The sequence below is a fragment of the Prinia subflava genome, chromosome 14 (assembly GCF_021018805.1).
Source record: "Prinia subflava isolate CZ2003 ecotype Zambia chromosome 14, Cam_Psub_1.2, whole genome shotgun sequence".
NCBI classification, from domain to species: Eukaryota; Metazoa; Chordata; class Aves; order Passeriformes; family Cisticolidae; genus Prinia; species Prinia subflava.
The window spans coordinates 4,357,971-4,411,044 of record NC_086260.1 but is presented as its reverse complement, the minus strand read 5'-3'; the positions used below and the strand labels follow the sequence as shown (position 1 = coordinate 4,411,044).

The 53,074-nt window shown below is 42.7% G+C and overlaps 1 protein-coding gene across 1 annotated transcript; it reads left to right on the top strand.

Annotated features, from left to right (window-relative positions):
- Positions 1–3,072: 3,072 nt before the first annotated feature.
- On the top strand, positions 3,073–30,012 carry LOC134558079 (D-threitol dehydrogenase-like). The gene is made up of 8 exons (XM_063411578.1): positions 3,073–3,285; positions 10,224–10,460; positions 11,072–11,149; positions 12,338–12,554; positions 17,198–17,406; positions 17,923–17,995; positions 23,078–23,195; positions 29,418–30,012. The coding sequence occupies exons 1-8, from the start codon at positions 3,079–3,081 to the stop codon at positions 29,611–29,613; spliced, it is 1,335 nt and encodes a 444-aa protein (XP_063267648.1). The 5' UTR covers positions 3,073–3,078; the 3' UTR covers positions 29,614–30,012.
- The last annotated feature ends 23,062 nt before the right edge of the window (positions 30,013–53,074 follow it).

The following is a 53,074-nucleotide window of genomic DNA, read 5'->3' as shown; positions in this document are numbered from 1 at the left end:
TTCATGATTGTTTTCATAGCCCTTCAAAACCCCGAATTTTGTATATAAAATAAAAGCACACCTGTGTTTATGTACTTCAAACTCTCCTTCCACTGACTGAGCAGTTACAAAATCATTATTGATCCTTTTAATTTCCATTTCAGAAACTCTGGCTGGGCACATTGCTGAGAACCTTCTCAAAGCCAAAGAAATAGCCCTCAATGACCCTCATGTACCTGAACAGCTCAGGAATTACCTACAAAAAGCTCTTGATGTTGCTCTTGGGCTAGACCCTTACCTGGATGCAATGGCAGCTTCCAAGAGGTACAGATTCTCCTTTGTAACCTTGTGCTTTTGTCTGTGATTGGGTGAATATGTTGTTAGATTTTCTGCCCAGAATATGCCAGAAACATGGGGGACAGCAGCAAGACTCAAAAGAGGCTAAAGTGCATCCAAACCTGCAGCAAAGTGTGCAGGGATGTGTATGTGAACCCACAGCCTGGAGGAAAGGAGGTGAGAACAAAAAACTTTAATTTTTTTGAAGATATTCTCCCAACTGGTTGTTGAGAATGGCAGTGTCTGAGTTGGAGCAGACCCTGGGGAACACCAGCCTCACACAGTGCTTGCTGGAAAGCTCAAAGAGTGAGCCCCTGGATCCAGCTGCTGCCTGGATAAATAAAGAGTGAGGAAAACCTGCACCTCTGGATCCACCCTCTAATAACAGCCTCTACATGTGGCTTTTATCACCAGGCACTCAACAAACATTAATTAATCTGCTAACTAAATTACTCTGGTAACTAAACTAATTAATTAAACTAATTTAAGGTATCATTAATTCAGAAGTCCAACTGATACCCTCATTATTCTTTTTTGAGCTACAGTATATTACCCAGCCATGTGGGGTCTGCTAAACAATTCCTATTTATCAATGCACATTTTGATATGTGGAAAAAGCCAGTTCTGTCTAAAATTGACAATATGTAAACTGTTCCAGGCTGTGGATTATGGGAACGCTGAGCGTTCTCTCTGTTGCTGAAATAATAGCTGATAGTTGTTTGACTTACACTTACTGTAGGATAATAGCTATACATTATCTTATTAAAGTTGTTAAAGCATTTGTGAGGGGCAGAAAAGAGGTTACATGAAATGTTCTACTCTTTAAGTCTTGGATTATCTGACTGTGGCTGACACGGGTTATGAATTCTTTCTCATTTTACTGAGGAGTGGAGGGGGGGAGCTGGAGGAAAAAAAACCCACTGAAATGGCTCTAAATTCTGGCCTGAAGAATGATCACCATCCTTTCCTCGTGGTTACTTTCTTCAGATAGGGTAATCTAACCTGTCTGGAGGCTATGGACTTCTCCCAGCCCTCTGTTGCCTTCCCTCTGTAATAGGTAACATCTCACTTCATCCAGAGACTTTTCACGGGCCTGGCTTCTGTGAAATAGCATCTGGAGGCACCCTGCTTTTCTGAGCACTTTGTGAGGAAAAACATCTTTTTTTCCTGTCTTGTAAAAAAATCTAGATTTTATATCTTTTCCCTGTTTTGCAAAGAAACCTTAATTTTGGATGGAATGAAAATAATAATTGTAGAACTGAACAAAACCTGGCTGAGGTAACTGGAATAACTCACTCCAAACCAGCAGATAGATAGATACTTGTCTGGGACCAGCTGAAAATGGGAAAGGTTTGGGGTTGAACAGTGGGGAATTCTTTCCTTTAGTCCCATGGCCCCTTGTTCCCAAGTCCCTATGGCTGGGGTGGCTGCCAGCACTGAGATGTGCTTATTGCCAATCTAAATTCTCTTAGGACTGGAATTCAGGATACTTGAGATGCTTCTGGGCTAATTTTTCATGGTCATGCACAGATGGAGCTTTTCCAGGAGTTCCCTCTTGGTTGCTGCTTTTTATGCCAGATGCTCAGATCTTGGTAGGATTCATAATATCAAAATGTTTTGTTTTGTTTTGTTTTTTTTCCAGAAAAACTTCACCTGAGCACATCCCAGGGGATGCTGAAGGAGCTGAAAGCAGAGCCAGGCTGCAGGAAACGTGTGCCTCTGGCTCTTTGAAAGGCAAGTTGTTCAGCCAAGAGGGTAAAATTGCATCAGATTGGTGTAAAGGATGTCACTGAAGTTGAAGCTATCATCCTCTACTTTGTCTTGAGTAAGGGGAGGATGAATGGCATGGAAATGCTCAGAAAATGTGGGAAATTACTTATAAAGAAAGTTATGAGCTTCCTGTGGGCTTTGCTCTTCCTCTGGCATGAGTTTTCCTGTACCCTGCCTCCCGTGTCCTTGTATTCACTCACACGAGTGCTTTAATTCACAGTGCCAGCCCCATCCCTCAGTGAGCAGCAGAGATCATCACCCTTCCTGGAAGGGAAAGAGATGGAAAAATGCTTCTGGCTTGTGTTTGGGATGTCTGCTAGGGGTTTATGTGCTTTTTGTGGTGTAGGTGGCTGTGGCCAAGCCCTGCACCTTTACAAATAGCAATACCCAGGCTTGTATCCTCTTATAAAGCCTATTACACTAAATCTATTCCCAGATTCATTCTTCCCAGATGTTCTCATCTTTGGAGTAATATATCATCCCAGTGAAGTACTCTTATAATCTATTACACTAATACATTGTTCGAAGGACACCACTGATGATAAATTTCTTAAATGATGGTGCTGTCTAGGGATAATGACTCTAAGAGCAAATGCAAGGTAATGCAGTGATTTTTTTTTTAATGCTGGATTCCAGAAAGAATATGGAGCCATCTCAAAGCCATTTTCATATGGGGGGAATGTTAAAATATGCAATATTTCAAGCACTATTTAACAAGCACTTGAACAATAGCAGCATTGATGATAAAGGTTCTACATTTAAAATCAGTCCTTTTATTCTGTTGTCTTTTAGCTGCATTTTAGATGAAATTTTGTCAGATTCTGTTGTTAAACCCTTATTTGAGAGTGTTTTAAGATTGGAGGTTTTTTTAATGATCACTTAAAAGGCACATCTAATTTTCATTGTGAACAAAGCATAGTCCTTCTCATGGCTTTATTTTCAAATTTTCATTCTTGTCTTTCCACAGGCCAAATTTTTAGGATGTTTGTCCATATGATCAGAGCCAGGAAGATTTTATTAATTGGCAAGCTTAAAGGTTACAGTGTCCTTGCTATTGCAGAGGAATTGCCAGACGATGGCAAAATCCTCGCCTGTGCAGAAGCGCCGTGTCTGGGAGTGAACAGCCAGGAAGCATTTGATCATTCCTCAGATGGCAAAAAGATCAGCATGCGAGTGGGACCAGTGGCAGACACCTTGGAGGTAAAATCAGCTGGGAAGGGAGTTTGGGAATTCTTGTGAGGAGCACATCAGAGAATCTCAGGCAGGTCCTGTTTCCTGCCCACACAACGCTGGATGGTGGCTCTGGTTTGCTGGCAAATGTGTGAGCACACTCTTGCACTGAGGTTATTTCTTATTTCTAGAGTATGATGGGGCAGCTCTGTCACACAAGACTGTTTTCCACCCTTTTAATTGAAATCCTGCAGCTTTTTGATCAGAGGAATCAGAGGCTCTCAGTGTAAGTCGATAGGCTTCAATGGCAGTTTAACTCCATGTGTTTTGGCTTTGTTTTGGATTCCTAATTCCAAATATAACAAAGAGAAAAGTGTGTCTGTACCCTGCTGAGCCAGCTTTTGAGAAGGACAGCTTGCTCCCAGTGTTCAGAAGAGTTGGGAAACTCCTGGAGAGTTCGTAATTCTGCCAAAACCTCTCACTATTTTTCCCCACAGCAAACTCTTAGATGAGTTAGACCCCACTTTCTCACTTCCAGAGCAACGTGATAAGCCTCAGACAAATAATGCCTTAGCTGTACTTGTTTCATTCTGACTGGTGACTTTGTCCCAAGAAAGAGAAATCTTGTGATTGCTGCAGCTCACGTTTAATTCCAGTTTATGGATCTCCAGAACATTGCTGCGGGTCCAGCATGAGACAGGTGGTGCCCATACCAGGTTCATTAAAAAGCCTTTCTATTATTAATACAAATCAATTTGAGCTGATTTCATTTTCAATCAGGATGTGCCAGTGTGAGCTTGATTGTAATTTTATTTGCATTAGCAGGCATCATATTTATTTCTAAAATGAAATGGCCAGGAGCTTTCTGACCTCTGGTTTTCATGACCTCCAAGTTTGATAAGAAAGAAACAAAGAGCTTTGCAAGTGTACAAAAAACTGAAATGTTACAGATCACCTGCAATGTGCAGCATTTAAAATCCCAGCTCCCTGCAGTGAGTGTGAAATTAATTGAATTGCTGTTGCTCTCTAGTGCCCATTCTGTGCAACTGACTTACTGTGACTGAATTAAAATATCTAGAGGCAGGCAGAGTACATGCTGTGTAGAGATTAAAGAAGGGAGCAAAGACACGAAAATTAAATCCTTAAAACAGAATGTTGCAATTGATTTTATATCCTCCCATTGCAACATGAAGGCACATCGTGACCCCAGTTCTGCAGGTGCTCAGAACTTCAAATACTTCTCAGAGGTGCTGGGAACAGAGATGCCCGTGTTTGGCAGGAGAGATCCCAGCATGGGGACACCTTTCTGTGCAGGATTTCTGCACTGGGCTCTGAACTTCTGCTATCCAGTGTGGCAGGGGTTTTGTCATCAGTATCAGGACAATCAGGACTGTCCTACAGGTCTGTGATCCACAACAGCTGTAAATGCTGAAGCAATGAATTTGATGGCCTCTCTGGAGCATTTGCATTTTGGGCTTCTTGAGGTTCACCCAGCTGGAGCGTGGGATGCATGGGATGCCTGGGGGTGTGGAAGAGGCTCAGCCTGTGGACACAGTGCTGCCTTTTCCCTCCCAGATGAGCAGTGTAGGTTGGAGACTGAGCAGCCTTTCTTTGCTGCCTTGTGGGCAGCCACAGGCAGGAGGACAGGGCAGCCACAGGCAGGAGATGGGTGAGGGATGGCACAGCAGGGCTCTCACAGCTCAGCTTCACAGAGGGACTGGAGAACATCTCTGTCCCTCATGGTGTGTGGGGAGGCTGGTCTAGAGCAGAGCTGGGTAACCTTTGTTGAAGAGCACAGTGAGGTTTTGGAGAGCTGGAACAAGCTCTGGAAAGGATTGTTCTTGTTGCCTACAGAGTCTGCAGCCCTAGGTGTCATTCTTGTCCCTTTGTAGAAACAAGAGGGCAGAGATGGTCACCCACCAGTTGCTCTTTGGAGGTGTCTGATGCAGCTTTCTTGCTTGGTGCTGATGGCTGAATCTCACTTCTAAGCTGAGTGCAGCAGGGTAGTATTTCTGCTCATCTGCTGCTCCTCAAATTTTTGTCCTAATACAACTTCTGGAAACAGGATTTGCCTCACTGCCCTGGCCCTTTCAAAGCAAGAAAATGTCATGTGATCTATAGATATTAACTACCTGTCAGGGAATTCCTTCTCTGGTGCATGAAGCTCTGATTCAGCATGTCTAAACCATCAGAAGGAGTATGCTCTCTCCCTTCTGGTGTCAAACTAGTCCACTCAGGAGTTGCATCCCAGCCTCAGGTGTCCTCCAAGTGCTGCAGGATGTGTCCAGTGCTGCCCCCACAGCTGCCTCTGCCCTTTTCAAGGAAGCTGCCAGATTTTGCAGCACTTGCCCTAAGGATGCAACACATCAGTGCACCTCTGACAGTGGGGCCATTCTGCCACCCCTGTGGCTTTGGCTCTTTCACCTAAATCCTTGGCTCATTGGGGCTGGGAGCGAGGGGAGAGCAGTGAAGGGCAGCACACCAGTCTGTGGCAGCCCCCTGATCAGGCCTCTTGATTCTCCCTTGTGTTATCACACAGCACTGGTGGGGTTGGCCTCTCAAGGGATGCTGAGTATCAGAGAGGAGCAGGAGAGCTCAGATACATGGAAGGGTTCATGTGACACCTGAGGACACAATGATAAAATTCCACCTTCCCCACTCATGAGGGACAGACACTGCCAAGCTGGTGAGGTCCCCACCAGAGCACAGAGCTCACACAGAGCACAGCACAACCCTCTGTGCTCGGGAATTTCACATGGTATTTTGGAATGTGCACTGAGGGCAAGCCTTTCTTCAGGTTCAGTTCAGGTACAGGTGTCTTACTGGTGGGAATTAGCTACCCATTCAACATGTCCTGGGCCAGGGTTTAAAAACATTTGCCAACAAACCTTCCCTTAAGTCTGAGCTCTGTTGAGCCATGCCTGGGTAATGTGCCTTGCCATGGATCTGCTGCCAGCAAGAGCCTGATCCTGCACAAAGAGCTTCCTTCAATTCCCAGCGGACTTTTGATGAACAATGGATGCAAGATTGAGTCTGGAGGGGGATGCAAACTATCAGGAAATTATTCCCATCCATTATTTTGATCCTTTCGTTTTAAAATTGAAAATGCAACACAAAAATAACACGGTGTTTGCAGCCGATTCCACTGATTGCAGGGCATTGTGGAAGCATGTCAGGGTTTGCTTTCTTCTTTTTTTTACTCCTGTTAGCAGACAGAATAGGTGAAGAGGTTGAGCTGCAGATCTCATTTCTCCTGTTTTGCTGCTTGTGAAGTCTGCCAACAGAATCCACCTTGACAAAGTCAAGGACTCTGCGTTTAATGTTGAACTGAGTGAATAAATTATGCATGAAATTGTGTCGGAGTCTCTAGTGTGCTCTAGAATTGCTCCTTTTGATATGAAAGGTTAATTCAGAAAGGAGTCCAAAATAGCTGGAAATTGTGGGGATAAGTGGATAGTATTCACTGTTGTGAGCTGTTATTACTAGAAATTGCATTCCCTCTCTGGCTTCCCTAGAGATTTTGCTTTGCTGGTGAATATAAACTGTACTCAATAGAATAGCATTTAGGAGTAACAAGAGTGTATGTCCACACACAGTAAAATATTCTAATGGTGTTTTAAAAGGAAACTGTACTTTTTCATGTATTCTGTGCACCCCAAGGATGGATTGCTATTACATTTAGGTCAAGAACAAGGCACAGGAAAGGTAATAAGTTTTGAGTACATCTTTATTACAAATATGCTGACTGTATGATCCATATCAAAGGAACTGGGCAGTCATTTTTCTTCTATTGAGTTTGTATGTGCCTTATGAGAGTGTTGCCTCTGATCAGGGCTCCAATCAGGTTTTCTCTGAGCTTTGGCAGAAGATTCATTCATGTTTTTATTTGGGATGTCCTCTCCCTGATCTTTTGCTGTATCCATCAGCAGTGCTGCTGTGCCCTTTCTCATGGTCCCTTTTGGTACATCTCCTCAATAGAATGCAGTATTACTTTTTTTTTTTCTTTCTTTTTTTTTTTTTTTTTTTTTTTAATCCAAGAGGAAGTCAATGACTCACTGTAAGCAAAAGCATTAATTTTAGCCAAGTTGCTCTGAATTAAAACTCTTTTTGCCATCTGTTACCATCCATGATGACTCTGTAGCAAGGAGCAGGGATTGCACTGTAAACACTCAGGAAATTAGTTTCAGCAGGATATTTTGCAGGCAGATTATTTCCTTCTGGATCTCAGCTTTCCTCACAGTTGGAGGCATTTGGGCTCTGCTTCTCCAGGCAAAGGACAATGGCATCTTCAGAGAGCTGTGAGGTCCCAGGCAGGGCCTGGCCCAGTCTGTGCTGGGAGGGTCAGGGTGGTCATACCCTCCTTTTAAACCCCCTCATCCATCCTGGACAGCATTGGGTTGTCCTCTCTGTCACTCTACCCATCTTTCCAGTGCTTGGCTCTGCAGTTAGAGCAGATTTTTTTTTCTTTCTGGCTGTTTTTGTTCAGCAGTGGGTGCTGGCAGTGAGGAAACCCTCTCCAGTGGTGCCCTGGCCATGGTGACCACCAGCCTGGGTGAGCTGTGTTTTGCTAGCCAAGGGAATCCAGGAAACAGAGCACTTTCCTCTCCCTGTGGCTGTGACCCTGCTGTGAGAGGCTGCTCTAGAGGTAAGGCTGGTTCAAGGAAATTTGTGGGTTCCTTTTATAGCCCTGGAGCTGTCTCTGGCTAAATATGTAAAACCCAGCAGCAATTACGAAGGTGTGGAAACAAGAAGCTCAAATGGTGGCAGGTCCCAGGACAAACTCAGGCTGTTTGGGGTGTCTGGGTGCCCAAATGACCTTTCTGGTTGGCCATTCAGGACTCAGGGAAGTGGCAGAGGAGATGCCTTAGAAACCATGGCCTGGCACACCCAGGCAGTGCAAGGACAAGCCAGGTGTGCCCTGGTTACACATCCAACCCAGGCACCCTCCTGGGATGGATGCTGGGATGCTAAAAGGCCATTTATCTGTATCAGAAGACAGATAAGAAAGAGATAAGCTGTCAGCAGGTAGGCAGGGCAGAAGGAGGGCTGAAATGAGAAGTCCAGCTAATATCCAGAGAGCTGCACAACTCCATATGGACCTAATGAAGTCAATGCATGAAAGTGAGATTCTTTTTCATTAGGGAGCCATCCCACGGAGCAGGAGTAACATATGTTCAGCCATGGCCACATCTGTTTCTGAATGTCTGTCCCCCACCTCCTCCACCCAGGAAGGTTACAAGTCAGAAAGCAGTGATAAGTCATGATAATTACTTGGATTTGGCTTTGGCTCTTCTCCCTGAGGAATGAGACCTCTAATCTCTCTTTGTGTTGGGCTCCTCTGCCCAGCTTTCATCTTCTGACCCTTCCTGAAATATCTACATTGGACAGACTGACTGAGGTGCAACCTGATATAAGATGCTCTTCCACAGTAGCAAAAATGTTCCTGCTGCTCTCCACCAATGTGGCTCAAGAGGGAACCAGGGCAAGATTATCTTGCTGGTCATGAAATGAAAAGATGAGTCCTAGGAATCCAGATGTTCCAGTTTCTGCTACATTTATATAAAACCAGAATATATTTGGCCTTAAGGTCTTCTTTCATTATAGTATAATGTATCCTAAATGTGGACTCATGAATGCTTTCAGCACAGTTTCTGTGCTATCAAGCATCCTCAGTTAAATGTAACTATCCAACCTTAATTCCCTCGCCACCAACAAGCTCACAATGACACCAGTTTGCACAGTAGAGGAGCTCAGAGCTCCAGTGATCTGCTTTCCTCTATTTCCTTGTCTGATCCACACACTCCCTGCCCCAGAAAGGCTCCTGAATTCTCTCTTTGGGAGCCATTAACCTTACTGCCAAAACCAAACCAGTTTTTGACAGGCTGTTGCCATTGTTGATGCTTTTGCTGGTATATCCCAAGGGGTGGCTCATCACTCGTTGTGCACAATGTCTTTAAACACAAAAGGGAAATCTGGACGCAAGAAGTACCATTAAAAGTCGTGGTAGAGACAGTGAGTTCTGGAAAAGAGAACTGTTTCTCTTTTCCCTTGAAATGCAGAGACTTGAAAGCATTTCTGCTCGCCGAGATAGGTGGATGAGCTGTTGTTTCATTGCAACGCACACAGATGCAGTTAAATAGTCCCAGATGGAATCTGAAATATTCCATAGCAGCCTCTTGGGCAGCGAGTGCATTAACTGCCACAGGAGAAGGCTGTAAAGGCTCCCATCTGGTCATCCATCAACACTTTTATACATTATCATCAGCAGCCTGCTTGGAGGGAAGGTGTGCCACATTTCTGAAAATCCAATTAGATGATAGCAGCCAGTTCTCTTTTATCCTCTCTGTTGCTGAGCCATCCAAAGCATTTTTTTTAGATTAAAGAAACATCATTTTCCTTCACAGGGGCTGTGCTGCTTTATCTCTATCATGACCTGTTCTTTCATGTGCTTTATAATTCTATTATTAATTGGGATTTCAACCCTTTTCCTGCTACTGAAGTGGGACACACTAGTTTGCAATTCCCAGATCTGCCTTATGCCTCTTTTTTTTCCCCAGACTGATATAATTGCCACTCTTCAATTTGTTGATAGTTGCTCTTTTGAGAAGAGAGAATTTATTGCAGCAGCTCAGTGGCAGGGTTTGATGCCAGTCTCACCCTGATGGATCAATTTACTTTGACTCAAGGTGTGCAGGTGTTTCTGCTGTGACTCTCAACACCATAGGCTGGGATGAGCCATCCTCTTCTATATCCTGATTTTCCTTGAGAAGTTCAGAGATTCTTTGCTGAAGAATTGTTTGCAAAGCATAGAAAACTCCCAAGATCTCCAGAAGCAGTATAGCAGTTTACCTTAAAAAAAACCAAGTTTCCTTCTGGTTTGGGGTTTATATAAAGGACAAATTAATGGCAACATGTGAAACTTTCAGGTAAATAATTAGTGTTTTCTCCAATATAATTTTTTTCCCCAGGCATTACATGCTGAGGACGAGCACTTTGATATGGTCTTTATTGATGCTGATCAAAGGAATGCTGTTCAGTACTACAGCTTTGTCATGGATAACCACTTGCTGAGCATGGATGCAGTGATCTGTGTGGAGAATACACTCATGAAAGGACAAGTCTACCTGGAGAATGCATCAGATGAAAATGTACTAGCTGTCAGAAAATTAAATTCAGTGATTAATTCAGATCCTCGTGTTGAGCAGGTTAGTGCAATGCCATTGGTTAAGGTGCCCGCAGTGCTGTATCTATGGATTTTGCAAAGTACTCTTTAAAATGCTTCTTTTGTTGGTGCCATTATCCAAAGGACCTAAAATGAACTCAGATTTTATTATAATTCACCTCACTTGAGCTCTGGGTATGAGTTTCTGTGTTCAGGAGTGGTCCCTACTCTGTCTGTATCTTAGAGAGTGTTAAAGGCACGATAAAAGGAGAGCACTTATGAGTGAATAATCAGCTCTACAGCACAACTAAAGAATCACCACTCTGCTTTAAAGGCTCTGGGGGCTGTAGGGCATCACCAGCGTAACAGGAGTCAGCAAAAAGAATAAAAGGAAGAAGTAATAGGATGCACAAACAATATGTTGTGATTTTAGAAGCTGGAGAGACAAGATTGCAATTTTTTCCTGGGCATTTGAGTAAGCAATGAGTTTGGAAGAGGAATGTGAGCAAATACAAATGCCTGCTGTGTTTGTGTTGGAGGGAGCTTCAGCAAAAGAACAGGAGTAGGGGAAAAACTACTGTGGCCTGAGAATTATCCTTCATGTAAGTAGAATTTGGGTGAAGAAAGCAGATGAGAACTGTGTTATATTTGCAGGTGATTTTGCCTGTGCAGAGTGGACTGAGCCTCATTCGAAGGAGCCCTGTGCCCCCAGATGCAGTGATTGAATCCAAGGTGGGTATTTCCTCTCTGTGAGCATTTCTGGGAAAAATTTGACTCTGCCAAGGACAAGGACAAAATAATTTTCAGGGGTTTGGTGGCAAGAACCCAAACATGTAGTACTGTGATCATGGATTGAGCAGCTTAGAGCTTGGCACCTTTTAGCCTCACTAGTCCAGGGCTGCACTAAAGCTGATTAGTGTTGATTTCTTGCAAAGTGTTTCAGATCAGCTGGTCCTGTGATGAATCTCTGGAGTTCCTGGTGTACTGTTCACCAGGTGTCAGTGCCTGGTGCTCTCCCATCCTTCCCATGCAGAGGAACATGGGAAGATGGAGCTGAGGACCAGCTGTAATGAACCAATACAACCTCTATGAAACAGTTCATGTTTTTTGCTCAAAGGCAGCACTGGATATCCTCCTGTGCTTTCTGAGCTGGATATTTTCATGGCCTTACATTTTGCTTGTCCTAAGAAAAAAAAATGGTGCTTTTATCTTTCTCTGTTTTATGTAGTGGGCATCATCCAGCTGTAATGAAATTCCCATCTGGAATCATAATGACCCACCTCAGTAAACCCAGACACAAACATCCTGGTTGTTTTGCAGTTTCTGAGCACTCCCAAAGTTACACCCACTGGTAATTCCTGGCAATTCAAACTCAATATTTTAAACATCTTGTATTTTGCATTTTGATTCCAGCCAGGGGGAAATGATGTATGGCAGCTGATCAGATGACAGCTTGGTTTAAGTTATTGGCTGATATCTTTATTTGTGCACCAGCCTTGTGCAGATATTTTGACTGCACTCTACTTGACCCAAATCCTGCCTTTGGAACCTTGCTCTTAGCCTCTTAGCTGAGCCTGAGGGCAAGATTGGGCCCTGGGGATGAAATAACTGGAAGACTTAATCAGTCAACTTCTAAGACTTTGTACCCAAGCCAAGCTAGGCAATGCCATACCCTACTCTCCTGAAAGTGGGATCTCCCCGAAGCACAGCCCTTCTGCTCCATTGTCTGGCACTTCAGTGCTCTGTTTGAGATTAATATCTGTATGGATAAGAGGGATTTTGGGCTTGAATTCGTGATGCTTTTTGTACTAATTAACGGGCCAAGAAGACACAGATCCCTGCTCATGCTCCCACCTCATTCTCCACGCTGTGGGTGAGCTCTGCCCCTTGCTGTGCAGCCTGTTTGTGTTCTGGTTTCAGGCAGGAGTGGTGAAGGACGAGGTCTTCTGGGGCTGCCGGCAGCGCCGCGTGCTGGAGCGGCTGCGTTTGGACGGCAGGGTGGCCTTTGTCACAGGAGCAGGGCAGGGCATTGGCAGGGCCTTTGCCCACGCCCTGGGGGAAGCTGGGGCTAAAGTGGCTGTGGTGGACCTGGTCCTTGCCAAGGCAGAAGCGGTGGCGTGTGAGCTCAGCCTCAAAGGTAAGCACTGAGCGTGATGGGCGCAGTATTGGGTGGTTTTCCTTCTGCAGCCCCCTCCCGTCCAGCCCTGGTGGGGAATTGGTTAGAGCAGAGGATTTTCATGCTGTAGGCACAAAGCTTCTCCTGCCCTGTCAGCGTTGTCCCAGCAGTTGCTGAAGCCACACCATCTGTGAGAGTTATTTATCAATATAAACTCTACTACAGAGGCAAAGTGATCCAAACAAAATTCCTCACTGAAAGTGCCCAAAGTAGTGAGCCATGGCTGACAGGAACAGAGAAGGGTCACCTCAGTGAGATCTCTGTAACCAGCACTGAGCAGAGATGGTGCTGCTCAAAGTACATTATGCAGTTTACTATGGGTGAACAAAAATTGCAGCCTACAAACTCACCTACCCCCACTTCCAGGCCTTATGTCTGTACCACGAGCCAAAACGCCAAAACAGGGCAGTGGTATTGTCAGTCTGAATCTCTCATTGTGCCCTTTAAATTGAAGACAAATCATTTTTCAAGCCCTCTTTCAAACATGTATGCAGATATGGGAACAAAATACTAATAGACATAATAAGTAAAATCCCAAATAAGAGATAAAATCCTCTACAAGCCACTTCTGTTTTAGCAGTAAAAACAGAAAATATATCATAAAACTGAATTTCTCCCCAGAGCTGTGCTAAACTGCAATTGTAAAGGGGAAAAAGAAAACTGGAAATATAATTTAAATGATAAAAGAAAGGAAGTATTACTCATTTTATAATTCCTTCTGTGAGATTGCACCTGAGCCTTCTTCAAAATTCAGTACTTCATTGTCTCAAAAGATGGACATTTACGCAGGAAATTTTCACTTTCCCACATGGATAAAGTCACCAGTATTTGTTTCCACTCTGACTTCTGCAAGGGATTGGGCCATTAGAAACCATAATCTCCAGCAAAACCAGCCCCTGCAGATGTATTTATATCAGCAAGTCTCAGGAAGAGACAAGGAGAGGTGTCATTCTGGTTTGGATGTTGTCCCGAGGCTCCCCAGAGAACGTTTAAAACCAAACATCCCTGTCTGCACAATCCCAGCTCTGCTACACAGGAGACACTTCACAAGGGGTGTCAGTGCAATGGTTAAAGCTCTGATCCCAAATAATGACCTAGAAGAAAGTGTCCAGCTCCTATTACAAATTCTTGAGCCATCCAGTCCCTCCTTCCCTGAAGCTTTTCACTCTCTTATGCACCAGAGCCATATGGTTTTGGCACAAAGTAGCTGTGCCCTACACCTTAACTCTCCTTTTGGACATTTTTTCCCTGTGAGATCCTGCATATCAAGCACAGCTATTCAGATAGAAATGGGCTACTTGACAGAGCTGTGAGACTTTGGATGCCAACAGCCTATTGGAAAATGAACTTAACTCATCTCCAGGGCATTTTCAGTAGGAGTTTGATCATCTACCCTTCAATGGCTGCCCTACATCTCTGCTCCTTCAGCAGTGAGCTGCCAGCCTGGAGGAGGTGGGGGGTTGTTCCAAAATGCAGTCGCAGAGGTCACGAGGCATAGCAAATATTATTGCAGCCTAAAGTAAAGAAAATCTCACTTCTCACTCTTTACACATCTTTATCCTTTGAGGTCAAATATTATCTATCAATTTGACCAGTGCAGCTGGTCAGGGCACATCTCTTCCATCTCATGATGGGTTTTGAGGTCTCGAATTTATTGTCGTTCTCTGTTGGAACAACCCCCAAACTTTGTAAAGCTTTTGTGAAAGGGAATTATATCCAAATGCCCGTTTTTGGAAAGGATCTGAAAAGGTCAGGTTTTCAATCTCTTTCTCTCCAGAGGTAACTAGAGATTCTAGCCTGGACCTCAGAAGCTTTCCCTTGAAAACTTTTTGTTGAAATCAATGTTTCCATGAAACATTTTGGCTTCAAAGAAGTATCATGCTCTGCTGGAAATAAATTTTGACAAAAAGGTTCAGCCAGCTTTACTCTCAAAATATTCACATGAGTAAATTGAAGCAATCATAACATTAATACGTATTTTTCCTGCTGTAATAAGGACAAAGGGGCTGTGATTTTTTTTCCCTCCTCTATGGCTGTAGATCTCTAACTCAAAGTTGGAAGCTCAGTGCCCCAAGTCATTCCCATACTGATACTTTTTCAAAACATTTTGCTTAGCTTGCTTAGAGCTGCTCTGCTTCTTGTATCAAGGAGCCCTTTCCTGCCTTTTGGGATGGTGCCATCATTTCATGATGAGTTTTAAACATCAGAATGCCTGTGATCTCAGTTTTAGCTTTGTTAGACAGCTTGGGTGTATGTCCCTTGGCTGCAGGGCTCTTTGTTTTTAGATCCTGTGTGAATACCTTTTTCAACAGTTGCTAATGGATCCTGACAGAATAACCAAAAATGATGAAACATAACCAAAAAATCCTAAGGGTTACCTTCCACTACACACACCTCTGTCTTCAGGGGGAATCACTGCCTGTACCCTAAGGGAAGAATTCGTCTGATGGGATTTTTAAAATGTGCATTTTCACTGTAAACTATGCAAATGCCTTGTGCAATGTCACTCCTGATCTTCCTGTCTATATGCCACATGTTACTTCCATTTATACCGAGAGACCGGAGACGAAGCCCGTGGCAGGGGGACGTGTGCATGTCCCTGCAGAAGGACACCTCAGGCATATCCAGCACGGTGATTGTCTCCAGCACAGAGCCCCTGGGCTCCTCTCCTGCCCCTCTCATCACAAACCTGCCTCCACGAGCCCCACAGAACTGAAGTGAGCTCTGTGGAGATGCACTGGCCCCACCGTGCACCCAGCAGCGCCGCCCTGCTCTGGGCGTCTTGCCTCTGGTTGTGTCTGTAGATCTGAAGCTGTTTTGCCGTTGTTTGGTTTTTTTCTTTATTTTTAACAGGTGGTTTGGGAAGGAAACAGAGTGGAGAGACAGAAAGTGGTTTCCTCCCCTCTCTCAGAGGGCAGGGATATCAGCTGAATTGATTAAGGGCGAGTGTGGAACTCTGGTTTGAAGTGTGTGTGGCTTCCCTGCTTCTTCACTAGACACTCACATGTGGCACCTTTTGTCTCATTTTTATAAACTGACCTATAAGATGAAGCTCTAAATGGGGTGAGAGTTGGAGGGCAGGTGAAGTCTTTCTGTTACCATTAGTAACACGCTTGCACCCATTTTGCCTGCAAATTGAAAACGAAAGATTGCAGCAACTCCCTGCGTGTTACATGTCTTGATAACAATTAGGAGCAGCAACAGGGGCCGTCTGGCCATTCTTATTCTTTCAGCATATTTAGCATAAAACCTGTGATAAGATAAGAGGTCTTGTTTTGTGGCAGAGCATGCATTCATTGTTCAGTTTTCTGTATTTTTTCTCTGCCATGGAAATCAAGAGAACAGTGTCATCAGTGAAGGGGACAGGAGCTCCCACACCCCGGCAGCCCAGAGCAGCATCACCTCGGGCTGTGCACTCTGACAGGCTCCTGAGGGCACTGGAGATGAGGAGGAGCTTTTCCATGCCTCTTTCCTGGCATTTTCTTCACATGCACCACTGGGCAATTCCCGCTTTGCCTTGCTTTCCTGGAAGCCTCCATCTCAGTTTCATTTTGGGAGAGTCTCCTCCTGGAACAGGCTCATCCCTTCTTTGAAATGTTTCATCAGAATGATCAAAAAGAGAGAGGACCAATGTGGAACAAATTTGTCATTTACATAGAAGAAAAATATCTTGTTTTAATAGATGCAACTTTCTACCCAGACTGCTGATCATGGTCCAACCCCAGTGGCTGCCTCCCTCCTTCCTTAATTAAGATCCATTTCACCACAGCCCTTACTGGTGTAGCCTGGTTTGTCTTTGAGGGTGGGTATAATCCCAGTGACATCAGGTGCCTCAGCAGATTTCTCATGTTGTTTAACAATAAGGGTATTTAAAGCTGATTTTTATAATAAATTACATGAAATTATTTACAGATCAGCGCTGGTGCAAAAGCCAATGGCTGGACTATTTTAGAAAAAAAAAAAAGCAAAACTTCTGGAGGTTTCAAATTTAATAAATCGCTTCCAAACGTTTGCATTATTCTGCCAGTGTGATTTGCAATAAATAAGGCACTATGACTGCCATACCTGTGCTCCTGCAGGTATTCCCACTTGACTCCCACCTAAAACTGGTTTGGTTTTATCTGTGGCTCCCAACTCTCTGGATACTGTAGCTCATCCTGAGAGCAGTTTGGGAGAAATTAATTTGATTTCTGTAGCATCTTGAGGGGGGACCTGGCATAAGAAAGGATGGGCAGAGCAGTCAGGAGCTGGGGAAGCTGCAGTTGAGGGTTTGGACAGAAGATGGTGCAGTGTTCCAAGCTTCGTCCTGCCCGACTCCTGCCTTGGCTCCCACACCTGGGCTCCAGGTCGGTCTCCAGCAAGCAAACCTGGCACCAGTCAGCAACTTTATAATGGTGTTGCAGTAACAAACACACGTTTTGCTACTATTTGTGGGGCAATAATTAAGGTGGAATATAAATATATATATGTGTGTGTATAAAATACAGCCACATATAAAATCTCTCTCTATATATATTAAATTAAATTTAAAAATAATCATAAAATAGAATATTTTTTCCCCTGTGAATTCCTGTGCTGACTCCATCACTCTTATTTCAATGCAGGCATTAAAAGCCTTGCCCTGGCAGCAGATGTCAGCAAGCCTGAGGATGTGCAAAGGATGGTGGATGCAATCGTGGCTCGCTGGGGCACAGTCCACATTGCATGCAACAATGCAGGAATCAATCTGAACTCTGCCAGTGAAGAGACCTCTCTGGAGGAATGGGACAAAACTTTTAATGTTAATTTACGAGGATTATTTTTGTGCTGCCAAGTAAGTGGGAAGTACTGCACTGGTTAGTTTTGCAAATGGGTATTAATATTCTAAGTGTTTACTTTATCTCAAGATATAATAACACTTCATTAATAATTATCACAATAAAATTGGTCCTAGTTGTGGTGCAGTTTAGGGAAGATTTGCTTTATATCAATTAGAGATTTTGGTCAATACGTTCAAAAGCAGCTGGTACTTGTTGGCTACCCAAGCCCAGGCAGTAAAGAATGGCCAAAATTTTTTTGATGGGTGGTTATTTGAAAACCAGAGGGCTTGGAGGGGGGAATTCTCAATATTAGTGATTTTTTTGAAAAAAGTATTGTCAGAGTAGAGAGGTGTGAAATGGCAATCAGATTTTTTCCTGCATCAGCCATTTTTATACCAAGTTTTTATATCAGGTGCTTAAAAAAAATGTGTTAGCACATCAACTCTTCTGAAAAGACTAATTTATTATCATGTCATTATTAGCACAATCACAGAAAGGGTCACTGGTCTTTCCTTTAATTTCTGTCACAGGCTGCAGGCCGCATTATGCTGAATCAAGGATATGGGAAGATAATTAACACAGCATCTATGGCAAGTTTAATAGGTGAGTGATGAGAGCTAACAGTTGTGCTTCAGAATCCATATTTTAATTACTACCGATGCTATTTGAATCAATTAAACCTGTATTGGGAAGGAGTAAATCACTGACATTTTGTATTAGAGGAAATGTAGTACAAAATTTTTATTGAGATCATTTTTCAACATTTATCTGTCCTCAATGTTTTAGAGCACTTATTACTTTTTACAGAAAAGGCGGAGTCACCTTCTCTGACTCTGGTGCAGGGAGAGGTGCTGCTCCCTCCATGCTGCTCCAGGCAAACTCCTTGGCATGTGGGAAGCTGAGCCCACAAGATGCTTACAAGCCACCCCAAAGGATTTTGTGCCAATATTTGCCCTGGTACCCCTGGGTTTTATAACATTCTCCTTGCCAACAGGTGCCTGCACCAACGCTGCTGAATCAGCAGTGTCATCAAAAGCACCAATAAACCATTGGAACATATGGAATGAAATCCCTACTGCTGAGCTAATCTGGAAGGCTGCTGAGCTGAAGCCCATGTAACAAAAATTGATCAATTACACAAATTAAGCATAGCCCTTTAGGAATTTATTTTATTGGTCTGGACATCTGTTGCAGTATTGTCCAAATCCAAAAATCAAATGGTGCCTTGGGTTGCCAAGTTAGACAAGAAAATCTAGTAGCTATAAAAGTACAACTGAAAACCCCTGTATTAATATCATGTCCATCTGCTGAATGTTACATAAATATGCAGTTTTTTATTTTCCTTTGGAATAACGTTTATTTTTACTGTGCCCAGTTTGACATTCTATGTCATTCTACTCAGTTTATTGCACAGTAACTTTAAATGGTTCTTCAAAAATCCATTTATAGTGTTTTTGTTAATATTTTTTCAAGTGTCTTTACCAGCTGTTTTACTTATGCTTAAACACAGGCACCATGCCTCCACCCCAGCTTCATAAAGTTACAAAAACTCCCCGAGAAAAGTAGTTCTGAAAAGATTGTGAGGCTTTAAATTTCAAATACCTCAGGCTTTCCTGCTCTGCTCTGAGCAGTCGGGCTCTGGTCTGTGCTATGCTTGGGCTGTCACCATCCACATCATTGTCACAAAGCAAAATTTCCTGGGATGTGGTCCATCCTGGAGAAAGTTAGGAAGCTCTGGGAATTGGCACAAACTGGGGACCTGCTGGTTTGGCACACAGCTCCCAGCCTTGCTGCAGCCCAGCAGTGAGTGGTCTGCTCTGCTTGAGGAGAGGCATTTTCCAACTTTTCCATCGGGCTTGGCACAGCTCTGCTGAGCTGGGGGGTGATGCCATTCCAGCATCCATCCCAGCCCCAGCTCGGAGCTGCACCTCCTTGGCTGGTCCAGCTCCAGAGCTCCACCTGGGGATCACATCTGAGGGCAGGGCCAATCCTGGAACAGGAAAGAGCATTGGAAAGCAGCCCTGAGAGCAGCCTGGAAGGGTCATCCCAAGATGCATTTAAATGTCAGTGAAAGTCAATGCGTGCTAGGCCAGAAGTTAAGAGATGGAGAGATGTGTTTACCTTCTGAACCTGTTTGAATCTTGGCATTGAAAAAATCTAGTAGTTATGAAACTACGACTGAAAACCACGATGTTCATATCATGTCCATCTGCTGAATGTTAAATAAATATGTTGGTTGGTTGGTTATTTAAGTACGTTGGCCAACTGGCATAGTATGAAATGTTTCTAGAAATAGTTAGGGGATATTTTTTTTTGTTGTTGTTGTAGGTTGAGTCCTTCCTCAGAGATACAGGAAAATGAGGAGACACTTAGCAGGATAGGGAGGTTTTTGTTTGTGATTTTTCCAGATACACTGCTCAGAATCAGCTTTAATTAATCGAAGATAGGCTGCATACATTTTGCATATGTGCATTTTGATTCTGGTGTTCCAATGGAATTATTCCAGGCGTACGCTCCGGCAGTGGCAGCTCGGCGGTTCACACAGGGGTAACTCAGAGCTGTAATTTTTACAGGGAATATCTTTAGTGGGAAGTGGTCTGCTCAGCTCTGCTGTGTCTAGATACACCTCTCATTAACAGGGTGTGGTTTCTTCAAGGTCAGGCTGAGAGCCTGATGACCCAAACAAGGGCGTCAGGTTGTTGTGGTACAACCCAGCAACAGCAACCACCCCCACAGCCCTTCCCTCCCTCCCCACAAGGATGGGAAAGAGAATCTAGGAAAAAGGTGAAACTTGTGGGTTGAGAAAAAGACAGTTTATTAGGACAGAAAAGGAGAGGCAAGTGATAATAAGGGAAAAAAAAAAAAAGAACATGAAAAACAAGTGGTGCACAGTGCAGTTTCTCACCACCCACTGACCAATGCCCAGTCAGCGTACCCAGACAACTCACCCCAGTTTGTTTTTTCAGCACAATGCCATGTGATTTGAAATATCCCTCTGGCCAGTTAGAGTCAACTGTCCTGGCTGTGCCCCTTTCCAGGTTCTTTTGCCTTCAGCTTCCTTGCTAACAGGGAAGCACAAGGCCCTGAAAAGTCCTTGATTTAGAGTAAGACCCACTCAGCAACAACTGAAACACCATCAGTTAACATTATTCCTGTCCTAAATACAAAAAACAGCACTGTAACAAAAAAACCCCAACTATCCCAGCCAAAGTCAGAACAAAAGTGTTTAAAACATAATGCAGCTAATGTTGGCAGAATTTTTTCTGCTTTCTCCTATCACCTGTATTGAATAGGAGTGAGTGTCCTCACTTCCCAGAAGCCTTAGCAATGCAGATTTTATGGTGACATTGCTGGAGGTATAGCTTTATTCACAAACCCCTTTTTCTATGAGTTTGAAGGGTTACAGATTTGTTCTTCTCTCCATAAAAGACCACCTCAAGTAAGGGAAGATGGTATGGGGTGCTTAGCTGCAGAAATCCCATCCAGCAAGGGTACCTGTTAGCTTCTCCTTGAGTTCTTCCAGTTGAGAGGGGCTGAGTGTCTCAGCAGGGGAAAATTTCCTGCTCCTAGTTACCTTCTTTATCCTTATAAAGACATAAGTCCATGGAAGGACTTTTGATAACTGTCTCATCACCCACTCCAAATCAGAAGCTGATTCTCATGGCTTGCAGCAACTTGTTCTCACCCACATGCACTGTAGGTGCAGAACCAGTGCCAGAACTCCTCTCCTCTTAGCAAGTGAGCACCAAAATGATTTATCACAGACAGACATGTTTGGAAAGTTTAGCAAAGAACTGCTTTTGGGAGGTTACAAGGTTAACTACCGAAGTTGTATGTAACTTGGAGCTGATGTGTGGCAATTAATCAAGAAATTACGTTCCACATCTTTTTGAGATCCCCCACGGCGTGCTGCGTCAGGGGGCAACAGGCACACACTGAGGGCAAAGCAGGTCTCCTGGTCAAAATGCAAATTATTTCTTATTGAACAAAAAAAGAGCACAGAATAAATGCTGGCAGAGGAGAGCCATGGAATGAAATGCTCTTTTTAGCAAGGGAAAGGCCTCTGAATTCTGAGCAAACTTGCAGCATATGCAGAAAAAAACCTTCCAATTGTTGTTCCCATCATATGTGTGCTTTAAATCTATTCACAAACATAGGCAAAGGTCCTTGTTCACATGCTCACTGATTTGCAGTAGGGCTTTTTGGCTCTTTCAGAGTTTGGGGAACTCAGTTATCACCTTCTTTCCACCCTTTACATTGACATATTCAAACCCAAGAGTTTAAGTCAATAAAATCAGTAGTGGGAGTGTTGGGATGCCATGGGTGAGAAGGATATAGAACTGATGCATCAGCTTAATTTATCTGAGACCATTTTAATGCCAGCTACTAGTGCTGCTTATGTGCTTTTATTAAAATGCTGGGAGCTGGAGTTTGGCTGCTGAACCTTGTGCAAACCCAGTGATTCCCTTTCTTCCAGGGTTCATATCCAGCAGGCTGGAATTGCCTGTCTTTGTGGCTCCTGATATTTGCCCTGATTTTCCCCTCTCTCCCTCCATCAGAGTCAGCAGCTCAGTGAAGCTCTGTGCTGAGACAGAGCTAATTATGGATGGATGCTTTGCACTGGATTTGTTTAATGAAGTCCTAATGGCAGCCAGAAAAGTCCAAGGAGAGATACTCTGTGGGTGTAAATCCCAGCACCTGGACTGACTTGGATTGACTCCCGTGGGTTTAAAGCACTTTATACCCACTGGGGATTTGTCCTTAAGTAGCTTTCACTGAGCTGCAGAGGGGCAGAGCCACCCGAGCACACGGCACTAACGTGCTTGAACATTGTAATTAGCAAGCTGATCATTTTCTGTCTCTGACTGACATGTGACATCTCTGAAACGTTTTCAAAAGCTTCAGATTTTGAAAGTGGTGGGTGTTCTGAATTTTTGGGATGCACCTGTGTTCACATCCACAAAAACAGTTAGAGAATAAGATGTGTTTGCCTCAGACTATGGATAATTTAAAAATTAGGGAGAATAATTTGTTCCAAGAAGCTATATATAATATATTATATAAAGTCTGTTATGCACTTATATCATATTCTATCGTATAATGTCATATCAAACAATTTACTGTTACATTCAGCTATCACATCATATATTATCTATCACGTATAATATTATAAATAGTATTAATATATTACTTAACATAGAATACGTAACATGATAGACATCATATTATTAATTATATAATATTTTATAATTATATGATAATATATTTTATTTGTATTACAGTGTACAAGTATATAGACATGCATATGTGTATAATATATGAATGTGTGCGTGTGTGTATATGATTATTTATCTTTCTTCAGAGCAGTCAAGTATTGCATATATATGTTTAATACATTGGTTTTATCTTTGCCCACATATGGGATCTTTTAAATGCCTTTATTTTTATTTTCACCATTGTTTTCCAGTAGCCCTTCGGCTGAGACAAAATTGTTAGATGTGAAAATACTTAAAAAATATTTAAGGGTTTGTGTTGTAGGTGGCTGAATTTTTGCTGCTCTCTGCCTGGTACCTACCTGGGAAAAGGGCAAAGAGCTCATCTCAATGCAGGGAGTTGTCTGTGCCGTGCCTGAGCTATTTTAATTTGGGAAGAATAAATAATTTTCTCCTTCTGAATCCGTTGTAGTCCCTCACCCACAGAAGCAGTTGGCGTACAACACCTCCAAAGCCGGGGTCGTAAAATTAACACAGACGTTGGGAACCGAGTGGATTGACAGAGGAGTAAAAGTCAACTGCATTTCCCCGTAAGTAAAATGTAGTCTCATTTTGAAACTACAAAGGGAATGAAATGTTCCACAAAGCTCAAATGAACACTATCTCAGCAAATAAAGTTTCTAATTAGCAGGTGGATTGCATCCCTTTTTATGTTGTCTTTTCCTTAACAAAGGTTTAAATACTTAGAACCAAGCCTGCTCTGTTGCTGTGTATACTCAGGGATTTAAGAAGAGGTTTTAGCATTTGATAATAGGTTTTCCAATAATGTGAAGGGTAGTTTTTAGCATTTCCCTTCCAGATGAAATATTTCCTTAGTCTGCCCAAGCCTTCTGTGGTTAAAGAAAGGGGTTTTGACACTTAATAGACAATACTTCTTTTCCCTTTTTACTTCAGACAAATATATAGGCACTTTAAAAGCTACATTTTATTGCTGCTATTGAGCTGCTTTGACAGTGACAGGAGGCCAGGTGTAGTTTCATAAATATAGATAGATATATATTTATCACAAATTACATTTTCCTTATTTTTGGAGACTTCAAGCTCTATGTTTTAGGGTATTTAATCACAATGAAAAGTTTTCCTACCAGATCCACTTTGTCTCTCCCTGTTTCTCACACACATGCCCAACCAGTCATTTTATTAAACAATTAGCAGTGCATGATAGTGCTGAGCAGAAACCCAAGTGGATAGCCTTAATTGGAAGCGGTCAAATTCTGTAGACCATTGAAGTCAATCAGAGTAACTAAGGAGGGCAGGATTTTAACCCAGGAGTTAAATTGTAATAATGAAGATAATAATGTAGATCAAATTAGGGAAAACAAATTACATATTTTAATCCACAAAGTGGAGGGGGGGTGGAATCACAGAGTCTAATGGCAATTGCCTCTGTTTTTACCACTGGACTGCTCTCCCCTTGCTTGTGCTGTCTTACTTATGATTATTTATTACCAATTATACCAATGACTCCAGCCATCGCCCTATGTGACCCACAGATTCTTTCAACAGCATCTTACTTCCTAATGGGATTTTCCCCATGCCCATGCTAGCAGCACTGTAGTGGTGTTCCCACAACAAGCACTGGTGAATTTACACTGGCTTTTGGGAGCTGGGGAGATGAAGGGAATTAGGGAAGCTCAGCAGGACCTGGCAGAGGTTGTGTCTGAAAATATATGAAAATATATCCCTCCAGAGGTGGGATAGTTGTGCCACTTTCACAGCAATTATGGATGAGAAGGCTTTTACAGGAAGAATTACCCATTTCTTAGGGGCTTACATAAATTTAAAAAATTGGCACCAAATGATCTAAACTCCTTGTTTTGTACAACTTGGAAGCAAGCACTCACCTCTAGAGAAGTTATGTTTCTGGAGACAGTTGCCAGAGCATGGAGAAATAATAGACAGCTTCTCTTTCTACTTTTCAAGGCAACACAGGGTTGCATTTTCATCATCTCTACCTATCTTAAACTCTAGCTCTGAGCTCAAAATCCTACAACAGGATGATGTGTTGCCTGTTTTGAGGAATAGCCAGGAAAGAGGGAGGGAGAACAAATATTTTGCTGTTTTTGAGGTTCCCTGTTGTGGACAGAGCAGTTTCCCCAATGCAGGTGGGAACCTGGGCTGAGCTGCTTTGGAGACCTCACAGAGACTCCAAGCTCTGGCTGAGCCCCTCATGATGGCACCCAAGATCAGCTCTGGATAAGTAAAATATCCGTGTCTTTAAGTAGTTTGCCCCTCCCAGTCATGGCTGCATTAAAGGTTTAAGGCACTCTCAGTGTGCCTCTGTCTGAAGCTCCAAATGCTCCAGTCTGGCCTTAAACATTATTTCACCATGCAAACCTTTTGGCCTTTTCCCCCTCTTCCTATCTGGTCACTTTTTATCAACTTAATTTCTTAATGAGTGCATAAAACTTATGCAGAGCAATGCATAAAAGTTAGCAATGCATAAAATGTTATGACAGAGTCCTTAGGATGATTTATTGCATTTATAAAATTGAACATGCAGGCTTCTCTTGCTGGCCAGGCAAACCTGATGCCCAGGGAGAGAAAGTGGCTGAGATTCCCTGGATGCTTTGGCTGACTTATGCTGTTGCTATCAAGGAACTTGTGCTCAGTCCTTGAGCCAACCCCCAGTGCCATCACCTCATAGCCTGCTCCACTGCTGATGCCAAAAAAATGCAGAAGCTCCTGGAGCCTTCCTGGAATGGATGTGGGGGTTGGACTGCAGAGGGTACCTGGGTGAAACAGAGACCTTTCCAGAGCATTGCCTGGTGGCTGGTGCCCAGCTGCCCACCAGGTTTAGTCTCTTTGTTGGTCCCAGGACATGGAAGTGTGTTGGGTGTGATGGAAGAGGGAATTCTGGAAGGTGTGTGTTTTCTGGCATGTGCAGCATTAGAACACATCATTTTTGCAGCCTTTACACTGAATCAATGTCCGTTTTTTTGCCTAATTACTGCCTTCTTCTTGATTAGCAAGACGTGAAACGCCATTATGTGATGACATTTGGGACGGGCAGCTGGAAGTTGGCATCAAGGTCAACTTGCAGCCAGGCCAGCAGCCCTGGGGGATGAACCACATTCCCCACTGATGGGCTGCAGGGATTTGGGTTTGGGCTGATGGGCAAAGAGCCTTTGTGTGCCTGCATCCTGCCCTGCTCCTCCTAAAGCAGCCACACAGTGCAGCACCAGGCTTGTAGCCCCAGAAAGCAGCAGGGCAGGATCACTGCAGGTATGGGGAGCACCCCATAAGGGAGAAGGAGAGGCACAGCTGGCAGGAGAAGGAGCACCCCAGCATCACCTGAAGGCATCCCAATTAAGCAGCATTACTATCCCCATTAAGCAGCAGTCGTTGCTGGTAAGTATCTTTGGACTTAAATCTTAATTCCTTGGGAGATGTCCCAATTAAGTGGATCTTGTGATTAAACACTTCCTGATTAAGTGGAGTGTACTTAACTCATTCAAATTAATAACTCATCTGAAAGAAATCAAGTTACACACAGATGGAATCTTTTTTTTGCTCTCATTTGGGGATTGAGTGCACGTAACAATTCCAGTTAAGTATCTGGTAAGTGATATTTTTCCTAATGTGTCTCTCGAAGTGGAAATGTTTTAGGCAATTGTTTTTTTCTCCTTTTTTTGTGATTTTTTTTTTTTTTCCCTCACATCTCAAACTGTCCTGTGTATCAATATGAAATATTGATGCTCATATCTAACATTAAGGAACCAGCAGTTTGATATTACATTGACATGCAACAGAAAGTACTGATAGGCTCAGCACTGCATACGAGATGAGGTAGGGAATTAATGCATTGGCAGTTGTCTTTGCTGGAACTGGTTAGGAGCCAACTAAAATCTGCCTAAAAGGGTTCGACAACATTAAATTGCCCAACTTGGCACCAAAGCTTTCCCAGAAGATGTGTAGTATCAATGACATGCCTAATATTTATAGTGCCATCAGTATGTGTGTTTGCAACTTTTAAGTTTTGCGCTATATTTTTTTCTCATTTCTATAACAAAAATTTGTAGTAAAGTTTGGTTACACATCTTAATTTTTGCTACGTGGAGTGAACCTAAGAAAGGTCCAGCAAGAGGCACAGTGCGGTGATTCACAGACTGCAGTGATCAGACCAAAGATCATTTTTCTGAACAGATTGAAAAACGTCCTCTTTTTAGCAAAATCTGTTGTGCTGGAGGACTGTGTGTTTTATTCCCTAATCTGCATTCCCTTGGGGTTAAAATATATCTGTAAATGAAAAAAAAAAAAAAAAAGAAAATCATATGGATCTTATTCTGGTCTCTGATAATGTAAAGCCAGAATGATGATGATGATGGTGATGATTTTGTAAGCACAGTGAGAGGCACGTAAAGGAAAGGAGTTCAATATATTTCATGTCTGCTGCTCGAAGCACATTTCTCTCTGAAGAAAACCAGTTCTTGAGGAGTTTGGGAAAGAAAGGAGGGTGACCAGGGGGCTGTGCTTGAAGGAAATAAGTAAACCATTTGCAGTCGTATACTGGAATGTGCTTGATTTTGTTACACTGCCAGAACTTAAGTGAGCTGCATCGCTCAGTGATTCTGAACTGCTCTGCTCTTTATTGACAATTACAATAAAATATAAAGCCGATATTTAAATCCTGCCTGATTAGTGCGAACAGAAATGTTTGGGGGAAAATCTGAATTAGTTCCACTTCATAACAGGGTAAATAGTGGATTTCAGCCTTCATTTAAAACAAAAGGTAAATCTCGTACCCAGAATCCAGTCTGTCTCAAAAAATTATTTCCTTGGAAGTCTGAATTGGGATGCCGACGAAGTTTCAGAACAAAACGGGTATTTTTATACTTTGTTCATTTCATATTTATCACTAGCTTGTTTGCTAATTTTCATTTGCAAGAGGCAATTCTTCCAGCTAACTGGCTGCCTCAATGGGCCACTGATTTCTTTGAAGTGACAGTCTGTAAATATGCATAAAAAAGAGATGCAATTAGCGTGTGTGTGGTTCAGTGCAGCCTGATTTCATTGGCAAGTTTACCCACAGTGTTGATAAGCTACATTATCTAGAAAATTGGCTGCTGAAAAACAGCACCTCTGATTGCCAGCAAAGGTTCCAGATAACAGGGTGCTGAAGAGAAATATAATTGAGGTTGAATATGTTAACCAAGGTGTCACATGCTCCTTAGAAGCGCTAATTTATCAGCATGTTGGAATTTTTATTAACATTTGGAATGCATTTCTACCACACTAATGAAGTGGAATTGGCAGTTCAGGTTTTAGTTATTGTCATTTCTGAGAAGTTAAATGTAATTTCTCGTTAGACACAGTTATGTAAATATATTTGTTCAGGGGCTGAAAAAATTATACATTTCACAAAATACAAATATGTTGTTAAGGAGGAGTATGACAAATCAGTTGCAGTTAAAGTCATAAAAGCCAGCCAAATCTTTGCCCTGCATTGTGCTTCCTGCAGCATCATTTTTAGGGCACTTGAAAAAACCCAAACTTAGCAGAGTTTTACTAAATAGTAGAGCCAGTCATTAATGCAGAAGAGGCAAGACAGGTAAATCAGTGATTTGTTGGATGTTGGTTTAAGGGGAATCACACTGAGTGTGTTGTGCTTATCTCTGCCTCTCCTTTTTTTGTGTGGAAAGGGTCTGGTGCCCAGAAGGGTGCTGGCTTTTGTTCCCCTTGTTGTTTGACATATGGGGAGTTGGTCTGTTTTCAGTTTCTGGGCCGTACACAAGCGTGCTGTGTGACATTAATTGCAGAGTGATGAGAAATCGGTGGAAGGACAGCAGTTCCCAAGAGCCTCCACAGACCCAATTCAAGGCACTTTCACTTCCAATGCTGTGCTTATTGTGTAGAAAAAAAATTAAACTGGTGATTGTGGGTAAACTAAAAGTAAGGGGGTTGTGCTGTTAGCTAAGGAGAACATGTGAGTGTATGTGTACTTGAAAGGAAACCTTTTGAGCTGCCCATCAGCAATGAAAGGCGATGATAGGAAATGAGCGTTGAGGAAGGTTGCACCGTGACTTTCATGGTTGGAACCCCGGAGGCTGAAAATTTCAGGCTTTCATCTCCTGTTGGAACCCTGGAGGCTGAAAATTTCAGGCTTTCTGTGCTGAGGGGCACTGACCCTCAAGCAGGCACTACATTTGACTTGAGGCCGTGGAACAGGCTTCCAAAGTTGAGTGATAGCACTGGGGTTGTGAGTGTGTAGTTTGAATAGTATTGTATGATCTCACAGGGTGAAAAGCTTGAATTTGGGATTTTAGTATATAATAATACATGGAAAAAGAGGGAGGATTTAAGGTGTTGTCTAAGTCCTTCTTCTTCCTTCTTCTTCGTGGGTTTGGGTGTTTTTCTGCAATTGGTTAAAAAGTCCGCATTGTGGGCTTCAAGTACTTAGTTATTGAGTTTAAAGTAAAAATAATTTAGATGGCATTTCATAATTGGATGGATTGTCCTTGAAAAGACTTTGTAGAGATAGAGAGGTACTCCATTTTACCTCATTTCTCTAACTTGCTAGTTAGAGCCTGTGGCTTGTGAGTCTGTAAATAGATAAGAAATAATAAACATCCGAGTCCAAACATGAACTGCAACTCCAGTTTATTAATCCCGACCTTGGCAGAGAAAAAGAAGCAGGACCATCACAATCTCCTTTGCGCTATTCCCTCTGAACTAACACCTCAAACACCTCTAGGCGCTGCCTTTCCCTTCTGGGCTCGTTGCTAAACCCTTGTCCCGTGTGCTCTCTGCAGGGGCATCGTGGACACGCCGCTGATCCGCTCGCGGGAGCTGCGGCCGCTGGTGCGGCGCTGGCTGGCCGACATTCCCGCCGGGAGGCTGGCCCAGCCCTCGGACCTGCAGGCTGCCGTCGTCTACCTGGCCTCCGAAGCCTCTGACTACATGACTGGACATAACCTGGTCATCGAGGGAGGCCAGAGCCTGTGGTGAGAGGTGTCCTGCAAGCCTCCTCTCCCATGAGCTTTAGGAAATGCGTATGGGAATTAAGCTTAGTCCCAGCTTTGGCTTGTGTGGCTATGTGGCCAGCTAATATGAAATTATTGTTTTCTTCTTCTCCTGAGTGTTAATTTGGAGGCTTTTTTAATGCACAGGAAAAATAAGGCAAAAAAAAAGGGCAATCTTTCAGTTTTCCAGTGTTTCGTGTTCACGTTTCTGTTAAATTAGTATTTAATGATATAAAAGTACATTTACTGCAGTGAGATTTGGCTATTATTTAAGTTTAACAGGGGGCATTTTTAAAGCAATCAATATTAGCTGGTCTGTGTAGTTTATTGTTCTTAGGCAATTTTTTTTGTATTCAAGTTGTTCCAGTGACATCTGTGAGTGGTGAAAAACAGTTGGATGTAGTGTTAAAAAAAATAAATTAGTTCATTACATTTGAACCTGAATGTTGCCATTTTATATTTACTGGTGTTCTTTAGTTTTTGACAGTGTTTTTATACAAACACCCACATAAATGCCCCTGAAAGAACAGTGCTGCACTTAATAGAGATTCATGGTTGGTAATTATAATGGCTGTAATCCAAACCCATTGAGGTAAGTAGGGACTGCTCATATACTTTAAGTTAAATGTGTATTTAAGTGTTGCTACAACTGGGTCTTTGTTTTCCATGACAGACAGAAGTAACCAAAGGTCGTCTTCCAAACAATTTTTTTTCCCTCTTGTAAAATTCTGAAGACAAGTCTTGGGTGTAAACCAAGGCCAGCTGAAGTGAAATTGATACAGTTCTGTTGGCTGAAGAGCTCGTTTTGGTGATAGCATTGGGTTCATTGCTTATAGGCAATAAAACGTGGCACAATAACCCCACGGTTCTGATATCGCTCTGGATAAAGCCAGACTTCCATCCTGAGGGCCTTTAAGCATAACCTAAGGGGAATTTACGGGAAGAAATTCACTTGCAAATCCTCATGTCATTTGTTTTGCATTTGGCAGCTCTTTGTTACCATAACATAAATAATTGTGGATGGATGTCATTACTTTGATTAAGTGCTACAAGCCCGTGCATTGGCTGGCCATTACTGTGGGGAATTGCTGTAATGGCTTCAGACTTGAAATCCACAGCTACGTTGTAAGGTATGCGCCTCGCTGACGTACCAGCATCGTTATCGTGGGTAAAGTGCAAGAAGATACTTGTCTTCATTAAATTTTCTGTTAGACCATTGATAATTAATACATATCTCATGTTTCATCTTGAGTCGTTTTTCTGGGGAGTGTTGCTGTTAAGCGACTCAGGGCTGGTGCTTTTTGGCTTGAAATCCTTGCCTTGTGTGCATGATCTAATTTATTGACAGTGCTCTGCAAACTCACAGGCTTAAGTAGAGCTTGATTTTGGATAAATCTTCAAGAAAAACAATTAAGGATTTAAACGTTTTATTATTTTTCTGGGCTCACAAAACCTTTTCTCTCCTAGCTCCCACACTTGCATCATTTTGTGTCATGCTCTGGAGGGCTCGGCAGAGTTCTCACATCCCTCTGGCTGGCTTTTCACCCAGAGGTTAATGTGCAAACATTGGTGAACTCATCAGGAGCTCTTCCAAGGGATCCTAGAGGGGCTTGTATACTATTGCTTGGACTGCTGGTGAACAGTTTGTTGCAGCTTCTACCTAAAGTGTAAAATAATGAACTTTAGTTAATTTGAAACACAAACTGCAGTTGGCACTGGAACTACGAGTAGTGTTTTCACTTTCTCAGCAGAAAGACAGAAGACTGAATGGACTGCTGAGGCTGAACCCCCGTTTCTTGCCTGGAGATGATTGCAGCTCAGCACCAAAAGGCACTGGCAGGGCACTGCAGGAAGTTGAACTTCACTGCCTTGATGCTGGCTGGTTTTGGGAAGACTTTCAGCCAGCAAAGGTCATGCTGTGATTTTTACAAGTTTCAAGTCAAAAACAAAACCCAGACATAAAAAAATCTCACCTAGACTTAAAAAGAAATCAGAATTATCTCTTAACTAAGCAGCCTCCAGTGTTTGGACTAGAGTTTGTCTCGCCCGCTCTGTTTGCCCCCAGGCTCTGCCTTTGAAGGGCTGAGTGGGCAGAGCAGAGGAATGAGCTTACCTGCACAGACTGATGGGGCTTGGCTCCTGTTTGGGGACATCTCTTTGTGCCTGTGGGGGCCCTGGCCCTGCCCCATGTTGGCCCAGAGAGGCTGGTGGAAGGAGCTGTCTCTCACTCCATGGCACAGGAGGGACTCAGGGCGAAGCAGCCCAAGGGAAAACAGCACGTGGTGCCAAGTCCCCAAGCTAATTGGCAAGTAACCTTACAGACTTTGTTTTTCATGGCATCCTCACTTTGACCAGAGAAACATCCTGGAGGAGACCATGTGTCAGACGGGAAGTCTCTTGCTCCCTGTAGGTATGAGCTGGCCTTTTTCTTCCTAAGGAGACACTTTCATCTCTCTCCTCCACAGGCCTGTTGAGTCATCAAATGGTTTGGGTTGGAGGAGATCTTAAAGGTCTTCTAGTTCCAACCCCCCTGCCATGGACAGGGACACCTTGCCCTAGACCAGGTTGCTCAAAACTCCATCCAACCTGGCCTTGGATCCAGGGCTTTGCCCATTTGGGAGCTCTGGCAATGGCACTGTGGCTCCTCACCCTCTCCTATGGAATTTCCTGAGGGAAATGGCTGATTTCCACTCAAAGGCAGGGCTGTGACCATGCAGTGCTGCTTCTGTCTGGTACCACCAAACCTGACATTTGGGTTGGGAGCTGTGGGGTGGGCATGGAGCTCCCCACACTCTGCCTTGTGCCGTGGGGGAGGCTCATTGCTACATCTGTTCTGGAGATGCAGCCCGAAAGCCAAGTGGAAGTGCCAATTTCCACTTTAGAGGGAAAAACAAAGTTCAAGAGATTTATATCAGCATCTGGAAATATCCAAAAGGAGGGTGTCGAGAGGATGGTGGTGATGCCAAGTCAAAGGACAAGAGGCAATGGGCACAAAATTATTCCCAGAAAGTCCCACTTGAACACAATGAAGAACTTTGCTGTGCAGTGATGGAGCAGAATGGCCAGGGAGGGCGTGGAGTGTCCCTCACTGGGGACATTCCAGAACTATCTGGCTGCAATACCGTGTTCTGTTTTCTAGGATAACCCTGCCCGAGCATGGAAGTGGGACCAGCAGGCACACTGTGGTCCCTTCCAGCCAGAACCATTCTGTGACTCTGTGAAAAATGTGAGAAAAGCCTTTCCCCCTCCTAGCAGGGGCAGACCTGGGGTGCAGGGGGGATGCAGAGCAGGGGGATGCGGTTCGGGTGATGCGGTGCAGGGGGGATGCGGGGCGGGGGATGCGATGCTGTGCAGGCGGAGGCGCCGTTCCCGGCGGTACCTCTAGGAGGAAACCTCAACCTGTGTTGTGTCTGCGGGAGCCGGGCTTCCCGGCTCTGCTATTCAACTTTTATATTGCAGCTAAGTTAGTACTTTTGATATTTCTAAGTTTTTTTTTTTTTTTAAACATTTATGTAGAACACCACATAATTGCAGAAAAGATAATAGTCACATACCCTAGGGCTTGGTGTACACTTATGTTAAAAGTACAGCTTTTATTGGCAACTAAAGTAATAACCTTTCCATGTCAAATTGCTTTAAATTAAACTTAAAAAAAAAAATGCTGGCTGATACCCACACTTAGTAATTGTCAAACATTAGCATAATGTGGAATACTAAAGCTGCTTAAATCTTGGGTTTAAAAATAATTATTTACTTAGGTAAATTCTCTATTCAAAAGCATAATATTAGATTTTTTTTTTTCAACACAGTCTCCTCAATGTATATGTTAAAATGCAGACCTGAGCTTGATGTGGAAGTGGGGCCGAATGTTACTGTGGTCTCTGAGAGAAAAAGGGGGATTTTATACCTTTAGCTGGTCCATCCATCTTTGCTCACACGGGTAGAAATGTTTTAAGGTTGTACCTCTGAAGGCAGAGGTGCTGTGGGTGACATCTGGTGATGACCCAAGGACAGTGACCTGCAGTACCTGCTGATTGTACCCCCTGTTGCAGCCCCGGAGTGCAACATAATATTTCTGGTGCTGGATGACATCAGGGAGAAGGATGTCTCAAGGATGTGGGTGTGGAAGGCCAAAGACAGCAAGTCAGTAAAATGTTTCATCCAAGTGCATTTCAAATTTCTGCTCCCAGCACAAAGTGGAAGCACACGTGGTGGAAACCATTTAAATTCCCAGTGTGAAGCAGGGGAGGAGACATTGCACAGTGAGATGTGGCTCTCAGGCTCACTGCTGTGTGTGAAGGAGCCTGGACCTACCAGGTGCTGTGAGGGCACAAGTCCTCATGGTTTGCTGCTTTAGGGAGCCCCAGACTCTTGCCCACCTTGTGGAGTCCATCCCATTGCCATCACTTCCCTGTGAAGCCCACCACAGCACCGTGAGTCTACTGGCTGTTCCTCAGAAACACGCCAGTGTTTTACTGGAAGTTCAGCAAAACTTATTCTGGAACATTTTCTTAAAGAAATCAGTGCCTTTATTAGGGCAAAGGGGTTTTTGGTGAATTCCCACACCTTTATTAGACAGGTTAGAAAGGGATTGCCCTTCCCACTGCTTTAGGGAGCAGCAAGCTCTGGAAGGCTGTTGCTGCCTTTTCCAGCAACTTTTCAGAGGAACAAGATGGAACAGTAGTACCCAATTACAAGAAAGTTTCGAACTTCAAGGGAGTTAAACAGTTGTTGGGAGGGAAAACACAAGGAGCTGAGGACTGAGAATTAGATGACTTTCCCAGCCTTGCCTAATATCATAAGTGTTTTACACTGTAATTATAAATCTGATTATATACTAATTTCCACACTGTTACAATTCTTTAAAGCAGGGAAGGAAAGTACACGCTCTTCCTTGGAGAACCCTAACGCAGTCCTACAGCATGTGCCTTCTCACCACAATAGATTGGGATTCTTCAAAATTCCTGAATAACAGCGAGTGTTTGCTTCTAGATTCTCACCTGCCTGGTGTGTTTTCTCCATTCACACCTCTTTCTTTGTTCTCTAGAGCTGTCCTACCTGACCTCTCTCCCCTGCTCTGCCATCAGTGATGCCTCTGCTGCCCCATCATGCCAGGCAAAAGAACTCTGGAGAGGGACCAAGCAGAGTGCAGATTGCCCAGAAAAGCTTCTCAACTGGATTTAAGCTTCATTTACTTGCGCCCCAAACCACTCCATAATAATCCATGTTGCTTCTGGTACCAGGACTCCTTCAGTGGTAGCAAAAGCAGGAAGGTTCTTGTTGATGGGAGAGTACAAGTAACTCCCACCTCAGTTCCTTCCTATTTGAAAACATGAAGTGTTCTTGAATATATGTTGGGAGTGGGGATGACATTCCTTCCCCTGGGAGATGTCCTTTGAGACACAACCCCAACTACAGCTGCAAGTGCTCTCTGCTATGCTCTATTTTCTCCCCTCTCTCCAGGCTTGCAGGCTGTGTACAGACACACTTTGTGTCTTTAGGAAGCCTCATTAATTCACAAGATACATATTTTTTTTCTCAACAGTTTGTAACAGCTTCTTAAATGTGTAAACTGGCTTTTTCAGATTTGTATTGAAATACTGAGAAATAGATTTATGTTTCCATAGGCTGCTTCCTATGTCCAGCCAGACTTCTGACACTACCTTACATGTACAGTTGTTGCATAAATGATATGTTAATGCATGAGAGAAGCCATTCACTTAAAGCTGTTGAGAATGATTAAGGGCTTTAATTACAGCCCTGACTGAAACAAGACTTTTGGTAAATAGCAAAATGGCAAAACTAGGCTGTTCCATTACAACCTCCCTTGATGACAGTGTGGTTTGTCTCTGTTACTCCTCTTATTGTCATTTCACTCATCCAATTCTGATGTTCAAATCCCACCTAAGAAATGGTAAGAGGCTCTACTTTAATGCTTACCTGTGAATAAGGTGTTGGAAGTGTTGGTTTACTTTTGACACGCTGCAAAGTGCCTATGCTGTAACAGGAATTGGATGTGGGGCTTGGCTCACCACTATACATTACTTTTTCCAGACCTCAGGTAGATGTACTCAGCATCTTGCATGAAACCACGTCAATGCCTTTCTGCAGGAATTCTCAGGGCAGTGTGATGATCATCTGGGAGACCACATTTCCTCCTCCTTTGCAGGGGACTGTTGCCTCTGGTGGCAGAAACGTTGGTTATATTTAGATCCTCCAAGCGGCACCACGCAGAACACAAGCCTCAATGAACTTCAGCATCTTTCTGTCCAAGCATTTCACATGCTTCTGAATCGTCTACATAGAATTTTTTTTTTATTATATCTAATTTTAAACAGATCTTTTGCTGCAGAAATGTTGGAAAATCTCTTCTCAGTGCTAGAAATGGCTTGAGTGGGTCGCAGATGCTCGGGAGTCATCCTCCCTCCTTCTCTCCTCCGGTGCTTTCTGGAGTTAGTCTAAGTAGTCCTGAATGAAGAAGCAAATCTTCTCTCTTCCGAAGCTCCTCATAAATGTGCTTGCAGTTAATATGAGTCCTTTTATATTCTCTCCCTTCAAATTCTTTGGATTAAAACAAATACCGTCTGGTTCTTTTAGCTCTTTTGATTATATATTCAGAACTATTGTGTATCCTGGAAAAGGAATTCTTTTCAGTTTTCACTTTTCTTGACAACAAGCTGAAAAATTTCCCCAAATGAAAATTTCCTGCAAAAGTCTTGGTTTGTTCCAAGACCCATTTTTCAAATAAGTAACGTTTTGATGAAAAAATGCCAACCTGTTCTACTTAACAACTGTTCGTAGAACTGACGAGAGAAAAACAAGGAATTGGAGAAAAAAAATTACCAAGTCTTTTATGTAGAGTTAATCTTTGAATATTCCTGTTGTTTCGGTAACAGACAAGATGTTGGTACAAGTAGATGAATATTTAAACATTAGCGTTGACACTGACTTATCTTCTCGATAACATATTGATCGTGTTCTTTCTATAGAGATTATTCTGGACTTCCCATGGAGTCAGGGAGCAGCTTAATGAAGTCACAGGCTGGATGTTTATGTAGGTATTTCCTTAGAGGTCGGTTGCACAATCTGTGCTCAGAATAAACCCCCACAGATACACTGCAAATGCAAAATCAGTTCATGTTTCTGCCTTTTTATCACTGGTAGCATGTGTGATTAGGTGGAGATGTTGGTGTTGTGATGCAGTCTTGACTTAATGTCTGTTATTCATTGCATTTAAAATGACCAATTGCTTTTCTTTTTACCAAGGCATCTGGAAGCTGATTCAGGTGCCCCTTCCTGTGGAAATTGATGTTTTTCAGGCATCAAATGATGCCTGAGAAGAAAAAAAACACCACAGCCCTTCCCAGAGACACCTGTAAATCTGTGTCCATGCTTTTGGGAAGCCTCTGAAGGGTGATGTGCCCAGAGGGGTGTCCCAGTGCAGGAGCTGTCACCAGGTGGGAGGATGACTGCCAGGCAGCCATCACTACTACAAAACCTAATGGTGATAGAAGTATCCTACTTGGATTAATACAGGATCTGTGTTGTATTAGTGGCACCAAATGAATTTTGCAGTGGATGGAGAGGCATGGAAAGAGAGATTCTAAAATGAAAAACATATTTATTGCAGTAGGATATATACTAGTGTCTTTCAAGAGAACTTTTTTTAAAAAAAATGAACAGTGCTAGGAAGGAAAAACATAAGTACACAATAAATCATGACTCAGAGCAAAACTCTCTTTGACTTTCAGAGGAAGGCAGGATTTAATTTTCACTGTAGTTATTAAGAAATGCTTCTTACTTATGTGAAGATGAGAGGCGGAGAACACTCATGTGTGGGACAGTGAAGAGTTGTTAATGCCATTAATATTTAAAGTGGACAGTACGTTTGGAGTTCTGCTTATAAATAGCTGCTTTTTGCAAGCTTTGCAGAGTCATGCCAGTGCTCCAAGAGCCTAAAAATCTTCAAAGAATTATTTGTCAGCCTTGCAGTTCCCAGCCTCTTTCCTGCAGTTCTTGATGTCAGGCAGGAGGGCTTCTTCCAAAGGCTGTTCAGGGCAGCTGCAGGCTTGGGCTGTTGAAATTATTGCCACATGGGAGGTGCTCCCAGTGAGGTTGAAGGTGCCAGTTCTTGATGGAGCAGCATCTCTTCTCCCCATTTGTGCTCTGGGGAACAAGCAGGCAAGTTTCTGAAGCTGGGGAGTGTGGCCTTCCTCTGCATGCAGAAATGCTGAGCTCCATCCCAAAGTGATAATGGGAACCACCCCTTCCCCAGGACATTTTTGTGCTCCTCTGAACATCAGCATTGGGCAGTAAAGGAGACTTTATGTCACAGGATTGCTCTAAATATAGTTTGCCAAATTGTCTTCCTTGTCCAGGTTCCATACAGACATTTTTAGGTTTCAGTCCAATTAGGTTTACCCCTAATTTGAGATCCAGCCTTGAATGAACCCTATATTTGGAGTCAAACTCAAGATGTATGATACAATTTTTGATAATACAAGGAACTGGAATTTGGACACTGCCAGAAAAAATGCATATATTGATCCAGGGTTGTTTTAAATTAAACTGGGTTCCCTTAAAATATTCATGAACTGGAAAGGGTCAGTTAAAAGCTTCAAGCTAAGAGATTTATAACAGACTTATCAAAGCAGATGCGTTTTGCATCATTTCTAACTTTTGACTGGTGAGAAGTTTAGATTTTTTATAAATACATATACATTTTCTCTAGCAAATGTGTGTGTATATTTATATAGATATAATTTTTTTTTTCAAATACATCCCCATATGCACCCTCACTCTCAGAACATTTTGCTTTTACTCTCCCGGCGTTTCAGTTACTTGCCTCAGCTGTGCGCCGTGTTGCCTTCCAAATGCAATGCATCATAAATTCATGATGGTTTGCCAAGTAAAAGAGGGCATTGAGCTCCTTTATGAAGAGGGTATTTTTGCAAACTGGACTTCATCTCTATCCCAGTGGAATTTTCTGATGCTTCCCTATTACTCCCGTACAAAACTTTTAGGGAGTTATAGATCGGACATCAAAACCAGTAATTAAAGTCCAACTTACTCCACTTCAATATCTGTCTATCCTTTTCATTAGGGAGCACAACCATACCCTTCCTCTCCTATAACAGTCAGTTTAATGACCAGCCATCAGCTCTTCTGCTTCTCAGATCTCCAAGCCTTCCAGGTTGAGGGATATTGCTCCTGCTGTCGTGTGTCCTGTTAGGTGTGTGTCGTGTCAGTCCCATACACAGAGCTGGGTATTCCAAAATACTGGCACACATACAATGAAGTGCAAAACAGCATTTACCAGGTGACCAGTTTGGTTTTCTGCTTGGGGTCTGGATGGATGTGGGTGTTGAAACAGAACTGGTGTCTGTTTGCTGGGAGCAGTCACAAGGGACTGGGAAGTTCTGAAATGTCTGAAGTAAGCCTGGTGCCTTTTAGAGATGTAATTTTTTTTTTATGCAAGCATATTTGGAAACCTTACAGAGTGAAATAACCCTAAAGAGGCCTGTGTGCAGCACTGGCCATCAAGCCAAGTTTGATGCTGGAGGTCATGGCATTGCTGCAGTTTGTACCAGTTTACCCTACAGTCCACACACATCCTGCTCCCATGTACTTTGCTTACACCACCCCAGATCAGCATCTGAAAACCTACCGTAAACAATAAGCACAAGAACACAGCACAGTTTTTCTGGAAAACACATCTCCTTGGATTTTTGGTTGGTGTTGTTTTCTTAGTTTGATTTTGAACATTGGCAGAAGCTCACAGCAGTGTCTCCAGATGCGCCAGCTGACTTTGAGTTAGAGGATGTTTCCAAAAAACCTGGGGAGAGGAGAAACCTGCCCATAGCAAGGGGTGGATCTTGTTCCTAGAACTGCTTCAGCGCCTTGTGGAAGAAAAACAACCCCGGGAAAGCAATGCCTCACATGTAGGCAGGGTTTAGCTGTGAAAAGATCTAATGGACCTCTATAGATTCCTTTCAGTTTTGGAGGAGGGGGCTGAGAAAACCCTGTGCAAAGCAACACTGCAGTGATACCAGCACTGGTCTCAGAAGGAGGCACAGGATGCTTTGTGGAGATCTGGGTCCCCCTGCTTCAGGAGACAAGGGAACTCTTAGCACTGGCAGATGGGATCTCACACAGAGTACAGACGAGGAGTTTTCATTAGTCTGTGACCTCTGATTTAATGACCTCTGATTTAATGACCTCTGATTTAATGTCCTCAGGAGCAGAGAAACTCCTGAAGAACTTGCTGGGAGGATGGGCCTTTGCAGAGATCTGGCTCTTCACTGCTATTCAAGCCTTGGAGGGGTAATTATGCTAAAAGTGATTCACAAGCAAGAGAAAGCTTATAGGCTTTCAGCTGTCTTTAATTTTACATTAGACAAAAAAAAAGTGATAAAGAACTTGTTTTCTGTAATCTATGGATTTAACTTTGAATAGCAGGTGGTAAATGTTCCAACAAATATGTATATATATCAAATCAGTGAGTGCCCAAATATTTACATCTTCAGCCAAACAAAGGCTGGAGACTCACGTTGCCTGAGGGGAAGATTGTCTTAGAGAAACAGGTTGAAAGGAAATCAAGAATGGGATTTACAAATCCTCTTTCAGAGATGAGGAGTTGTGGTGGAGAGGAATCATGTTCCTGATAGATCACTGGCTTAGGGAGATAAGCCTGCTTGCTGAAAGGGGTGTCCCGTTGTCTTTCGAGCTGTGGCCTTGATTCTTGGAGCACTGTGCACATTTGAATTGAAGTCTGCACGAGGAACATGCCAACAGTAGTCAAAGTTTGTACCAGGTTTCCCAGCATGGGCTGTCAATCTGGTTGTATGGCAAGGGGATGTGATCTGTAGCTGATGTATGGATCTGTGTTGGACAGCAAGACAAGCGAGTCTTTCAGTTCTTCACTGCTAGGGTGACAATCCCTGGTGACATCAGGGCTTTTGTGGTGGCCCACGAGCCCCAGAAGTCTGGGAACTCTCAAATTTGCATTGTAATGCCTAGCAATAGGGAGACTGGTCTGCCATGAACAATTTTCACACTGATCTGACATTTAAATCTAAGAATGCTAAAATGGTTGGGTTGTGTTTACCAGAGGGCTGCTAAGCAGAGCTATCTCTGGATAGTGAAGCTTGTCCTGATGCCCAGTCCCTTCTTGAATCTCACAAGGCTGTAGGCTTCAAGGGCTTTCTGTTGCACTTGAAGAAATTGAGAAAATACAAGTACCCATCAGTTTTTATTTTCTCATTTTTAATGTTCCCTTTATGTTTTGACTCAGGGAGACCAAAAGTCCTAGCTGGTCTCTATTATCTGCTTCTTTTGTGTGTCATTGCCTTTAAGGTAAACAATCCAACTCATTTCCAGTTCTTCCCATAAAGATTTTTGCCCAGGTTTGATGATTCTATCACTCACCTATAAACTACTTTTGAGTAATACCCATGTATTCGCCCACAACACAGGTTCTGATTGCTACAGTGGAACAATTCATCAAATTTTATGGTTTCTTATGGCAAAGTGATGCATCATTTGCATATGCAAAACTTCTGTTGGACTTACAGAAGTTAATGGTAGATTTTCCCACTGAAAAATTCCCTGAATTTTTTCAAAAGGTGTTGCATGTCTCTGTTGCCAGATTATTGCTGTGGAAGACAAAATTTTGTATGTATCTGTGCACTAGTGAGAATTCTTAATTTTCAGGAAGCTTTTCTAGAGCATCAAGAAAAACACCATTAGTATAAGGAAGAAAATTAAAGTCTGCCCTTGACCTTTGCTTGTGGGCTATTCACAAGAAACTGGAACCAGACTCACAGTGCACTGCCTGAACAGTGCAAAAATAAGGCAAGTGCAGGATAAATGCCAGGATGAACAGGTACACTTTGCTAAGCTTTGGATGTGTTCAGTGACAGATGCTGCAGCCTGGAGGTTTTCATGGGTATGTGTCACCTGTCATGAGCTGCAGATAGATCCAGGCCCTTTTTAGAGTCAGGGAAATGCAGGCAGGCGCAGTGATCAAGGCAGAAGGAGGAAAACAGTGAAGAAAGTCATCTCTCCTCCCCTTATGGCTGATGCAGCCTTTCCTGTACATCAACGCAAGCTAAATTTCTCTTGTCCCAACTTCCATCACCTTTCATCTCCTTTGCTGTTACCACTTTTAGTGTCAGGCACAAGCTGCTGCTTTTCCTGTTCAAGGCTGTTATTGGTCTCTCTTGACCTATGTGTTCATCAGTGGAATTCCACCATTCCAGCAGTAGACAGAGATGGGGCTTTTTTTGCATTTTTTATAATGGTACAAAAGCTTCCTTTTCTGTTGGCTAAAGGCTGTAATAATGTACAAGCTCCCTTTTCTTCCTCCAGCTCCTTCCCTTGCTTCCATGCTTGAAAAAATAGTTATGGCTGAAATTAAGGGTTACCCACCCATTTCCAACCAGGAATAATTGACAAAACCCTTACAGGACTGGTACCTGATGTTTCTTGACCAGTATAACTGAGGTAATAAGGAACGTATCAGTTATCCAGATGTAAAAATAGGTGTTTGCATCACATAAAAAGTTTGCTTGGACATCCTTTACTGGCCATGTCACATGGGCAGGATTCTGAATAAATTGGTAGAAGAGAAAGACCAGAGTGAAAAATGAAATGATTGAAAAATGAAATTATTAATTGTTGTACATCTCTGAAGCACAGCAAGTAGGAAAAAACCCTGTGAAGCTGAAGGGACATTGAATTTTTTTGGAATTAGATTTCAATGTGTCTGTAACTTCATGAAAGGAAAGATAAAAATATTCTGGAATTCAGCTTTCAGTTTGCTATATTTTACCATATGATTGAGTTTAAATGTATTGGTGTAGTGGATATGTTTTTTTCCATTTAAAAAGCTCTTGTAAATGAACTATTTATTTACATGAAAGAAAAGGATTTCCAGTGCAGCCCACAATACTTCTCCCTCCAAGCCTGCCTTGAAAGAAGGTTGCCTTTTCATATTTGGCTCCAGCTTTCAAAGTTCTCAAAATGAAAAAAATAGTATTCTTAAAACTAAATAAAACATATATATTAGTATTTCTGGCAGAATGAAAGAGCCCTTCTCCTGAATAGACCTATTTGAATGGCTACTCAATGTTTTGTAAGAAAAGTATATTAAAAAGTTGAAAAAGCCTGCTGAATGAAGGTGAGGGAGAGAAACAAAATATAAAATGTGTCATGTGAAAAAAAAAAAAAAAAGAGACCCTTTATCCAAGAAGATCTTGGTAAAACTTTAAATGGAAAAGTGACACTCATCAAACGATTTCTATATCATCTGCACTGAATAATTTACTTTTGGGTGAGATTCACTAACATCATTGCAGAGGAAGTGTAATTGAAAATTATGAAAGCTATATCTTTATTGTGTATTACAGCACATGCCTTTGATATGGCGTTATGTCTGCCACAGCGGGAAGTGTTTTTCAGAAAAAGTCAAATCTCTGGGACAGATTCTCAGTGGTGTAAATCAGTCTTACTGCAGTGACAGCATCATATGTGAGCAATCCTCTGCCTGCTTCTTACATAGGTAGAGCTAGGGAAGACCTCTGCTATTTTGTTTATTATGGACAGGTCCAATGTGATTTTAAAATTTCGGAATCTTCTGCCTAAAGTTTATATAAATATCTATTTTCTCCCGTGCATTTTAAGCCAGCCTCGTTAAGGATCACTATCCAATGTCACAGGTTCTTGTGGTACACCCTGGATCTAAGCAGCCTCTTATTCAAGGTCTTGACCATGCACTGGCTTTGATAGCACAGACACTTCAGCTTCAAAAGGTGCTTCAGAAGTGGAGTCTGAGGAGGAGCCGGCCTGAATACAGAACTGGTGTCTAAATCGATGAAGATATGCTGGCTAAATGTCTTTTACAATGTACATGGCAAGTCCAATGTACTTTTTTAATTCCTCCAAGTGTATCTGAATGGCTAAGGCCCCATTCCCAGGTGATTTAGAGAAATTACACCCCTTTGCCAAGGGCTGGCAAAAAGGGGCAATGCTGGCTTAAGGCCCTTAAGCAATGTTTGAGCAAAGTGTTTCAGCCTGGCCACGAGTGCTGGGGTGAGCTCTGGCTGGGCAGAGCCCCCGTGCCCCAGGAGAATGGCCACCAGCTCCTCCAAGCTCAGCTGCTTCCCAAATGACTTGTGCTGGTGGAGAAAGTCTGCCCAAAGTAGAACACCATGAGTGACATTAGCATTCGGAGAGCATCTGTTCACCCATCCCCAGTTAGCGTGTGACTGTCAAACTGAGACACACGTCTATTCCCAATCCAACTCCTTAACCCCTGCTTTGCCTAACCCACTGCCACGTCTCCCAGGGCTGTTTCTCAGGGAGAGGCAGGCCAGAGCTCTGCTCATCCAGAGGCACATCAATTAATGATGAAGGCCTGATTGCCTTATTAGCAAACATCCCTCTTGGCTGGGCAATGAGAGTGCCTTGCCCCCCTTTGGGCAGCTCTCTGATGTGCCATGTATCTGCCTCTCTTGGCCATATGCCCTGCCCTGCTCAGGGGCATGGGTTTGCTGCTCTGGAGGAGAGGTGGGAATTTTGGCACCTAGGAGGTGTTAACCATGAGTGAAAATCTGTGAGGGTGCTGTGGGGACCTGGACTCAATGAGGTGCAGATTTCTTCCAACTTCTTCAGGTGAACCTTAGCTGAAGAAAGGCCAGCTACCCCTGTTGTAGTCCATGAGGGACAGAGCCAGAGAAAGCTCAGGAAGCAGAATTCCACACCAGAATTTCCAGGAGTTACTGGTAAAGATTCACAAAGGGCAATGGCACAAAGCACTTTATCTTTTAATGCAGGTTTCCATCTCTCCTTAGTGCAACTTCCATTTAGTGCAATTTCTGTTCATGGCTGACAGAAACCCTCACCTGTCCTGCTCTCCTGAAGTGTGCGTGTGTAGATGAATAGAATCTGAGTGTTAATTAACATTTGAATAATACTTCAGAGCACCTTGTGTAGCAACTGCTCTTTTTTGAAAGAAAATAAGGGTTTTTTTTTTTTGCTTTTAAGTAGAGGCCTTACTGTCTCTGTGTTGGAGATAACTCCAGAGCTGACACCATTAAACTGCAGGCATTTGCCAAGAAACACTACACAGGTTTTGCTGTGCTACCCACCATGGAGTGCTGGCTTCTCCAGGAGCTCAGGATCAGGACTTGTGGTATTGATCCAGGGAGGGTTTTGGCTTCCAATATCCTTTCAATACCATTCATTTCCTGTGAGAAATGCATCACATGCTTCATCCCCAGGCCAGCAAGGGTGTTCAGTCAGCAGCTGGCCTCGTGGTGGGGTATTGGATTGAAGCCTTCAGGGATGCAGGTTTGACTGTCCAAAGACTTCTTTGTGTCACCTTGGGCAGACACTTTAATCCCTCTGCTCTTGTGGCCATCTGCCCCTTGCCCAGATGTTTGGGGAGGTTCTGGCACTCTTGTCCCTTGATGTTGTTTTCAGCTCTCACAGTGCAGCTATGACGTGAATATCAGTACTTAGAGGAGTGCATTGCTTTCTTTCCTTCTCTTTTAAAGAGATTTTGAACTTTGTATGAGTTCATTTATTTCCTAGCACAGAATGATTTTTAATTAGGTTTTCTGCTTAAAACTTTGCAAGCAGTTAAGGGGGTTTGCTAAAATGATGGCAAATTATTATTTTCCAGGACTAGTGAAAAATGCCAGTGTGCTTATATTCCAGTCCCTGAACTGCTAAAAAAAATTCTCATAGGTGTTTTAAATGTAATGCATTTTCAGATACCATTTATAAATGTCCAGTGGATAGAATTTTATTTTTTTTTTTAAATTTCCTTCATCTGATCTAGGTCTTTGATAAATACTACAGACAAACTGAGTGCTGTAGGATCAATCTTGACAGTTCTTCAATAAAAGGCTGTGTGGTTCTTCGTCAGTGTCTTCCTTTCAGTGACAGCTGCTTTGTTCTTTTTCAGTCAGATTTTCTAGTTAACACATCAAAAGTGTATCTGTGTACATGAAGTACTGAGAAAACAGTTCAAAGAGGCAGGAGATTCACTTTTAACTCTTCACTGCATCTCCCTGCTCTTGTCACAGAAGATAGCTTATACTGAAAGCTTCAGAACAAGGTGAGCAGTTCACCAAGGAGCACTGTGAAGTACAGCACATGTGGATTACTCTTAAAACACAAACTGGTCAGTCAATCCACTTACCATCCCAAATCAGCTTTCTTTTGAGCCAAGCCATTAAGTGATAAGAAGTTTTCAGGTTTAGGCAGCAAAAGCCTCACATCGGACACAGATAAAGCCACACGTTTGATCCAGCACTGAAGTTTTGTCTGATGGTTCTTGCTGTGGTGTCAATATCTTAAAACTAATTAAACTGAGTTCAGTGTTCAGTTTAAACTTATTTCTTTGGAGGGTTGCCATCAGCTTCTAAACCAAGGTAAATAGTAAGGACAAGTAACTGCTTTGCATATAATTTATCTTATCTATTGCAGAAAACTTATTTCTGACTGCATTTTTAATTGCTCACGCTTCATTCACCAGCTCAGCAGTGTAGCACAAAACTTGGGATGCTCTTGGCTACTTCATGGCTATTAAGCACTGCTCAGGTAAGGAGCCAGATCAGCAGAGAATGTGCTAACTCAGAAGGGCATATTCCCTATCCTGTCTTAGTCTGAGCAAGTTTTTAAACCTGTGCTAGAATCTGGTTATGGTAAATCTTACAGGAAGGTCTGGTTTTGAGTGCCTGTTCTCATGAGCTGTCTCCTGAATAAGACCAGGGAAAGAAGCTGGGATTAGCAGGGATGTAAGCTTCCTCCAGGGTTTCTACCAGCCCTGTGGCACTACAATAGTCACAGTTGCAAACTCTTAATTGCTCCTATTTCTCTCGTTCATCCTTGCTTTTATTGTACAGCAGTTCAGAGCATCCCTGTGCCTCTGTACCCAAAAGCTTCTCTTTATATCTTAAGCAAGAGGATGTGTCACAGGTTGGTGGGAAGGGAGATGAGATGTCACAGTCCCACAGGAGGTGAGCAGTGACCCCATCCTTCCCTCCCTCTGCTCCTCTCCCCTGTGTGGTCTGAGGTGCAGGTAAGGGCTGCAGCATCTGGTGGGGAAATTTCCTGTCGTAGCCAGCCCTTGCCTGTGAAGTGTAAGCTGTAAAAGGCACACAGGAGCTGTGTTTGTTCAGAGGCAGCTGTGTTCTCCCTGGCTCAGCACTCCCCAGCAGCTTGCTCTGACATGTCCTCTGTTTGACTCCTGCAGATAATGGAGACCAGAAACACGGATCTCCCTGGAATGAGCCCCACCAGACAAGCTCTCCTCAGGCTGCCCTTGTTGTACCCTCCTGCGGGACAAACAGCCTCAGACACGAGGCCACAGAGTGTGTGGGAAGACAACATCAAAGGCAGGGCTTGTTACAGACCCTTCCTCGAGTCCTGTCATCTCAGGAGTGGGCTGGACACCCCGGTGGCAAAACCACCACATTTCCACAGGATGGGATTTATATAGTCTGGGGATTTGTGTAGAGGTTCTGGAAGAAACCATCAAAGGAAGGACAGCTGGTTACAGGAACAGATAAGAAGGTATGTACCACAGAATAAGGATTCTTCCAGGAAAACAAGGGGGAGCTGGTGATTTATGTGCAGTGGAAATTAGTCATCATTAAACCAGATGGGTTGGGGGAATGAGAGGGTGGAGTCCTGGGAGGAGGGGAGTGAGGCCAGCAGACACATCCTCCAAGAGACACAAAAAACTGTTCTGGGCTCCTCTCAGGTATAAAGGAAGCAGAAATATATGCAGGAGAGATCCTCTGGACCTTGGATCCTGGGTACATCCAATTGCTCTGCAAACATCAGTGAGTGAAGCACCACTGCCTAGCAAGAGTCTTTATACCAGATTCTGATGGGACACAAAGCTGTAAATGAGGAGACAATGCTCAAATGACTGAAAGATAAAGATGGCTACATCTGAAATTTTATGTGGACATGTTTTGGTTACAAAGGAAGAGTCCACACAGTGAAACTGGGTATAATTAAACACAAGAGATGGAAAAAGCACTAATGAATGGTATAGAGCTTCTGGTACAGAGCATATGTTTTAAATGAAATATATAATTTCAGGCTCAGTGTTTCTGGAGGATATTCTAGTATGTGACTAGGAATCATTATTTCTGGAAACTAGGCTTCTCCCTCTCATCTAAACTGTATTATCAAATATTACATGAAATTTGGCTAAACCCAACAAAATAAATACTATTGCAGATATGATTTAAGGTATAAAATTAGGCACTGAACGGATGATATAATTGATTTTGATATTTAAAAATGCCCAACAGAAGACTCCCTTGGGGTAGCTGGATATGTGTTTAAATGTATTTGTTTTGCACAGAGATGACTTTGCAGGCAGCTGAAGGAGATATCCAAGGAGTAGCTGAAGAAGGCAGAGTACTGGGCCTTCCAGAGAAGACATGTGAGTGCAAGGAAGAGGTGCTGGAGCAACCAGGTCTGTCACTTTGTCCTCCCTTCATCGTTTCTCTGTGCTTACATTTCCCAAAAGCTGGATGTTGTCCACCAAGTTTGCAACTCCTTTGTTGGTTCCTTGAACCTCCACCCCCATTTTGCCTCCACAAACAAGATTTTTTTTCCTCACTACGTTGGCTGGGATATAAAATCTGCAGTGCTGGCCCCATTTTAACCAAACTCCTGAATCCTTTTCCCACCGTGAAAAACATCAGTGGGAATAGCCTCATTAATTTCAGTGGTCCTCTGCCATCAGCTGGCGTTATTAACAGTAGTGAGTAAAGGATCTGGAAAAATGTTTTTTATACACTGCCAGCCAGGTAGAAAGGTGGCAAAAGGAGTGCATTAAAAATCAGCATTTATTTGTCAATATCAGAGTGTGCACTGTCAGTAACCTCTGGCTATACTGTTTTATCATGTCAATATTTCATAGCATCATAATGCTATTATACGGCTGACTAATGGGAATGGCTATTAGCAGTGTTGATGTAGTTTGAAAATAGCAATCCATATTTTATGGACCAGAAAGAGACCGAGCCTTTACCTTAGACCTTAGCAAGCATAAAAAGGGAGATAATGTAAATGAAATTTACCTTCCCATTTCCATCTTCCCCCAATTAGTTCATAATTCACATATTGTCCGTCTGCTTTCATGCTTTGAATGCTCTTACACAAATTAAAATATCCCGAGGAGGTCTGTTGAAAACTCGTCCTTTTCTAGGTTGAGGTAACGCAGACAGCTCTGCTCTGCAGCCTTCCTAAATCACAGCTGTCCTTTATGTTGTGGGCTAGACAGTATTTTGAATGATTTACTGAAGTTACCAGCTGAGGATATGGACCATCACTGCAGGGTGTCTTGGCAGGCAAGAACACGGGACTGTGAGTCCCCAGGGTCTCTACTGCTGACCATAATAGCTGTGACCACAGTCAGGCTTGGGGCAGATGGAATAGTTTATCTGTGAGTGTGCAGACCTTACACATTGTGCATGTCATTGGATGTAGGGTCTTCTTTCAGGCACTGACCATGTTTACCTGCCTAAATATGCAAAAACATGAAGTGCTTTGGTGCCCAGCAGAGAAACACACAGCTCTGTCCAAAATCCCTGTTCTCTTACCTAAAAATTCAGCTTCCCCTCAGCTTGGAAGGCCAGGAGGAGACAGACACATTTCTGCTCTGAGTCTGTGCAGGTTTCTAATACACCCTCTGGAAGGGCCAAGAAAAAAAAACTATTAGGCTGTAATCGTCCATCTTCTGCACTAACCTGCACTAGACCTTCATGAAGTTAAATCTATGACATTAAAGAGAAGAGAAATGAACATTGCAAATGGCCTGTGAATAGCCTGACTCTGAGAAGCTGCCATAATGTGGTTTTACACAGGCCAACTAAATATACTTTAATAGTAACCTAATGGTGGAGCTAGAAATTAAATAGATGGTGTGTTAATTAGGTATTGGTTAATGCTATTATTTCACTTCATTATTCCATATTCCACCACTGAGAACTGGAATCCACCCTGGTTCTGAGAGGCTGAAGTTGTCCCAGGGCTGCAGAGGATCCCAGCCGTGTAACTCTTACACCCTCCTGAAGCTTTTGGTGTGTGACACAAACACATTTACACATGAGAAAAGCTGGAATAGCACATCTGCACTTTGCTACTTCAACAATTAACAGCGTATTATTAGTACATTATGAACCTTTTCCTAAGGAAAAGAAAAACCTGCCCAAGCTAGAAGATCATTAGTAAAGTATTGAGAGAAGGTGATGGGAAGATTTTGTCAAGACATCCCATTAAAATGTTTTACATTTTTTACCTTGGCCTTTATTGTCCTCATTACACAGTATGCATTATTTATTAAAAATGCTGGCCACACAGTAGTGGGCAGCAAATTGCCCTTTAAGCCAAGTATTAATGAACAAGTGTTAAAATTTCCCAAGAAGAGGAGGATTTGGAAACATAACCTGCTGTGTCCCAGAGAGAGAGATGAATTGTCAAAATTCATTTTAAATGATGGCCACACTCCATGTGGTGGGGGATCAGTGCTGAGATAAACTTGAAGGAAAGAGTGCTAATGTAACTTAGTGAAACTGAATTTATCCCAAGGCTTCTTTAAGCTCCTTTGTCATGAGAGTTTCACCTTTGGATCAAGGCACTAACTGTACACAGCATTTTCTTTGGTGCAGTCATTGGTCCAGTAATGGGCAAGAGTTACAGTGCATTGTCACAAGTCAGTTCTAGAAAGAAAAGGAGGGGGATGTAAAAGATAGTGATGTTTTCCCAGAGGGGAAAAAAAAAAAGAAAAAGTCTTACCTATTTGAGTCAGCATTGTGCACACTCAAATATAGGATGGTTTTCCAGTCAGATTTTACAGGAAAAGAAAACCCCTTATTTTATTTTTCCCCTTGAAATCAGAGATATTAATGTTCTAGTTATGACAAATGCTAGTTTCTTTTTTCTCTTTTTCCTTGGGTTGGTTTTTGGGTGGTTTTTTTTGGTAGTCATGTCATGTTTGAAAGCCTACACTTTCAAAAACAATTGAGGTGCCTTTACCTGTCCCTTTGGACACTTTATTAGCTCCTGATTCACAGTCAGCCCAAGCCTTTGCTCTCTGGCAATCAATTCTCTTGGGCAGCCACCCAAAAAGAGCAGCTAAACCCAGCAATCTCCTTCTGAAATCCAGTGATGTGCTGTTCTTTGTACCATCAGCTGTGCTGGGGAGGGTTTCAGCATTCCTGGGATGCCTGTCTTCCCTCCTGAGCTGAAATGGGGGTCCAGCACCAGGGGACACGAGTCTAAGCTCAATGACACGATGTTCCAGCCCCTGAGATCTCACCCAGCATGAACAATTGCAGCTGTGGATTTGCAAGATGGTACAATCAGATCATTTTCTTCCTTCACTGTTTTACTGTTAGCACCACTCAGGCATTTCATTCCATGTGACTGCAGTCTGCATTCTTCCTAAACTTTATAAAAACACCCTTTGAGTGCTTTAAACTTTTAGTGCTTTTAGAAAAGTTGACTTTCAGTATTTTCTTTGTTTCTCCTGGTTTATCATTTCCCAGCTCCTGCCAGGACACAGCTACAAACCCTCTGATGCAAAGCCTGCACCATCAGAGACCATCAGCACATTATCCCAGCACAAACGGGAGAATCTACTCTTCAGAAATTAATGCAGGAACCATCAGATCACATGAGACCCCAGGTTGTGGAGGCATAATTTTGTAGGTAAAAATGACCCATAAGAGCTGCCCTGGAGCTAAATGCAGTAATCTTTACAGCAGGTTAGATTGAAAGAGCAGGCCAAAGGAAATGCCTTCTCCTTGCTCGTGTTCTTTCCAGGCTGGTGCATGTCTTATATTTTAAGATGTTTCAAGCCCTTTCTGCTCTAATTATGTACAATGGTCTCTTTCTCCCACCTCTTTATTTTTAAAAATTTGCAGAGATCCTCCTTTCAAGAGGATCTTTCTGTTGGCAATGGGCTTTGTAAGCTGCTGACTGTGAAACCTTCGTGTTTTATCTAACCCAAACTAGCACTGCACTATTAAAACAACTATATTGCTTTACATGCCTCTCAATTAGCAGTGTTGGAGTGCTGCAGGAACAGTCCAGATCACAGAGTGAGCTTTAAAAGCATATGATTTAATCTAGGAAATTTGAATGGAAATATTTTAGGGCAATGTTTTTATTTTTTCTGGTAGTTAAAAGGCAATAGAAAGCTTGGAGAACAGAGTACAAATAAAGCATTTGTACAACACAGACAAATTATTACCACCCCATTTTACTGAAAGAGAAATCATAAGGTTGTTTTTTTTTAAGAAAATTGTGAATATGAATTTGTAATCCAATATTTATTGGCCTAGGTTTCTTCAAAATATATGGTTTCCAAATCTGAATTTAAATATTTATACTCTAGCACATATTCCTGATATAGCTAATATAAGTAATATATTTATCTTTCAAGGCAGCAATATTTTTTCACTCAACCTTGACTTTCAAGTTAAATGTGCGGGTGGGAAGTGGTGCTATCTGGAGGTTGTTGTCACTTATTTCTATGTAAAAATCAAGATAATTCCAGCTACTCTTTTAAGAGGTAGCATTTTTTATTTCTGTGCTCTAGCTGATCAAGCAGATTATAATGGTTCATTGTTACTTTTCATTTTTCTACCTTTAGACAGATTTTTGTATGCACCTTCCAAAATGAGGAGGTGAATTTCCACAGCCACTGGAACTGTTAGGAAAAAGTTTAATGATAAATTATGCTTTTCCCTGTACAAATCCAGGATGAAAATTTCACACACGTGAAGTCGGTCTTGCATCATTCTCAGACTTTAAGGGGCAGATGATGGGTGTATATTTAGAGGAGCATGAGAGGGATTTAGGGTAGCTGAGACTCTTGTCCATATCTCTGAGTAGGTGGAAACATCTGTTTCTGTAAGACATTTTTGATAGATCCCTAAAATATTCTTGTTTGGTATCAAATCCAGTGCATTTATAGCCATTTACTACTCCTGAAGAAGTGATCCCAAGACCCATCACTTCTTGAATTTCCAGTTCTCAGTTTTCCTTTGCACTGAATTTTCTTTTTATCAGACAGAATCCACAGATAAAATAAATTTTACTTTATTATTCTTGTTCTGGAGGAATAACTTTTCCCCCAGAGAGACCTTTCCTCCATCATTTTTTCTTCCTTTCTTTTACATTTCATTCATTTATACAGCACGAACAGATGGCAATGGGATTTTTTTCCCCTCTGAGCAGGTCACTTTTGCCTGCACTGGTATCTTGGTCAGGATACATGGGGAAGGGACATGCCAAATGACATTCTTGTCCTGGGAAGCAGTTTTGTCCTCTTTTGGAAAGTGGCAATTCTGGTTTTCTTCTCTCCTGCTGAGGAGGTTTGAGCCAGCTCTGGGAAACAGCCAAGGCAA

What these genes read in the sequence shown, in the direction of transcription:
- LOC134558079 (XM_063411578.1), top strand. Translation starts at nt 3,079, where the DNA reads ATGATCAGAGCCAGGAAGATTTTATTAATTGGCAAGCTTAAAGGTTAC. An exon ending in ATGCAGTGATTGAATCCAAG is followed by an intron (nt 11,150 to 12,337) that starts GTGGGTATTTCC and finishes TTCTGGTTTCAG; the next exon opens with GCAGGAGTGGTGAAGGACGA. An exon ending in AAAGTCAACTGCATTTCCCC is followed by an intron (nt 23,196 to 29,417) that starts GTAAGTAAAATG and finishes TGCTCTCTGCAG; the next exon opens with GGGCATCGTGGACACGCCGC.